Source organism: Kryptolebias marmoratus, linkage group LG5 (genome assembly GCF_001649575.2).
Source record: "Kryptolebias marmoratus isolate JLee-2015 linkage group LG5, ASM164957v2, whole genome shotgun sequence".
NCBI classification, from domain to species: domain Eukaryota; kingdom Metazoa; phylum Chordata; class Actinopteri; order Cyprinodontiformes; family Rivulidae; genus Kryptolebias; species Kryptolebias marmoratus.
In genome coordinates, this window is record NC_051434.1 from 2784941 (window position 1) to 2854337 (window position 69397).

Genomic DNA, 69397 nt, shown 5'->3' on the forward strand with positions numbered 1-69397 from the left:
CTGCAATGAACCAAAATTAAAAATATAATAAACACTCATCATTATTTTTTCCCCCGGATCCCTCAGGTACGCCGATGGCTTTGAAATTCTTCCCTCGTGAGTCCACCTCACTTTTCTCATTCATGAGGGAATATAACCTTTCTCTGTCATTCTGCACTCATCCGTCTCTGACTCGAGCTCTTGGAATCGCCTACTTCACTCCATCGCACTTCATCTTCGCTCAGCAGGCCAGCCTCTTTGGTGATCTGTACGAGGTCATCGTTCCTGAGGTATTAAGATATTTCAGCAGAAGTATATGTGCTTATAATAATAAACTAAAAAAGCCTTCTTGTATTAAAGAATTTGATGCTAAATCTATATGTGAGGGGAAAACATGTGCAAAATGTAAGTTTGTGTCTCTGAAAGTCTGTTTTCCTGGATTAATTGTCCTCCAGGTAGGGATGGAGGAGGACTGTTGTCAGCGGGTGGTGTCCCAGCTGTGCGGGGCTCTGTCCCACCTGCACTCCCTCGGTTTTGTCCACAGAGATGTCAAACCTGAGAACGTCTTCCTGTGCGACTCTGCCTGCCGGTGGGTCAAACTGGGAGACTTTGGCATGGTCAGTACAACTATAAAATGATGATATTTCTGAGCAGACAGTTCTTAAAGTAATTTAAGCTTGCAAAACTTCTGGTAACGCTGGGACAACCTTGTCTACGTACTTAAACTAATGTTTACCTCCAGGTGAAGGCCAGAGGAACCAGAGTCCCAGAGGTCTGGTACAGCTCCCCTTACTGCACTCCTGAGGCTGAGATCGCTCGGGGAAACGAAGACAGCGGGAGCAGCCAAAATGATCAGAGTGAAGGCTCTAAGGAGGATGAGGAGAAGGAGAAGAAGAGGGTTTGGGTTTCTGTGGAGCCCAGCACAGACAGCTGGGCCCTGGGCATCCTGACGTACGCCATGCTCACCGGCAGCCACCCCTGGGCTGAGACAACCAGCGACTGTCGCTCATACAAGAAATACCAAGAGTGGTCTGACCAAGAAAAAAGCCCCAGTGATGAGCTGGATGTGTGGACAGCACCACAAACAGAAAAGGAACAGAAGACCAAAGAAGGACACAAAACAGGACAGAAGGACCAAACCCCTATAGCCCCTCAGTTTGCATGTTTTACACCTCTGGCCTGCTCCTTCTTCCAGTCGCTCCTCGACCTGAGACCACAGCATCGTGGACGACCTGACGACGCACTGAGTTACCTCGGAGGGGAGTGGATGGTGGCGAAAGAGAGGATGAGGCTGGAAAAGGAGAGGAAGAAAAGCAGTGGGAAGGGTGCGATTAGATGCATGAAAGAGATGGAAGGGAGAGGAGAGCGGTGAGCAAAGGTGTCAAAACGAAGCAGTAAGAGACATTTATGGACTGTTCATGTCTCTGAGGAGTAATCTAAAGACTTTTACAATTATATATTTTTAAGTTTAGCACACTTGTATTTTGTTGAATTATAAAATGCTATCATTGTAATTCTGGACTGAATAAAGCTTCTGTATTTTTTTATTTAAACTGGGGCTGTGTGAATTACATATGTGCAGTTAGTATCTTACCTGTAGCAGATATCATTCAATGCATTCTCACAGAATGAAGGAAAAAAAATCTGTATTTTGCCATTTACTTACAGTGCAATGAGTTGTTTTTGTATTCTTATTCAGACAGTTTCAATAAAAAAAAAAACTTTAATTGGTCACATTTTTCTCTTTTAACAAAAGGGACTCAAAAAGGAAAAAAAACTTAGATTTTAACAATGAAAACAAAAGCTGATGTGGCAGCATACAAAAGGTTCTAAGAATAACAAAAAAGATAACGAGGAGCACAAGAAAACAGACAGATTTGCCATTTTGATGCCAATTAACATGAGATAACATTTAAATTTGTGTCTCTGGACATACATTTAGTTGTTAATTTCTACTGCAGTAGTATTTGATATCCTGGAAACCATGTAAATGTCTGAAAATCCAGGTAATTGAAATTACAACACAAAATGACTGTAACTATAACTAAACTTTGATCTGGTAGAAGCTGAGAGTAATTCACAAGACCTACTGACATCTCATGGCACTGCTGGAGATTGTGCTTAATGTTATTTTTAACATTTGATCATCATTTCTCAACATAAGATGATCTTAGTGTAAAACTCTAATGCGCCAATATACATCCCTTCAAGGTGCTAATTGTTTGAAAGCATTTCTTTACTGAGAAACACCCCTGCAGATGAGTGAAAGTGTGTACTTCATCTGTACTACAGGGTTACAGCTGTTTCCATGTTTGTTGTAGCAGCAAATGTACCTTAAATTTCAGACTGAAACACAATGTAACAGCTGCAGCTCTGAGGATTATTGGAGTTTAACGGGGCTGTAATGCTACGATGTCCTTACAACATCCTGTCTTTAGCACACTGGGATATATTTAGACCTGGATTCTGGAGTGTGTAACATGTCATGGTGGGCCATGATTGGTATCTAGACTGTAATAGAACCAAGCCATAAACACGTCTGTGGTCCAGTTTAGATACAACCACAGCGGGTTTTATTACTTTGATTTGCAGAACTGAAAGATTTGCTATAAAATTTATGGACTTGTTTGCATTAAAATCTGATTTTATCCAATTATTTTACTTTTCAGTGGCATTACTGTTGCCATTCATTTTAGCCGTACAGTGTTAAGAACTCTTAATGTCTCTGCAATGAGTATGCTGCAGATTTGAGTTTATTATGGTGAGATACATTATACTTTTTGTCCCATTGGGGAAACATATTTTGGACTCTCAAGCTGAATTTTGAAATCAGCCTGATTTTTCATAAAAAACCATGCATGTTGATCTTAAACTGCCTGGCTCAGGATCACTCATGCTCTGCAGGGGCCCTCAGGACACCTTCCCCAGGTGTTTGCAGAAATAGACACGGAGTTGTAAATTTGACACTGTACCCTTTCAGCACCGAGGATGAACTTAAATCTTCAGCCTCGTCGTCTGGCCAAGTCAAACAGAATGTATTTTTCCATGTAAGTGCAATCCAGGGGGTACTTTTCAGATTTCAGCTCAGGTGGTGGAACACTAAGAACATGGATCACTAAGGGAGGAAAAAATATCATTGATGTATTTTTTTTATTTGCAGAGAAATGTGCAATGCTAGCTTTTAAGCCAGACTTGTTTGTTCATTGTCAAACATCAGATCTCAGTTTCTCAGAGTGAGAAGATGGCAGAGCTACTGTATGATTTGATTGCCAGAACATATTTGATCTTTAACACATGTGCTCAAAAGGAAAAGAGAGCAGAAGTCAGCGTGAGGTCAGAGAAAGAGCAGGAGCTCCGTCTGACTGCAGGATGAACTGCTGCCCAGTCAAATAAAAACTGGAGAGGTAAAAAACCCTCAATTTCATTAGGGCTTAAAAAGCTATAAATAATTATAAATCAATTTAAACATAAAAGACCAGAAACACATAGAATTATTACATAATTATCATAATAAACTCATGTACTTTCTTAAAGCACAGATTGCCAAACTTTTTAGCATAACAGATCAATTTTATACAAGACAAGTTTACTTTTGCACTAGAAAAAAAAGTTCTCCAGCAATTGTTGTTTTTACTCATGTTTTCTAGAGTTTCCAACATGAAAAATAACTGAGAATGAGTCAAGCACAGCAAAGAGGTGTAAATGCAAGTGGTCATTTTTTTAAACTGAAATACCCTGCAGACCAATATCTATCTATGTTAAATATATATGTTAATGTTATATTAATTCAAAGGAAAAAGTTGTTAACAAATAATGCACTTGCTGAACCATTCATTTCATTATGGTCTGCTGTAAAACAAACAAAAACTGTTCAAAAACACCTCCATTAAAGCAGAAAGCAACCAGTGTTTCAATAGATTTTAGCCTTTAACACACTTTTTTACTCGAAACCTTAGAGATCATTTCTAAATGTTGTCAAATTTATAAAAAATCTGAGCCTGTCATTTTAAATACAGTCAGTGTCATATGTCAGGTTTTTGGTTCTTTTTTAGGTTTTTCTTGTATTTGCTTTATTGTCCTTGTCTTTGTGTTATTTTGTCTTCTTTATACCTTGATTCTGTTTTGTTACTATCCGCCGGTCCTCTGCGCAGTAGTTTCTGGTTTCCTGTCACACCCATCTCCACCTGTGTGTAATTGTAATCACTCACCTGTGCCCACTTCTCCTGATTTCCCTTTGCTTTATAACCTGGTCTTCTTCTCCACCTCGCTGCCGGTTCATTGTTGATGTTGGTTGTTTGTGTTAGTTTCAAGTCTCGTCTCTGGTCCCTCCTCGTTTTTGCCTTGCCTCACCTTGTCTTTGTCTCCTGCTTGGATTTTAGTTATAGTTTTTTGTTTTGCTGCCACGCCAGCCCTTTGTTTTCTGTTTGTTTTTTAAATAAATTTTGGTTTTTTGGAAGCGAGTCTGCGCCCTGGGTTCATCCTGCTCTCCACCCCATATGACAGTCAGTTCTTTTTATTTATTTGTTTTTTTTCTCACATTCCTGCCTAATATGTCAAAAAGCCATTCATTGTGCACTGTTACTCAGTGGTTACTGAAGAAGATGCACATCAAATAGCTTAGACGACCCTGAACCATTTCTAAAGACTTGGTGTCTGGGTGATTGTAGAGAAATATGGGATTTGGTGAAAATAACAACAACAACAATGAAGAAACACTACAAAAGTGTTCACAGAAGTGTTGACCCATAAGTTCCCTCCAAAAATACATCTTCATCCCATGAAGAAGCTGGTTCAAGTTACCTTTCAAATTAAAACGTAATCATAAATGGCTGTAACATTTGACCTTTAAGCTCTCAGTCCCTCCAATCAACCCAACAGAACCTAAATCATTCAAACGACCAGGGCCATGAAGTCCTAGTTTGACCCAACATCTCATTTTCAACATCTGTTTTGATATCCTCAGGGTATCTGAATCATTTCACTTTATTATTCACTTTAAATTTAATGGATGTTTATTTTATTCTCAATCCTGACAACTTCATCTGTTGCAAACTAATTAATTTATAAGTTATATGTTATATTTATGCATTATAAGAGCAGAACATCCAAGAGCTATTTCTGTGTATGGCTGAGAAGCTAATCACTGCAGTACAACAGCAACATGAAGGGAACATTTCTGGCATTGGAGCTTCAGCACAGCTTGTGAACAAAACTAAAGGCTCCTTTGGATCTGAAGGAGAGAAAAAGATCACTGAAGCACATGTTGTTTTCTGAATGCAACATAATCTCTGGGCAGCAGCTCAAAGTCTTGTCCTTACAAGTCGAAGCCAAACTTATTTATTTATCTATAAATTTATTGATGTGCTGACGTATGCAACCTTGAAGGTGAAATGCTAATATTAGACTAATTGGCATGAATCCCATGTTGGCTGTCTTGTTAGTCCTGATCAAACCGGTCAGACAGATGAGCACAATTACAAAGTCTCTTCTGCTCAGATTAAAAAAATAATTAGAGGTTTCCTGGAGCACACATTCAGATAAGTTTGTCATTTTTGCTGCCAGGTATCTCAAGAAATAGTATGAGACATGGACTTGAACTAGCTTTTGTAGTAATTTATGATTCTCACATCAATTTTCTTTTACTTGGTTGACTGACGTAAAAGAAATTTGACCTTTATGCAACCAAATATAAACAAAACAAAACAAAAAAAACAATTTCCATGAATACTATTTAATAAAGAAGAAATTTAATTGAACATATTGATACAACAAATCTCAAAGGAACTGCTGTGACCTGATACTTATTTTATTATCATCATTTATTAAATAAATTGGTACAAAAATAACCCTTCATAAGTCTCTTCTAACCTAGATTTTTATACACTAAAGGGTTTTTACACTCGCCAACAAACCTGCCAATGAAAAAGTGTTTGATTGATATTTGGTGTTGTGTTTTATCTCCATTCTGCTTTGTTGTAAGTAAAACAAATCTGTGTGCAAACTAATTTCTACAGAGGATGTTGTGCTGATGGCTGTGAGAGTTTACTGAAGCTCTCCTTTGCTGACCGTTAACTTTTCTTCCAGAGGTTCTTGAAACGTCAGCATTACTTTAGCACAAAAAAAAGAAACAAAGTTAATTAATTTGACCTGATTTAACCAACTTTCCTGTGTAGGGCTAATGGCCACAATTTAGTCAAACAAAAGAACTTTGTTAAAATATTCACCACAACCTGCAGGATACGTTGTATCGCTGTTCCTTAAGGGCCCCAGGTTCAGTGTAGTTGTAGCTGTACTATATGTAACAAGTACTTTCTGATAAGTAACTGGTAAGTACCATGTAAGTACAGGCTAACAAGTTACTTCATAATACAGCCCAATCCTTGTAGGTATCTGCTATGTACTGGGCTGTATTGCTATTTTTTTTTTTTTTTCTTGTCAGTCTTATTCACCAGAGTGAAATTTGGACTTATTAATTTGCAATCTCAGATTTGATAGAATAATAATTTGAGTGAGGATTCAAATTAAAATATAACTTTAAAAAATCATTATAAAGCTGTTAGCTTTACAGCAGTGTTGGAGTTACAAGTTGAACTTCCTAAATTCGGTCCCCAATCAATCTAAAGTGATCAATGACAGTTTCTTGGAAAGAGAAAGACATTTTTTCAGAGAGTATGCAGCGGTATCAAGTGTTTGACAGGTACTGAATTTATCTGTGACTCAAACTTGACTGACACATTGCGTGAATAATTAGTCCAAAGAAACACGTGAGGTGAAAAGAGACGAGCTGCCTGGATTCAGGAAACAGAAGATGAGGTGACCCAATTTAAAAAAGCTGTGATAAATACACTCACACTCACACTTAAATTGCCACATATTAGTCTTCTTCTACTTATTAGTCTTTATTTATGCTAAATTCCTGATATTTGCACCAAATCCTAAGAAACCCTTTTTTTTTTGAGCACTTTTCAAGCCAACATATGTTCAAACAGCACTGTTGCATGTTTAGTTATTGCAAACTAATATCCAAAGGCTGAAGTTTCCCAAGAAGCAAAGCAAGGTGATAACAGACTCAGAGGAAGATGACTCGTGTTCCTGATTAATCCCGAAGGAGCTCATGGTCCGTCCAGCTGTCTCGTTTTCTGTCTGTCAGCAGAGCTAAAAGCTGCTGCTCAGTGAAGTCATGTCCTAACCGCTCAAAATATTTCTCTACTATCACCATCTCTCCTTCCTCATTAACAAGCTTCCTACAGCACAGAGTGTAAAATGCCAGCCTGGAAAAGGACGGACAGGAGGAAGCATTTCAGTCATTTAAATCAGTTAATGCTTCAAAATTACAAGGTTCAAAATGTCAATGTTCTCTCATTTACTGCACAGGCAGAGGAAATAACGGATTTGTTAACAGACTAAAGTTCTAATTGTGTATTAAAAATTGTTTTCAGCTGCAGCATAGTTACTTAAAAATGTAGTTTGGAACAATCTATTCATAAGGTTTTCACTAACTGCAATTTATTGTGCTGGAATGTCAATTAAAATGGATAAAAATGTAATTTTTCCTCTGAACATGCACTGAAGAGCGTTAAAAGTCAAACATCTAATTTATTAAATTTTTAACCTTTTGTCTGAGATGATGTAAGCTGTGGTTAGAAGCTTCTCATTTCTTCTAAGAATCTGATAATCAGTAAAAAGAAATGGGAGTTTATTGCAAAAAGTAGATAAAAAACTAAAAAAAATAAAAGACTTCATCCTGATTATGATAGATCATAAGAAACAAACACTTATAAATAGTTATAACAAAAGGCTTCACTTTACCTGCAGTTATGCTGTTTAATGACACAGCTGAAAAAAAAAATCTGTTTTTCAGAACAAAAAACAAGATGATCTACCAGCACCTCACATTGTAGCTGTTTCTGTCAAAGAATGGATTTTATTGCCTCATAATTTTTTTATTTTAAAGTGTATTTATTCAAACTTTCTTTACAGACTTTTCTGGAGGAAAATATCCTTTCTTTAGGAGACATTTTCCTGTGAAGATAAGGAGCTGAGAAGCAGTTTGATGCAGTCTTTCACCTCCAGCTTTGTTTGAAGCATAACAATAAGCAAATTAGTAAAACAGATGCATTCTAAATAAAGTCAGTCTGAGATTTTATCAAAGCAAATCTTCAAATATCCAAAATAATAATTTAACAAAAATCTTTTCCTAATGCAGAAGTTCAGTTCATCACCTGCTTCCTGAAATGACACTTCTACGGTGGCTCCGGTTTGATTTGTGTCTTTCATTTGTGCAAAACTGTCCTGCATTCAAATCCATTTTTATGTAATCATTAGTTATATGTACTTTCTGTGAGGTGTGTTTTAAAAAAAGAAGATTCAGACTTGATGAATCCTTTGAAAGGTTTTATTGCCTCGTTCTCATTTAATTGGTCATAAATCAAGTGTTAGTCCAGTGATTTTACAGCCAGAGTGGAATGACTGAAAAACAGGAGACATGATATTTTAGCTAGCAATAAGAGAAATGTAAACACAACTCGTGACAACAAATAACAATCAGCCCTATAACTTAATGCCAGGTAAACACAGTTCATGTGATCTGATCACAGCAAATCTCAAATATTTAAGTAGACAAATTAATTCACAGCAAAGAACAAAGGAAATCATAAAGTTCTGTAAACTTTGAGTCTTTTTTAGCAACAAAAATAAACATTTCATTTGCGGCCGTTAACACATTCAGTATGAAGCAACAATCATTTTGTTTTTCCTGTCAGTCCTCAGACGGGTGAGAGGAAATCTCTAAGAGCAAACATTTCATTTAACCTTCAGAAACACGGAGATAACCACATCATCCGTGTTTGTTTTATACATCAGTGTCCCTCTGCGTTAATATTTCAGGAAACATAAACACAGTTGGTGAGCTTGAGGTCATGGTTGCCAAATTTTATTATATTTAAGAGAGCCATGCAATCTGATTTCAGTCTTTATGCCTATTTGAGACTTTTGTGGACATTTTTCTTATCCAAAAAGGTCATGAATTTCCCATACTGCCAGTCTATAAGGTCCACATGGTTCACAAGATTGCACATTTTTAAACTTGCAGCCCTCTTGATATTAAACATCTTCAAGGTCAGTAACCGCAGTAACCATTTATCTTTACAGATAATATCTGACCCACTTTCTAAAGGTGCTAAAACTACGTCTTTTACTTTCTGTCAGTTTTCTCTTTAAATTAAGACGGATTGGTCCAGAAGGAATGTTTGAGAAGAGCAGGAATATCTCTTCTTCACATTTAAACTTTATGCCTGGGAGACACAAATCACACACTTTGTGTAAAAACAGCAAACACCACAGTAGAGCTCCATTATAATGAAGTAAGAGAACCGTCTCTGATTCATTAAAAAATAAAAAATAAAAAGGTTTTCTGACTCCAACATTCCTGCTTAGTTATATCTACTAAGATATAAAATAGACAAATGTATTGATTTGTAGGATACAGATTCCAAATAGACTACAATCCTCAAGACATTTAAATACTTCAACCTCTTTAATAAATTGTCCGATCGCAGCTGTTCTGAAGGATATGTAATATTCTTTTAAACTTAAGTGCTCCTTTAAAAATATCCTATAAACATTAAAAAACAAAAATAAAAGGACAAAAGTAAAGATAGTTTGTATTTGCAACTGCTATCCATATTTCAGTAAAAGGGAACTTTGTAGTAAATAAGCATATAATTTTGCCTTACAACCATAAATTTATGGATTTAATATTCCCAGAAGAAATACTGATGCATCTCTTATACAGTATATTTGTATTATTTCACTTATAATATCCCCTCCAACTTTAAATCAGTGCAGTAAATCTGTAAATGCTGAGTTCTGTACAGTGTTCTTGTCTTCTGTGGTGATTAACAGAAGTAAAAAAGCAAAAAAAAGTAAAAATAAGAAAAAGAAAAACACATTAAAAGCTTCTTTTCTATGTCAACTGCTTTAAAAATCATTTGTGAACAAAAACAAACGACACATTTGGCCAAACTGATGTAAATAAATAAAGTTTTACACAAAAAAGGCTATGACAGTGCCGGATTTTAGGGTTACTAAGAAAAAGTAAAATGTTTACTCAAAAACAAACAAAAGCAAAAAAAAAAAACCCAAATGTAATACTTTAAAAATACAATTATGAGACATAAATGTATTTTCTGGTGTGTATGATTTGCATAACAACCGGTACAGAAATGGTAAACTTTATGTTCTGATTTAAATAAAATTAACTAAAGTTTAAGTGTCAATTCTGGAATATTATAGAAAAGCCCAAATCTTTTTTTTATATATTTGCAGCATCCTGTTGAGCGTTTATGTTCTATGCATGTGGTTTTTAGCAGGTTGCAAAAAATATGAATATGAAGTACTCTACTGAGCCAGCAGGGGGAGCTGTGGAAGAAATAAATCCTTCTGTAACTAAATATGAAGCTCAGTTCAGAGAGCCTCCTCTGGTGGAGTTAATGAAAGAGGAACACCTGCCACTCAGGACGTCACACGTAGCCCTTAAATATCTGTTAGAGGTGGCTCATATCATTAAATGGCTTTAACTTAATAACGCTTCATCTGGTGTCAGCAGAATCTGAAACGTATGAAACTCTCTGACATGATTTTACAAAGCGGTGGGGTTTGTCATCTCTGCTGTGGTGGTGGTGGAGGGAAGTGTGTGGGAGCTACTCTCGGTGTGTTTCGCAGGAAGCCACAGACACAAATACAGGCGAGATGAGAGAAAATAATAAAATAAAATCACATCTGACGAAACTAGCGGCGACTCAAAACTGGATCCAGTTTGTGGTGTTCTGAGGTTGTGATGGAGGCGGAACAGAGCTGAAAACATAAACTGATGTTAGTGGTTTTCTCAGATTTATTTGGGTTTAAATTATAAATATTGCACTGTGAAGCAGTAATAGTAAATTTGGTTGACATGTCAGCAACAATGACAACAACTTGTAATAAACAAATGTAGCTTCTTTAAAAACAAGAAACCAGAAAAAGAAGATAAAAAAGCCCTGTAACTAAAACAGCAGCTTCTATGTGTTATTCTGAACCAGCCATGCTTTGTTTGATGCAGCACATTTAGATCATATTTTTCTCTGCTTCTTTTCAGTCAGAGTTTGTAAATTTCAGTTAAATAAAACATGCTCCTGCTCTGTGACTGACATATCCGCCTTCTACTTCCCTGCACTCATCCTAAACATCTGTACAGAACCGTCACAGTACAAACACACGCACCGTTTACACCATTATCTCTGGGTGTGCATTTATTTTTGGCAAAAACTTGTAAAATATAAAGTAAATTATGGTTTACCTTGCAGGAGCAGAGAAGTCTCCCCAAAGCAGATCTGAACTAGGGTTTGATTGAACCACAGTGTTGGAGTTACTGCTGTCCAGCTCCAACAGGCAGCCTGGCAGGAAAGGAAACACAGAAATCATTACATGCAGCTCGAACTGACACACTTTTATTTATCTTCTGCAGGCGGAAGCCGGAAACTCAAGAGCCTCTAATTACTACACTGACTAAGAAAATGGGTTAGTCATGTAGGTTACAGCTCCACAAGGCGAGATTCTTACATGAAAAGCTGCCGTGGCACACAAAGTGGGTCAGATTTTGTTTTTAAAATACATCATTATGTTGTTTTGATGCCTAACGGGCCATTCATACTCATCTCACCCAGCAGCTTTTGTACAAACGCTTTAAACTACCTGTTGCTGTGCTTCCTGTCTGTTGGACAATGTTGTGATTGGACGATCCAGACGAAGGGGCAGGAGCTGTCTTGCCTCCAGGTGGTGGTGGAAGGAGCCCAACTCCACCTGAGCCTTGTGGGCGGGGCTTATCCCTCTTTTTACCTTGCTAGAAATAAAAACTTGAGATTTTAACTAAATAAATCACCAAAGAGTGAGTTCATGCAAAATACATAAACTAGAAAAATGAGAGAGGACACCTTTAAAGTGTACAGGAAAACAAGTAATATTTGTTTTTCTGTAATTACATTTTGTATCTTTAAGTTGAAATGAAAGGTGTTGTTTTGAATCTTCTGGTTGCATTTCATTTTTTATCCACAGCAAAAAAGTATTTTTCCAGAACTATTTCTTACGCCTATATTGAGCGTGATGGTCTGTCCTTCCTTAAAGCCCAGGTCCAGCTTTGGTCCTGAATCCCCGAGCTGGGCACTTTTACTGATTTCATTCTCCTGTTTCACCCATCTGCAGAGAAACAGAAAACACACCCAGTCAGCGCAGATACAAAGAGAAAAAACACCTCTGCAGCTTGAAGAATAAATATGTGCAACTTTATGTCTTTTCATTAAAAAAAATGTATCACAGAAGAAAAAGCTCAGAAGGTTTTCCTAATTGTGACACTGGATATTTAAATACATAATTTTTAGACAGAAAAAAGTCATGAATTTTTACGCTCAAACACTCATTATTTACTTGAAGTGATCCTGCAAAGCCACATTAAAGTCAAAGGCATCCCCTCGGTCCGAAAAGCCAACTCCTATGAAAGCACTGCGGCCTGCACACAAGAGGTGACGATGCTGACAAGAAAAACAAAAACAACAACAAAACGGTATCAAGGTAGGTCTTTTCTAAACACTGAGATCCTCACCGTTGTCATCCTGTATCCTCAGAACAAAGTATCGACTGGAGTCGCTGACAGTTTCCACTGCAACACTGGGATACTCCTTCACCGGTGCCTGGGCAAACAGCTCCCCTGTATAAAACCCACCCAGGACACATCTTTAACTCCAGAAATGTAACACCATAAAGTCTGGGTGAGCCTGACACAGATGTGTGTTTATTCTGAGAGGAAATATCAGCATCAGCAATACTTTCACAGTCCAGGGAGTCCGATTCAGAGTTCTACAAACATCAAGTAAATGAGCAGAAAAAGCAGAACGTTAAACCTGAGACTTTGTCCTCGAGTTTGATGAACGCCACTTTGCCCTTGGCTGTGATGCTCATCCGACCAGACCAATCAGGAGAATCCAGCTTCCAGTCTGCCGCCCTGCAGGTTTCAAGGTTACAGCAACAGTTTTACAGCTGCAAGTCACAACAAGCTGCTCTAATACTAGGACTGTTTATATTATACACCAAGTGTTTCTGCTTTCTCTCACTGGGAACTGAAGCCAACAGGAACTGTTTTACTGAAGCTGCCATGTTGTATGTTTGGGACCAGAGTCTGTGCAGGACTGATGTGGGGCTTTAAGTCTCGCCTACACCCCCGCACAGAATCATGACGTTACATGACCTTTCTATTAAACATGAAAGAACTGATTACAGCTAAACATGCTCCACAGGGGAGCTGGTCCTGTTCCAGCTTCAACTTCCAGGTTCCTGTCAGAAATCTAGATATTTACAATTTATAGTCTAAAACAGCAGATCCCAAACTTTTCAGCTTCTGACCCACAAAATAAAAGCAGCAGAGGCTTGTGACCCCAAATATTCCCACTTTAATTGTACAAATTTTGTTATTAAAGAAAAACATTCTGACAACACAACAACTTTACCTACCATTAAACTAGTTTTAATAATAATCAGTGTCGCATCCATTCTTTGCAGTATTCATGATGAAAATATGCCATTAGCAGTCTTTATATATTTAATTTTAATTCCGGAGATCATTTGGGGACCCTCACTTCACGTTTCATAACAAGAAAATGGGGGCCCAACCCCAACTTTGTGAATTACTGGTCTTAAATCTGTGCAATCCTAAAGCTCAAGGTAATATAAAGTAAAATAAATAAATGGCAATATGAAGTAAATATTCAGTTTTTTTATGTGCATACGATGTGCAGGGATTATCATAAAGCTGTGAAATGAAACCATTGATTATTCATCAGGTAATTGTAATTATATTTGTAAAACATTCACATCCTCACCATTTCCATCCAGAATGTTAATGACACAACCAGATGACCAGAAGTGTTTTTAAAAATGTTGCCTGAATAGAATAGGCTCTGTAAAAACTGTACATGATGGGTCGAAATAGACTACATTTTGAAAACACTTCACAAAATGTCAGTAAAGTTGATTTTGTGGTATACATGCTACACAATGACAATAAAGATGATTCCTTTCTTTAAAACAGGTGCTATAAAAATGTAGTTAATCTATTTAATATTTAGCTGGTCACCATCAATTAAAAATCAGCAAGATTTTCAGCTCATATTAAAAATCTGAGTGATTTAAAAATGGTATAAATTAACACCTAATGTCATTTTGTTGTTGTTTGTTTGTTTGTTTTCTGGGTGCTAATAAAGTGAAGGGGATCAGGGAGCCCAATTAGGAATTTTTCCCCAGAGGTTCCCCAGAAGTAATGTGATCAATCAGCTTTTAACCTAAATGATTATTAAAAAAAATATAAAATCATAAATCAGAGCTTAGATGTTGCCTCTCAGATCACTGATATTCATCATCACTCATCTCACGCATCACATGAATGTGCGGGACTCTCCTGGCAAAGTGCCCATATTGATCCGGTGGGTTTGATAATAAATAATCTGATCACAATTAATTCAAAGAAATAAAATAAAATGAAATATATCTGTTTTATCTAATTATTTCTCCGGCATTTTGACAAGTGATTCCAGAGAATAAAGCGGAGGTGTCACTTTGTGTGGTCGTTAAATCACACCGCAGCAGCTCCGGAAACAGCCCCGCACGGTGTGCCTCACCTGTACGCGCGGTTTGAAGCTCGAGGCGGGATGCGATAAACGTTGACATCTGGTTTCACGCACAGGACTGACTCGTACTCCCCCTCGGCCGCCATCTTCTCCCGACTGTTCTCGGTGTGGGAGGAGTTGAGGCTGTGAGTCATTTATTAGTTCATTTCTGACGTGGGGGCGGGGGGAGTGGGGTTACTGCGCGTGTGTTTATGTGAGGGGAGTATGGCAGGCCATTATAGCATATATTCAAAACTCCCACTTCATCTCGAATGTATTTAGACATCAGTAATAGTGTTCCTCTTGGTCAAAATCACATTCTTTCTAGTCACAACTGAAATTAAGAATATCTGAAATAACGTAACTGATATTAAAATTATATTTCAAAGTCTCTACCCTTGTGTTTAAAAAGGGGACATTATTTGGTAGACTGAGTATTGTAGATATTTACATGGTTTTAAGTCAATAAGAATATTTCAGATAACAATAAGCCCTTTCTTCCAGTTCAAAATCAAAACTACATGAACTACCCACATACTCTGCACTACCCTCACATTCCACCAACATCCCATTACTGCTGATTATATGATAATTCGACTTGCCATACTTATTTTTAGCACTAACGTTTAGATAGCCTTGGGAGTTTTATTTTCACTCATTGATATATAATTATTTGGATTTTTTTTCGCTCACGTACCTTTTTTAAATAAGTTAATAAGCAGAAATAGAGTACATTTTGTGCAGTTGGTTGTCCGTTGAACAAAAATAACAAATATATATGTGTGTGTGTATGTGTGTGTTGAAAGGGGGCGTGGTCAGCAGGTGCTGAAAACAACGGAAGCGGAAATAGCTGCGTCGTGTCTTCTCTCCTCGAAGATTTCTGAATATCTATTCCTGGTCAGTGCTTTATTTTTGCTTTGGTTGTTTATCAGATTAACTCTCAGCCATTTGGTGTCGTTATAAACTGTCATTTAATCGATCTAAAAGGCCTACTATGCTCAGTATCAGCTGCTCCTCGCCTGCTTGACAGCAGCCGATGACCGTTAGCCATATTGACGGTTGTTGCTCGTCTTCAGTCGCTCTCCGTGGTGCTGAAAGACGTAATTCGTGATTATATTCTTCTACGCACGACGTCGTTTAGTTATTTTGGGTCAGACTTTGCATCATGTTGCTCTGTAAAGGCTCGTTTTCGCTTATGTTTCTCACCTCAGCTAATTAGCTCGTAGCTTAGCTAAACATTTGGTAATCTAGGTGAGGAACTGTGTTTGTCGCAGTCAGATAATGTAAGCCAGACCCAAGCTGACATCTACAGCAGGGGCATTTTAGCTTCACAGTCACGCAGTCATATTGTCGTTGCTTGCCAGCCTTTGCCTCAGCATCTTTTTCCTCCCTGCAGCTGTAGGATCTGGTTTCTGATACAGTCAGGAGGGAGAGAAAACTTCAGGATGAAAGCTCACTGAACCAGAAAACTGCACACCAGCAGCTTAAAATAAACACAAGAAGATTTATTGAAAGGTATTTATGTGTTTCACTTTATACATTATATGGATTTATCTGTCGTGGCAAAAAAAAAAGAGAGGAAGGAAGACCCAGCATGTTGATTTTTTAAAATCAATTTATTACTATAGAAAGCAGAACATATCAGAGATGAGACAGATCCAAGCAACAGAATCTGTCTGCCTAAGATTGTAAATTAATGTATTTTAAACAAGCTTATCAGCAAGGAAGAACAAGGCCACAAATTCTGTCATAACTGGAAAGCTATATCACTGTAAGAGCAATGTGACTTGATATCAAACTGTGAACAGATAAGCACTATATGTGGCAATTCTGTTACAGCTAATGAGGTCATCTCAGAAGGCCTATCAGTGTCTTATCAGTGAACACTGTGTGTTATTTGTTTTGGTATTAGAGCATGTTGTGTTTTCTCTAAGTCAGATTGTGGTGGTTTCATCCCCCACCTTCCTGTCCTGGACAACATGACGTCCTCTATGCTCAGAAGACAGTTGAAGAACCTGGTCCAGAACTACTCTGAGGCTGAGGTCAAGGTAAGATAAACACGTTTTGTTTCTCTAATTAGGCATTTCAGACACACAGTTTGGAATTTTACTAGTATAAGTATTAGATCAGACATAAGTCTTTAGATTTTACAAACCACTCTTCAGCCGTGGTAACAATGTTAGTGTCAGTAACTTCAACTACACTGATGGTGAAGCTCCAGACGTGACTGTAGCTCTAATCTAAGGCAAGCACACCATTTATATTCTGTTGTCTGCTTACTTGCTGGTCTCATGAGATGTATATTCAACCATTAGAACTGATTATATGAGCACTGTAAGGCCCAATACTGCAGACAGTCTCTGTAACTGCTGCAGTCAGATGTTTTGGTTTTTATTATTTCAGGCTGCTACTGCCATAAGGCAGTAGCAGCCTGAAATTAACTTGTAGTTGAAATTAACTTGTAGTTGTGTTAGACACCAACTGTTCTCACTTTGTTTCTTTGGAAGGTGAGAGAGGCAACATCCAATGATCCATGGGGTCCATCCAGTACTCAGATGGCTGACATTTCTGATCTCACCTACAATGCTGTAGCTTGCAGTGAAATCATGACAATGCTTTGGAAACGGCTGAAGGATGACAAGAACTGGAGACACATCCACAAGGTGAGGAACATCATGAAACACACCGAGGACAAAGGTACAGCTCTGCTTGGACCTTGTTGTAGGAACTATTGCTATTCATTAATAAAACAGCAAAATTTGCTGTAGTGTTTGGGGAAACATGATTTATCAATGTAATCATAAGAACGATTTGTTTATCAAGTTTTTATTATTTTAGTCTCTGACACTGCTGGAGTACCTCCTGAAGACCGGTGATGATCGTGTGCTTCTGAAAATGAAAGAAAACATCTACATTGTCAAAGCCCTCACAGAGTACCGCTTTGTGGAAAAGGACGGCAAAGATCAGGTGATGCTTTGTTTGAGGCCTGCAGCATTTTGCCCCTCATTAAAAGGTTATAAGCTACGCATTCATGTCATCAATTATTGGTTCTAAAATATTAATTGTCTCATAACCTTGTGGTCAATTAAAACAAGAGTTGAAACAATCAATGCAAACATTTTAGAATAACAAACCGTTTCACTACACTGGTTGAACTTGAATAAAACCTCTATTAAACGCAGTATACATTTTATTTCCTACAATTGATTAAAGTATTATTTGACAGTTTCTGTACCAGTTAGATATTTTGGTTGATGTAAGTTTGTTTTTCAGAAAAAAGTTGTTTTGTTTTTTTTTTTCAATTGTCTGTGCCATATTAAATTGTAACATTGCTAAATTTGTCCTAGGGTGTGAATGTAAGGGAGAAGGCCAAAGTTGTTCTTGTTCTTATGGAGGATGATGAGAAGCTGAAGGCAGAAAGAGAGTTTGCTGTGAAGACGAGAGAAAAGACCTCCAAAGGTTCTGCTGGTGAGGCATTCTGAACTAAGCTCTTTCTGCTTATTATGTGTTGTTTCAATAGTTGTTTTTTCAGTTATCTTTGCTTTTAAGATAATTTTTTGAATTATGGTTATTTTGTTCCTCTCTTCTGACCAGCTTCATCTGCAGACAATGTCAAGGATCCCAGCTACAAGCCAGTCTATGTTCCCGGAGCCACAGGGCTTCCGTGTTTGGACAACATCCCCTCTGTGGCTGACTTGACTGCTTCTTTTGCTGCCCGCAAAGAGGAGCGACTTCGACAGGAAGCTGAGAAGAAAGAAACAGAGAGAAGGGTGAGAGTACTGCAAGTAGAATGCACAGCTATAGTGAGTGGACATGAGCACATCAAAGCCACAGTAGAATTATCCTGTTCACTTCTGCAATACGACAAGATGTTGCAGCTGAAATCTTGCAAATGTAAAAAAGAATTAAATAGTAGTTTTTTGTTTGTTTTTAAGACAACCCAAACTAATGTATATGTTATGGACTTGCGGGACTTGCGGTACAACAATATATCATGTAGGCCACATACTAAACTGGTTCATTACCCAACTGACTATATGCTATATCTAATTATATTACTTTCCGAGCCTACACCATTGTGTGTGTGTTTACCAGTTCTCAATTTTACAATTTCAGGCCAAGATGAGCGACGACGAGCTAAAATGGGAGGATGCAGGCAAAGGCAATAACTTGAAAAAGGATGCTTGGGGAGGAGAAAAAGCAGAGGAGGAGGAGAAGGAAGAGGAGGAAGTGAAACCAGACCCATGGGAAGCCACTAAAAAGCCTAGCAGTGATCCTTGGGGGGCTCCAGCCAAAACTGAAGATCCATTTGCACCAGCAAAAACTGATGAAGATCCATTTGCACCAGCAAAAACTGATGAAGATCCATTTGCAGTACCAGAAGACAAACCTGATCCTTTTACTGCTTCAAACGACCCTTTCGACACAACAAAAGATACATCAGACTCTTTCAGTGCACCCAAAGACAAGGAGGATCCATTTGCTGCCCCAAAAGTTAAACCAGATCCCTTCAGTTCTGCTAATGGTGACCCATTTATTGCTTCAAAAGATGATCCGTTTAATACACCTAAAGATGATCCGTTTGTTACTCCAAAGGAGGATCCATTTAATTCTCCCAAAGATGATCCATTTAATGCACCCAAGGACGATCCATTTAATGCTCCAAAGGTCGATCCATTTAGTACTCCAAAAGGCGATCCATTTAGTGCTCCAAATGACGATCCGTTTGAAACTCCAAAGGACGATCCATTTGGTCCTACAAAGGACGATCCATTTAATTCTCCAAAAGATGATCCATTTAACACTTCAAAGGATGATCCTTTCAGTGCTCCTAAAAATGACCCTTTTATCACGTCACCAGATGATCCTTTCACTGCTCCAGCATCAACAGTCCCTAAAGAAGAATCAGAACCAACATTATCTAAGGTCGAATCCTTCACTTCTCCCACAACACCTCCTAAAGATACTTTTCCATCTCCAACCAGGCCTGTTCAAGATGACCCTTTTGCTGCACCTACAACACCTCCTAAAGAGGATCCTTTTACTATGTCACCCACATCTACAGAGGATGACCCCTTTGCTGTGCCATCATCACCTTCAAAAAAAGATCCATTCACAGTGCCATCCAGTCCACCAGAAGATCCTGCCTCAGATCCCTTTAGTGCCCCTCCAGTGGGCTCACCCCAAGAAAATGCAGATACATGGGGAGCTCCAACTAGCCCTCCACCTACCACAGGGTCTGATGCTTGGGGGGCACCACATGCTCCAACAGAAACAAAGGATAGAGATCCCTGGGGGGATGGAACAAGTGCCTCTTCACCAGCTGATAATTCTGACCCATTTGGAGATTCATCCAAACCAGACAATGACCCATGGGGAGCTTCAGGTAAGAAACAAATGAATGAATTATTGAGTACTGATGTTCTTTCTTGAAACCTGGGGATACATTTGCATTTTAAAATATTCTAAACTTCAGTTTCACTTGAAGCTAAGCCTGTTTTGAGAGCTTTCCATCAAACCTCATGGCCTTTTTTAGGCATCAAGGAAGGCTAAGGTGTCATTCTTACTTTGATGGTGTGATAACTTGTGGTTATATATTGACAATCATAACCCCAATTGCACTAGGATTTCTATTATTTGAAAATTAAAAAAAGGATGTCCAGTCATCTTTTCTCTATAAAAGCTTTATTCTATTCGTAGTCAGAGTCTATACCAACAATAGGTGGCATACACCCTGAGAAGATGACCTTCTGCAAGCAGCCTCCTTCTTTGAGTTGTTAGTATATCATAGCTGCCTCCTTTTAGGGACATAAGTGTGTGTGTTTAAAGTTGTTTAAAGTTGCTTTGCTCCTCAGATTCACTTTGAGTGAATTTTGTTTGTATAATGAACAAAAAGCATTTTTATAGCTCTTAGAATTATTGACCACTCAGAGTGTAAGCCATGTTTACAAAGTGCTTTTTACAGTCCTTCTCTCTGTCATACTCATGACTCTTTGAAGAGCCAATATTTGATTAAATATCTTAATCAGCGATCGGTGAAGTCAGTCATTTATTACAGTCAGGATTTATAAACTCACTTCTCTCTCTCCACACACACACACACTGTATTTCCAACTCAATCTTAAAACTCGCTGTAAAACTTTGGAGTTGAACGATTTCTCCTCTCTTTTCTTTGCCTTTGTTAATCAGCTTTAGTATTACACAGCAAATGTGCACTAAGTGATATTTACCTTCATTCATAATTTACATCTTCTAATGCCCCTCTCTGAACTTATATTAGCCTAGGTGATTGCCCTCAAGATCCTAATGGAGCTGCTGTGCACAAATTTATTTTCTTCAATTAAGTGAAAAGGATCAAAGCAGACAGGCTAAATCTGAATGTCTTCCTAAAATAACTTGTTTTATTCTTGTATCAGCATGAAAGTTTTAAGATGTTTTGTTTTTTGTTATTCTCTTGAATGTAGTTTTTGCAACAGAAAAACAGAAAGCAACAGATAATTAAAAAGCTAAAGACAATAAAATTATCGTCACCCCGGTGACAGAACGTCACATGATATGCTGGAGATGCAATTTTATCATCAGATTATTCTCTCACAAAATTCCAGTAGAACATTTTAATATTTACACCTTATTTATTTATTTGTTTGTTTGTGCTTAGCTTCACCTCCAGCATCTACAGATGATGCATGGGGAACACCTGCTCCTCCCTCAGACTTCTCCCCATCTAGTGACCCATTTGGAGATGGAGCATCTAAATCCAATGATCCCTGGGGTGCTCCAAGCAATACAGGTGGCAGTGGTGCAGGTAAACTGTGACTGATTCATGAATATGTGTATATTTCTGAACCATCAGTCAATTATTATTAGCATACCCTCATTGTTTGCTTTGCTCAAAGTCATTAAATGTCTTGCTTTGATTAAATAATCCTGATTCTGAACAGTCTACTAAAATGAATGCATGTTTTTTTTAAACAGAAGTCTATGCCTGCTGGCCTAGTGCTTTGCTAATAATGGTGACACAAAGACTAAAATGTTTGGCTTTCTCATGCTTGCATGCATTTTCTTGTTGTTATATGCTTTATATCTGTATAATATTCATCTGCATGTATTTCATTTTCCACTATTACCTCCATTTCACCCCCATCTTAGCCAGCAGTCATCTAACAACCCTAATCAATTAACCTTTTCTTCCACTTTGCTCTCTCTTCTTCCCTGAACTTTTCCCAAAAGAAAACACCTTTTAGAGTAGCATTGGACCTTTATTTTATTGCAGGAAAGCAAACAGCAAAGGAAGAGGAGATGTGTAGAAAGACTGCTTCATTCTTGGGCTCAGCGGGGGCATCGCTGGTTGACTTGGACGATCTGTTTGCCGATAACCCAAAACCTAGACAACATCCTCTCATCAACCCATTCGCTGCTCAAACACAAGCCATCGGTAAGGACAAACAAAGAGGTTCCGTCTTGGTGACAAACCACCTTTTTAACACAGACTTTATGTGGAAATATTTGTGGATCACTTGATTTTATGAGGATGCATGATTAACCTCAGTAACTGAGATGCAAAGCATTCGTGTTTCTGTGGTGATGTTTCAAAAGCAAACAACTACTGAAGACTTCCGTCCAGAGAACGGCAGAGAGGGGAGCCGAGACAGTGTGATTCACAGTTATCAATGGGTTTCTGTGGAAAAGCTTTTGTGATCATGTTTTGCCGACTCATCCTTCCTTTGTGGTCTAGCTGTCATGTATAGGTGTTATATGTGTGTGTGTATGAGCATTAGTGACACACTGTAAAGTTACTCTGTAGAAATTAGTGCATATTAACCTGCAGAAATGTTCTCCTCTCTCTGCTCTGCTTTGGTGCATTTTCTCTTTGCTGGAATGCTTCGAACTGTATATCCCTCCCTCCCTCACTCCTTCCCCTCATCCCTGCATCCTCTTATCACTCTGACTCATTTCCCAGGCACTTTCAAAGCCAAAGGCATGGCATCTGGTCCTTTGTACAGATCAGGGGCATTTGCTGAAACTTTAACCCAATACCACAATCCCTTCAGTTCCAGCCTAACACCCACTCACGGTGCAGTTTCTCACACTTATGGAGCGCCCAGTCCTTCAGGTGAAACTCCACAGCTTAAGGAAGCATCACAAGTTCTGGGAGTCCCTCATTCTGCTGCTGATATGCTTCAAGCAGCTCCAGAAACTGTGGTGGCACCACCTGTGTCTTTCAGAGGGAATCCACATGGTGAACTGGGAGTGATGCAGTGGGGATACGATGTGGGGAATACTTTGGGAGCAGGAGATGCTCTGTCCAGTTTCTTTGGAGAAATAAACCCAGCAGAAGTGAATCCATTCAGAAGATCCTCTTCACCAACCAGAGTTGGTCTGGATGAGACGATCAACAAAAGCTACAATCCATTTCTGGACTGATCATTTAGAGTTTAATTAGTTTTTTTATTCAAATTGAAGTTTTATTTTGAATCACCAACTGGCAATAGAGATTAGCTCTGCATGTTGTAGCCTCCTATAAAACCGTATATAAAAAATTATCCTATATCTCCTTTCAAAACAACTATAAGATTACAGGTTTGTCTTAGACAGCCCCTGATTTCTGTTCAACATGTCCTAAGAATCAGCCTGTTGAGCCTGAGGAAAGGTCCTCATTTTCACATTAATTATCATATTTAAAAAACACATAATGTAAAAACATGGACTGTTTCCCTTTGTTGGAACCTGACAAACTAATTTGTCTTTCAATGCACAAAAGAGGCTAAATGTGATAACTCGTAATAAGAATTTATGTTTGTTTCGATATAGAAATGTTTCTTAGCATTGCGTGGATAAAATTTGGTCAGGCAGAAAAATACAGTCTTGGCTAACTTAGAAAGATTTGGCTCCTATCTATTGTGAACACATTTTGAGGATGTTTTATTCGTATTTCAAACATTAACAGGTGAATCACCAGCATGCTGATGTTTTTTTCCGTGTCCCTAAGCTAAGAGGTGTTTACTGTAGGAGGACGCAGATCATTTAGGTGATGATGACTAAAGAGCAGTGTGAACTGATCAGTGTGTGACCAAACGATCTTTGGTTGGGACCAAACTTTAGGTGTTAAAATGATTTTAAATTTGACATGATGGACAGAAATCAGGGGCTGCTGAGTGGTGTAAGATAATCCCAAAATGATCCATTATTAAACTCTTCTCATTCTTGAAATCTTCTTACAGTCATTTTAATAAAACATGTCAGGATAACAGAAATTCACATGGAATAATTAAATAAACTGGATGTTTTTAAAATGCACAAGTCTGAGAAACAGAGAACCTGAGAGTGAGTGTCTTTGTGGAAACGCTGAAGAATTATTGTGTATTTGACTGTTTTATGGTTCTTTGTTGGGAAACATTAGCAGAAATAATTTTCTGTGTTTGTGTGCATGTGTTTGTAGAAAGCAGCCTGTATGTGTGAAGTGTGTGTGTGCACACTGAGTGTGTATGTGTGTGTGTGCAGTATTTATTGTGCTGATGTAAATAGTGGAAGTAATACTGATAAACCTTGAAGTATAGTGTATATCAGAGTGTTACAATCAAGATGAACTATTTATTGATCTATTTATTGATTTAATTATTGCTTGATAAATTATTGATGCAGCAGTGGCCTCCAACAAGATCATTTCAGGTGAATTTAAACAACGGTGGGAATACCAGGCGGGTTAGCTTCAGGATATTGATCATGTGATGTGGATTGGCTTCACTTTTAATGTTTTCTCATCAGATTTGTGGTTTTATTCATTGTGCAGTTGACCATGACTTCTCTGTATGTCCCAGCATTACAAAAGAAACATTTAGCTGCTCTGTCGGCTAAATTAAAAATCAAATTTGAAACCTTTTTGTTCTGTGCATGCAGTCTGAGGCACCTCCTGTAATCATACATGTATAAATGTGTGTTTTACCTTCAGGATTTTTGTGTGTGAGTAAAAACGTTACATATTTCAGCAGACAGCTGCAGGAAAGGCAAATAAAATTGACTTTACTTTATATAAACAATCTCATAAAGCTGGCTTTTCATTTCAGATGAGAACTTGAACCTTAACAGAGTGATGAATAAAAGCCACATTTAAAGCAGACTGACATTTTGAACTGTTCAGTGAGGCTGTCTCTGTTCTGTTTAATGTAAATGTTGGTAGAAAAATGGACTGAAAGTAATAATGTTTGTATGGATTTTGTCATCAAGGTCATAATGATCCTAAATGTTTAATAGAAGGCATCTGTACTTCCCATCATGGTTTCAAAAAAAGGTTCTGCTTCTCATTTAAAAGTTTTGTCTGTTCTGATAAAACTTTTCACAAGAAGTGAGAAACCTTCAAAAAGTCAATTTCTCTTCTGTTCAAGCATTCAGGATCAGAGAGTTGAGCTCCGATATGATGCAGTGAGTACATGAATGACAGGTAGCCCCTCTATTTATTATTATTTTTCTGATTTAGTTTTTGTATTAAATTAATTTATTTTGCTGTGTATTTAAATTTAAAGCTGTGTTGTAAATTGTGACAGTATAAACTACATCTGAGAAATAAAATGATTCATAAAGGGACTTCTCACCTTGTGTGATGTTTTTGTTTCATATTGACAAAATTTATATTTCACAAAAATTCAAATGTTGTCTGAAACTTAATGTTCTTGCAAATAAATGCTGTTTTTTTTTCCTTTTTCAAGCTGAGCTTTATTTTGTCAGTGCAAAGTAACCTGCTTCCTGCTGCCACAAGAGGGCCATAAATACACATAAAGTCAACATTTGCAGCCAGCTAAGTTCTGTTGTTTTTATATTTAAAGTTTTGTAAATCAGCAAATACTGTATGAATTTTAAATGGTCAATTTCACAGAGAATATACGACTTTTAGTATTAATTTTCTTTTTTTTTTTGCTTTAATATTATTTATATTTTTGTATATGGAGGTCCATCCTCAAAAATATATTTTTCTTATTGTTGCTAATGTTATTTTGCTTTCCTATGTAACATCTGTTGTGCTCCGTGATACAGTTTGAGAGCAGTAATATCTAATTTATCTGGAAACCCTAAAAAACATCCATAGATAAATATGAGCAGAAATGTAAGCATCAGCGCTAGTTCGCAGGTGTGTCCAATCCTGGTCCTGGAGGGCCACTATCCTGCATGTTTTAGGTGTTTCCCTAATTTGACACACCTGGTTTGAGTGACTGAGTGGATTAACAGGCTTCTGCAGAGCTTGAAGACCTGCTGAAGAGCAGGGAAACATCTAAAACATGCAGGATAGTGGCCCTCCAGGACCAGGATTGGACACCATTGCCTTAAAGTATTCTTAAGGTACTCATCCAAGTTAAAGTGATGATGATCCTGATGTTGATCCTGCAATGAAACTTCAAAAACTACTAATATTTGTCTTCAATTGAAGTGTTTTGTGTGTGTGAAATGGTAAATATGCCACATTTATAGCTACTTAATTTAGATGTTTGTGAAAAATGACACAAACAAAATTTTTTATTCATGCTGATGAGTTTTCCATTCTTTATTTCCTGATTAATTTGAAGTGAAAGGTACTGTAAGCAGAGGCCATTAGAGAATTGGTTGTGTGGAGGAGTAATTGTTGGATTCACAGCTGAGCCGGATCTGAGTTGTTCCATTCATGGAGAGAGGAGCTTAGTGTCTAAAAACAGGAAGAGCGGATTGGGAGTTTGACAGTTTGTCAGCTTGTGTCACATTAGGATACGATGGTCAGTTCAGTCCTTGTGGTACCTTTTTGCTCAAGTCAGATCATAATAATCCAAACCCAAAGCTTCTTTTGAAAGCATTTTTAAATGAATATTTTCCTGTTGATTACAAACCATTTAACTGATTAAACCAAGCTTACACTAAATCAAAATGAGTTACAAATTGATAGCTATGGATGTTGTCATCTTCTGCAGTGACAAAAAATGCAATTTTTAAACATTCTTTATAGTTTTGACTTTGAAATCTTTAAAATGATCAAATTCTTGCCTTCTGTTCAAGTATTGTTTCCACAGACACCAACATTCACACAAACTGCTAAGAGATGAAAGAGTAAGCATCTGCAGAAATCTATACTATAGACAGAAAAAAATAATGATATGATGGGAGCTGTAAAAAGCAAAAAAGTAGAATGCAAAGATGAGTGTATAAAAAATGTAGAGCTACAGTAATTTTGCTTGAAAATCGTGACTGTAACAAAGCATGTCACTCACCTACAGAGTGGGTCAAAACAACCTTTAATGGTAACATCAAGAGATTACAATGTCATCAAGATGTTGAACATGTCTTACCAAAAAATAAATAAAAAAGGATAGCATCATAAACTCTTAAGTTCCACTGAAAACACACGTGGCGTTGAAGGTATGCAGATCCAAACATCTAAAAAAGTTTTCAGGTTCAAAACAAACTGGAAAAGTTTGATTCTTCAATTTTTAGTCCAGTTTTGTTTGGTTTTCTGGCTTCAGTTTGAGTCCAACATTGATGCAAAAAATCCCCAATGTTCTCAGAGTGCACTGTGGTTTACAACCAAGTGTGAAGTGACTACGATGAGGGGTGGTTCCTCTAAGTCTGAGGCCATGGTTCTCAACCGGATAAAGGTGCATTGCTCCCTCCAGGTAGAGAGTGAGTCTCAAGTGAAGGAGTTCAGCTTTATCTGAGTCTTGTTTACGAGTTATAGTAGGATGAAGTGGGCGATGGATCGATTAATCTGCAGTAATGAGTGCACTGCTTCAGTCTGTTGTGGAGACAAAGGAGCTGAGCTAAAAGGCAAAGCTCTAGATTTAACCCTCACCTATGATCATGATGAAAAAGAGCTTCCTTCGTAGGGTGGCTGGGCTCAGCCTTAGAGATAAGGTGCTCTGCTATCCGATGGGAGCAAGGAATTAAGCTGCTGCTCCTTCACATTGAAAATAGTCAGCTGAGGTGGTTCAGCGACCCAGAACTCAATGGAAGAGATTATGTATCCTTTCTGGAACTGGGAACACATTGGGCTCCCCCAGGAGAAGCTGGAAAGTGTCGCTGGAGAGAGGGATGTCTGGGTTTCCCTCCTGGACCTGACCTTGGATAAGCAGCAGAAAATGGATAAAAAAAAACTGATTCTGCATAGATGCAAATATTTTAACTGCATCCTGTCATTATAAAAATACTGAGATACATTGATAAGGTGTGCTGACTGTAATATTAGAAAACAAAGAATAAATTGTAGCTTATTTTATCATTTTGTTGTATAGTGACTCTCCTTCAGTAAAAGAACAGTGACATGACAATTATATCCCTGACAAGTGTGTGCAAACGTCTGACTACAGCTGTGCAGCTGAGTTGGACTGTGTTTGTTATGGTCAGAGTTCAAGAAAGCCACACGTACCATCAGATTACAACACCATCCCACCCATCTAGCTCCAAGCTGTTCTATACCATAGAGTCCAATTAATGATTATAGGTCAGGAAGGTTGCATGAGAGAGGAGGAGAGATGAAGTCAACAAGAGAGAAAAACACACACACACAAAAAAAACACTGTAAGGAGAGATGGAGAGATGGACGATGTATGAAGGGGTGGGAAAGTAACAGATGGACTTGGGAGGATTAGAGAGAAATCTGGGTGAGTTTCTGATGGAAACTCACCCAACTCAGAGGAAGGAGTGATGAGAGAATTGAGAGGAAAAGTAAGGAAAACCAGATGCATGATTGAGGAAAGTTGAAGGAAAAATATAGTGAACCACTCCCAGAGTCCCTGCCTTGGTGAGTATTTTTATCTATTCATGTTATTTTTTGGTTTTAGGTCTCATTTTGCTGTCCAAGTGTCATTTGATGAAAAGTTGAGCGCTTCCAGCTGCAGCTGGATTTTCTAATCCCACCCATGAGGGAAAAGATTTCAGCTCATCCTGATGAGGTGGATATCTCACACAGACAGAGCAACCATGCAGAGTGTTATGTTTTATTTTCTGTAAATGTTAGGGCATATTTAAGTGCTGAGTATATTTTTTCTTTTGGTACAAAACAAAATTACCCTCTCAAATCACAAAACATGAATGTTTAGACCCTGAGAACGTAAGTAAAGTGGACTGAGTTCGGGTTTAAATGTGCTTGGGTCATTTAATCTCTTAAATAAATAATAATTTAATAAGATTGTGGGAAAGCAATAATGCTAAAGGGTTGTGTAAGTCAAAGACATTTACCCTCTGCTCTCTGGAAACAGGCATAACATTTCAGCCTCTCCTCAGTTGGAGTGTTGGTGTAGCAGCTGCATCTCTTTCTCTGCAACATTTAAGAGCTGTCTTAATAATAAACCACATTTTGAGATAAATTCAGCATCATCATAAAATTCAACAGGGTCTAAATTGGTCTAAACTAAGTCTGATTCTAAATTTCTAAATAAATGCTATTATCTTTGTCAGTCTGCCTATAAAAAAGTTTCATTTTATTTTATTTGTTGTTTGATCCCCCCAAAATAACCCAAAATGCTGTAGTAACTAGTCCTGTATGCGGTGCTCTAAATACCACAAAAACAAGACACAACGTGTCGAGCATCTGCATAAAGCTTACACACTTTGTGTGAAATGTAAGCAAGAGGAAGAAGAGCAATGATGTCATCAAACAGTTGTGTTTTGGTTGTCTACATGGGAACTAAAGGGTGGCATTTCTAGATTTTTTTCCCTCTGGAACATGTTTTCAGAAAACATTGCTTTGGGGTTTCTAAAATTCTTTGTGTGGACGCAATGCTAAAACGAAAACTTAAAAACTGTTCCCATGTGGATGACCCTCTTACATACATGGTTTGACCCATGAAGTTCTCTCTCCTGTGTTGAATCATCACTTTGTTTTGACCAGCAAAAGAAGCAACTTTTGTCCTCCGGCTCCACCTGTGAGCCACATGTATCACTGTCCAAACGTCCCTTCTTGGACAGATGGGTGGGAGGGACAACGGCTCAATGGGTCAACAACAGACTCACAACAGGATGATGTCTGGCTAGTGTCAGGTGTCTAAATTATAACAGAGGACAGGGAAAAGTGTTTCTTAAGTTTTGTAAACATTGGTCCATAAGCTGGCATTTCCAGGTTTTCTACATGCAGCAGTTGTTGTGTTGAGCTGTTTTTATAGGAGTAGATTTAAACAAGGAAACAAAAGTCAACACAACACCAGAGGTAAAATAAGTGTTCAGAGTACATCCACAAGATGCAACTTCCAGCTACAATATTCAGAAATATCCTTAAGTATCCTATCGTTTGTAGCATCATTAAAACACGTTTCTTTAACCCCTATTTTTTCTTCACCTGGTGGCTCAAACAGCTCTAAGGTGCCAGTGAGCTAAAAAGTGTTTACATTTCTGAAGGTTTTGCTCTTCTTTGTTTATTATTTGTTGATACGAGGAAAAATGCCTTCAAGAACTAAAAAATAAACCCACTTGTCCTTAGTTTTAGGTCTTAAGATTACTAGAACGTAGAAGCGAATTTCTTGAGGATTCTACTCATTTGTTTGTCTTATTCTTTTGTTGTTGTTTTAATTTCTCTTAACAGGTGGTCGTCTGAAGACTGCATGAGCGTCATTGGGCATTAATCTCTTCCACCTTACCCGAGATTAAAACAGATTTACCAGGCCCAGAGGCAGGCCTGAGATCCTGGACTAATCACTCCTTTGCGAGCTCAATCCCTCCCAGTGAAGCGAGGGGACAGGTTGAGGAGTGGGATCTGCTGTGAGGGGGGAACTGATTAGTTGCAAAATCCACAAGATAAGAGTGGGAAGAAGCAAATGTCAAGAAAATCAGAGATGGATATGAATTGGCCATGTGAAACATGGGTTAAACGAGTTGTTGCTGATTTCCAATCCCAAAGAAACAAAGCTCCTAAATGTAAATCTGATAACCTGCTTTGTTTGTGTTGTAAATCCTAATTTTCTGTGACTGATATCACAGCTGGAAGCCAACAGCCGACACTGTCGTGTCCTTAGATGAGACTACAACAGCTGCAACATTCAGCCAGCACATCTGCCTGCTCTTGATTAAATCCCAGCACTTCATCGGTCTTTACCCCACTGTCCCCTGACCTCCGCTCATCAAATATTCTCCTTCTTCAAACCCTCTCCTCCTTCCATCTCTCCACCACTTCTCATCCTCCCCTCTGATCTTTGTTCCACTTCTCAAACATCTCTAATCTCCTCCTGGTGCTTTTTCTTTTCTGTCCTATCGTAGTCTATGACTCAATCTCAGCTTCCCAGGAGATGGCTCAACATCTTGCCTGACTGATTTAAGATTTCTCTTGTTCTTATCATGAACAACCCCTGATTCCTCTGACTCTCATTATGACCAAGATCACCCTCAGTGTAAAGCCAAAGTAACATTCAACAATCCCACCAAGTGTCAGATTTCTTCTCTGGCTTCTGCCGACCCGAAGAGCAATGATGCTGGAGAAAATGTCCAGACGAAACCGCACCCTGCTGTCTCTGGGTCTCACCTCTTTGGCCCTCACTTTGTCAGTCTCGGCTTTCTGCACCTCCTACTGGTGCGAAGGGACGCATAAAGTGGTGAAGCCAGTCTGCTTGTCACCGGTTAAGATGAAAAACTGTGGGAAAAACAACAGCCAGCCATATACAACAGGTGAGAATGAGAAATACTGCCAACACAGTGTTTTTAAATCAACATATCAGCTTTAAATGTCTTGATTTACTGCCCAATTTGCTCCAAATATTGTATATATTTGAGTCTCAGTTGGAATGTGACTTAATTCAAATGTTATAACAAGTCACTAGCCTATTATTTTGCACAGCAGTTATGTACACACAGCAGCATAATATTGGTTTTCTAATGCAAAACAATGAATAAACACCTCTACATGTCACAAACACCTTCAACGGCTTTCATGAAGGTGTGTGATCTCAACCATGGCTGCTTAAAGCTTTCATTTTTAAACATTTTTTATAAAAGATTTACATAATCCCAGCTTTGTTCTAATCTCAGCTGCCTCCAGCTGCAGTTTTTCTGGGTTCTTTAACCTTCTGTCTGTTCAGTGTTAAGCCTATTTGTTTTCATGTAATAAAAACATCACAGCTGACTTAAAGAACTGTGTTTTAGAGGCAGACTGTGTCACACACTATGGAGGAGACACAGTTCAGGCTTTGTGTTTATAGTTTCATCTTTCCTATTTTCCTGCACTTTTTCTTTCTTTAAAGTTATGTTGCAAAACGTGAAATGTCTGAAAAACTTGCACCAGTTTTGTCCCATTAAAGCTCTTTTTATTCTTTTCTTTACCACTTTTATATTTGTCTGTTTGGTCCTCTCTCCGTCCCATCCAGAGGCTCCCACCCCGGACCCCAGGAACCCGGTCCCCAACGTGACGCTCTCTCTGCAGCAGAAAGAGGAACTGGATCTGATCAGGAAGAGGCAGCTGGCCAACGCCGTCCATTATCTTTGGGAAACGGGCGAAGACAAATACATGCTGAGATACTTCCACACCGGATTCTGGCTGTCCTGTGAAAAACACAATGAAGGTTGGTGACAAAAGGAGCAGAACGTCTAAAGAAAAAAAAAAATAAAAACCTCCCTGAAATGCTCTGAATGCTAAATTTAATTACTTTATCTAAAAACACTTAAAAGTGATCAAATTTTCAGGCATACCTTATCATGATTTAAAAACAATACACAAAATTCACAAATTAAATATAAATTAATTATAAATAAATTGTTGATAAAATGAGATGTGATTTCATAAAATGAATAAACTACTGAGGAGAACAAGTTACTAGTTTTCACTTTTAAGAGTTAAACTTATTTCATGTCACTGATTTCTTTTAAGCACTGATTCAGAAAATCATTTCCATAATGCAGTTTTTTTGCTTAATTTGTAGAAGTTACGTACAAAACACATATGACAACAATGTTAAAAGGTAAAAAAAAAAAATTTTGAACTTTATTCTCAACAAATTGATCTAGTTCACAAAATGAATAATTAAGTTTTCATGTTATTTGATTTATTTTAGCTTTATTTTTTTGCAATAATGTTGGTATTTAACATTTTTATTACCTTTTAAAACCAATTCTAACACGTTACATTCAATTCTCATTTCTCTTTCCTTGAAACAGAGATCTGTGATCTCAAACGGATTTGCCTATTCAAATAAATGTTAATAAAAATAAATGATGTTTTTGTTCTCAGGTGATGATCAGGAGGAAAAATGTCGCAGCTTTATTGAACTGACACCAGGAGAGACACAAGGTTGGTGCAAAACCCACGATTCACTTCAGGAGAACAAAATAAGTCAATTAAACCACACATGAACTCAATGTCACAACCAAGCTTTTTAAAAATGATGATTTTTTCCTGATTCACGCCTCCAGGTGTGTTGTGGTTTTCTGTCATCAGTGAGTTCATGTACATCGGTCTGCTGGCGATGGGTTTCCTGCTCATGTGTGTGGAAGGGATGTGCCTCTGTGCAAATAAGGAGATGAGTTCCTTAAAAATCAATGCCTACGCTGCCATGTGTACAATTCTTTCAGGTGAGGATAAGCCATGCTTTCTGCAAAGTATCACCTTTAAACTTTTTGTTTTACAGTAGTCCTTTTTTTTAGTCTAATGCTTCCTCTTTGAGCATGTAAAAGGTTTGTCAAAACTATTTATGCCAAAATCAAAACCAAAGAGTTTCTGTCCAAAAAAAGTCACTGCAACTGCCTTCATCTTATTCCATTTTTAGGGTGCCATATATTTTAGTCCTATGTTCTCATCCTTCACAAATACACATGAGGAAATATGCAATAAATGAAGAGAGACACCTCACAACATATGATTCTTCATCCATCCAAGCAGTAAGATCAGACCAACTAGGACAGTGGAAGTGAAGAGATTTAAGCTGAAAGGAACACTGAAGGAAGATGGTTCTGCAGAAAAAAAAAATATTGTGTTTTATTTATTTATTTATTTATTTATTTATTTATTTATTTATTTATGACTCCCTGAAAGCAAAGCAAGTCTGTTAGGAACAACTAATGTAGGTGTGTAAAGATTCACTGACTCCTAGATTAACTTAAACTTGCCAGAAATTGGTAGACTGGCTGACTATAATATATTTAAGTCACCTAAATGTATATTTAGGTATTTAAAGTTTTGCCCTAATCACCCAGACATAAAGCAGGGATAACCTTTATCCATCCAGTAAATTGTAAATCACATTTAGGAATGAATATGTCATGTAGAGAACATTTAACAGACAAAATGCTTCAGGATACATAATGCTCTGTTTCTCAATTTTACATTTTTTTTCTCACCCCAGACCCAATATTGAACATGAATTTTTATATTTTTATTTTATTGTCAAATTCATCTACACTGAATGCTTTATGTTTAGAAGTGGATGTTTTCATATGGTCCTTTGGCATCAAATCAGCAAAGGATCTTATTTTGTCCTCTATTTTCTTACAAGAACTGTCTCCAAAATTACAGAACAATTTTTATTCTTACATTTTTTTAATTTAAACTGTCTGTTTTTGCCTCTGTCAGGTATGATGGGGATGGTAGCTCATATGATGTACTCCACAGTGTTTCAGATGACTGTTAGCATTGGGCCAAAAGACTGGAGGCCACAGTCTTGGGACTACGGATGGTCGTTTGCGTAAGTTAGTTTTTGTTGCTCAAAAATAAATATGAAGACTCAAATGTTAAACGTTGGTTATACCTGTCATGTACAAGCGTCCACTCACCATTTTATTTGCATAATTACTATTGCGCCTTGCTACAGAAATTATTTTGCAAAGTTGCCTGAAAACAAAGCTCAGGTTTGTCCTCTTGTCTCTCTCGGCCGCCTAGCTTAGCCTGGCTTTCCTTCAGTTGCTGCATGGCAGCTGCTGTGGCGACACTCAACTCCTACACCAAGACCATCATTGAGATGAAGCACAGGGCCAGGCTGAGGCTGGAGGAGGCACGAGCGGCCACCATCGCCCCCTCCTATGAGGAGGTTGTTCAAGGCGGAGGAGGTGGGGTCTACTCTGTTAGTCAACTGATGCAACTCGGCCAGCAAGGGGTGCTTGTAGATCCGATGTGGCCCAGAGGTGCGGGGCCAGCGGTTGGACCTCTGGCATGCGGCGCTGGGGGAGCGTTGGTGGTTGGAGGAGGAGGAGGCGGAATTGGTGTTGGCAGCTCTGGGACTGGAATGGGAGGGATGTCAGCCGGGGCAGGAGCTGGAGGAAATGGGATGGGAATGGGAGGAGCTGGTGGAACAATGGGAGCAACAGGAGGAGCTGGAATGGGAGCGGGAAGGATGGCGGACTCTCACGGTGTGGTGGTTGTGGAAGGATGTGGCACAGAAGGATGTGAAGACTGTGAACGGGAGATGGATGAGATGGATTACACTCTGCAGGAGGAGCGAGAAGACTCAATCTGCTAAGACTTAATGATAAACAACACAAGTGACATTCAAACACCACAAGACTTGAAAATTACGCTTATAAAACTATGTATTAGCTGCATTTTTTTAAATGAAATTTTTCTTTTGTTTAAGTTTGTAGACGTTAACTGCAGTTCTTTGGTTGCAAAGACGAGCTCCACACAGAGCTACCTCTGGTCATTAACCTATGAATCAATCAAACCAAGTACTGCAACGATAAATCCAACATTGTAGAACCATCAGAGACAGCAGCACCGCTGGACAGAATGGTGTATTGCAGGCTCCACCCCTCACTTTAACTTCATCTGTGACTTTTCTGTTGCCAGCTTGGAGGCATGTCAGTGGATCAGCTTCATTTCACCTCAGTCATGTCACATCAGTCACTGATGCAGGAAGAAGGCGCCTCAAGACCAGCTTTAAAGACTTCTGTGGAAGGGGCTTTAGTTTTATGACCACTAATGGCACAAAAAATCTTAAATATTAAAAAACGATAAAGTTTGGTTCTCATATCTTGTTTTGTTACAACATTCTGATGTGGTGTTTTTCACATCTGAGCTCACTTGATGAGCGTAAATCCATCAATCAACTCTTATTCTTTCAGACTCAACATGTGCAACAAAAACAACAAAAGTAAGGTTTAAAAAGCTGCACAGAAAAACACACTGACTTCTTCAGGGATTTTTTGCATTTCAGGACTGAATGTAGAAGAATATACTCCAGAAGTATACAATTAAATTAAAAAATAGTTCACTTTATAGACACAACTGATCAAGGGAATTTGTTGGTGTTTTAAAAAAATATTACAAAGAAAAATAAATATATATAAATAATTGTTACAGATATTAAAATATATTTTTTGTGTTGTTTGTGTGAATGGATCTAACCCTCCCTTTCAATAAGGTAATAAATAAACAGAAAACATTTTTGCTGCTTGCGATTATTCTAACATTTTCTGTAACTGTGATGATGATGTAATTTTTTTGTCTCATGCAAACATCAAATGAAACTTTGCTTTGGTCAGATATTTAGTTTTTTGAACAAATACTCAAAGCATAAACAGCATCCAACCAGCCTGATCTGTTGTTAGCATCACTGGAACAATATGTCTAGAAAAAAATTAAAACAAGACAAAAAAACCCCCAGAGGTTTGTATTTTTAGACAGATGTTTTTAGATGCTGGACAGGAGATTACTGTATGTCAGTAATCTGCCCCAGTCATGGGAATAAGACAGACAGAGAAGGATTGACTTAATATAAGCAGTGAGGCGGAGATGAACCGGGTCATTGAACAGAACTATGTGAGGTTAGTAATTGCAAATCTATTTAACCCTCCTGTGGCCTTTGGGTCAAATTGACCCAAAGTTACAAGGACTTCTCTACCTTTTTTTATCAGGAGGATTAAGGGGTCTGATAATATAACAATTACACAACAAGCACATTATTAAGACTGACAGGCTAAGTTATTTTTAATCATAAACAGATCAGTTACTTATATACTACCAAACTTTTTATCTGTTTTCCTTTTGTTTTGATATTAAAATAATATATAATATTGTACACAGAATATAATTTTAATTAATTCCCCTTAATTCAATCAGCTTATGAACGGTTTATTTTGTGAGAATATTGGTTGGTCTGTATATATTTTAACATGAATATCCTGTTAATATAAACAGCAGCATCACAGTCAGAAGTGTCAGTAAATAAACCCACGTTGCAATGTATAAGTCAAATTCAACCAGAAAATTTGATTTGTTATTTATTTTAAAATAAATATTAATGAGACATACACATCATGCATTTCCATTTATCTTAAAAATAAATTAAATTAAAAAAAAAACAGCTGACATTTCTGGTTTTTGTTAGAACTTTATTGTTCTTATTTATAGACTTTATAACAAAGGAAAATCCAGGACTAACCTTACTTTTTCACCCTCATCACTTAACATCAAACATGAAAAATTGAGCCCATTAATGTAGGACTGCATAAAACTAGAAAATTGCTTATAGGTCAGGAATTTAAAAGGATGACAATAATTAAACTAATGCACAGGACACTATATCATGAAAAACATCTTCATGACCACTTTTTAAAGCACCTAAACTAAATACTGGCTGTTTCAGAAATGAATGAATATGCTTCATTTAATGCAGTCTGTACAAAAAAAGTGATTGCTTTAGCAGAAAAGGAAAACATCCACATTTTGTTTGAATGTGTTTAAGTTTCAACAATTATAAGGAGATCATTTCATCTGTTTTAAAGCAGGCAGACAGCAGTCTGTGGATATCTGTTGCAAATCTTAATATTGTTTAATTGGTTGCTATGGTGATTGCAATCACAGGTGACCTGGGTGCATCTTTTTTTTATTTTACACACTACAAACAACTCAGACAGCACACATGTACAGGTAACACATGTTATGAAAAAGCAGGAGATTATGTTTCATAATTTATTCTGGGGTTTAATCAATACACTTTGTGTTCAGGAAAGTGTCAGGTGTCACCATTTTAACATAATGACAGAAACTCAGGGAAGGGGGGATGAATCAGTCTGAGAGAAATGTTATTTTGAAGGCTCGTACTGAATCAAACGAAGAGCTTCTTCATTTTCCAACAGCACCTGGATGAACTCTCCCTCAGCGACGCGTTCTGAATGGAAAAAATAAATAAAATTATGTTTAGTGAAACAAAATGATATGTCATAACTGATACAAAGGACACGTCTACAAGGGGACTTTTTATCATTTTTGGTTTGTACGCTGTTGTAAAGATGACATATTGCCAAACAACTTAAACTTAAAAGCCTCCAGGTGAATGTAAACTCTTTATTCAACAGAGTTTTTATTAACTCTTTTTCATCTCACCATTGTCGCCCTTCTGGAAGACTTTCCAAAGTTTATTTGCTCTCTTCTCAGGTGTGTTTTCATCCTCAGGTAGGTCTCCTACTTCATCTTTTGGAATCAGCTTGAAGATTGCCTGTTAGAAAATAAAAAAACAAATATTTTGGCAATAAGTAACTCTGTTTTAGGTTTTACTTTTTATTTAAGCAATTTTATTTAAATGTAAACTACTTTCTCTGGTTAATTGCAGAAATTTTCTGCCTCTTTTGTTTATTGCCAAACAAATCTTGCAAATCTTGCAAATTTTGCAAAAACACCTATACCCATGAGTGAGTGGAGTCTCTGCTTGTTTAAATTTGATAAATTTAGACTTTTCTTTCACGTATATAAATTGATGCTCTAGCTCATGACAAAAACAGCAATATGTTGCTGTAGTCCCAAAGATCAGCTTTTTTTGGCACTTCTGATTATATCACTGTAATCTTTTAAATTAAAATCTGGTTGCTATAAATGTGGCTGCATGGAAAAGAAGGATTTTTCAACAAGGTTAAAATAAAAGCTTTCTCAGTTTGTTGCCAATTAGAACAAAAGACATGCATGTGTCAGTGGTATCAGTTCTGGGTGATTGCCTTTAGGGAACTCAGTTCACATTTTTTTGCCATTTACCTGTTAATAATATTATCAGAAAAACTGAAAAATATAATAGTTGTCTATATTGTTGCACTTTGCAGCAACTGGACTGAATATCCTTTTAATATACAGAATAGTTATGTAGGGAAGGCAATACTCCATGTTTAAATTAGGGTAACTGGAAAACTACCCAAGTCAACAGATCTTTGACAAAATGTTATTTTTAGACACATGGGAGAAAAGTTTAACCAGTGAATCATGTGTATTATGTAAGATTGTTTTGAAAATACATTTACTTCATCTGTAATGTTTGTGTGAATGGCCCAAAACAGATTTTCCCAAGGAGACAATAAAGTATTTTGTATAGTATCATATTGTGATATATTGTAATGTATCTAAATGTTTTGTAAAAGTGAATACAATTTTTTAAGACATAACAACTTAAACATCAAATCAAAAAGAATAATTATTTAGCTTGATTCTAAAGGTAGTGGCCTGCAATTGTCCAGTTGAAGATACAAAATTACATGAATTTCTGTAAATGTTTACCTGGAATCAGACTAAACCATAAATTTGCACAAACTCCTGGCAAAGTTCTTGTCCAAATTGTTCAGAGAGTTTGTGCAAATGTGTTGTTCACTGTGATTCCAAGTGAAAGTTTAGGTTTTTCTTGCAGTTTTGTGTCCCAAATGTGCAAATTTTGGCACAAACTTTGCTGGGAGTTTGCATAAATATCAACAGGAAATTAAAGCTCTAGCATTCTAGAATTACAGAAACTAACTTAAGAAGGATTTGAGATGGGTTCTGATGGACTCTGTAACTATTTTAAGAGAATATTTGTCTCATTAACATTTAAAACATGTTCTGAAATCTAGCAACACGAGAGCAATGCCTTGTGACTCTGGCAACAAAACTGAGAACCTTTCAAGACTTTTTGGAAACTCTCATAAATGCTGTTCCAATTTGTTGTCAGCCATCACAGCCCTGTGTAATACTATTTTAAGACAAAGAAACAAACAATTTCCATTATAAGTTAAAAAAAAATGGCATCTAATATAATTTTATTCCAAACAGATTATATTTTCAGACAATCCAGATAAATTGCAAGACTTCGCCTAAATCCCTTAAAAGGTTCTTTTGGAATATCTGTATGAGGTTTTGACTTAATGTCCCAAATCATCCAGTATTTACAGTAGATGTATTTATCTCCCAAGCAGAAAAACTAAATATTTAAACTATTTGTAATACTAACAAACATTTAAATGTCCAAAATTGTATTGTTTCGGTCCTATAAGCTCTTCCTTAGCCGTCTGCCTTGTTTCACTCTAAAGCTCTCTGCAGCCTCAGACCTAAGCTTAAACTGTTTATCAGCGTAAATGAAAGCCTAATCCTGAAAATATGTTACCTAACAAGGATAAAGCTTGACTTGTCAACCTCAAACAAATTTAGCAACAGGCTTGTGATCAGAACTAAATGAAACAGAAAGTTAGAAAATAAGTTAGAAAGGAGTTGTGATTTCAGAAATGATGACATTTTAAACTAATTTCCGTATTTAAATTTGGACTGAGAAGCCGATGCATGATCCTTGTTAGGTAACATTTAACCTAAATGTCTACACAGTGGTGCAGTGGTTGGAGTTATCACCTCACAGCAAGAAGGTCTCAGGGTCACCTCCTGGCCTTTTTGTGTGGAGTTTGCATGTTCTCTTTGTGCATGCATGTTTTCTTTTTTTTTTATTGGGTCAGTGAGAGGAAACCAGAATGTCTGGTTTCTGGTTTTCTTGTTTCCTGACCAAAAACATACACGTTCGGTTCATTGGCACCTCTAAATTGTCTCTGTGAGTTTGTTTAATTTATTTCTATGTGTGATTCTGATGGACTTGCAACCTGTCCAAGATGTCCCTCCCCTCTCACACAATCACTGCTGGAGATAGGAACCAGCTCCCCCACTACCCAGAAAGAAAAAAGTGACTAAAGAAAATGAATGTGGACAAAGTATGTTAAACCTATTTCCAAGTCACATATGAGATATGATATGAAGCCTATGCAGGTAGGGTGAGGTGAATACTATTAGCAGTCTATAACTACATGGCTTGGCATCTTTTTAAAAAGAAAGCAAGAAAGGATGCTGATCTTTTGCAGGAGTTCAGCACTGCCATAAAGGCCTCGCTGCTACACCATTATGGAACAATTAGAGTGATTAGCTCTGAAAATTAGCTTCTGGCTTACAGTACGTGTACAAAACAATGCTTGTACAGTTTTTTATTGTAAAATAATTTCCTTTTTTAATAAATCTGTATTAACAAATAACAATAATTCTTACAGAACAATTTGTGGTCTGCACTGATTTGACTGAAAAACTACTTGTCAACATTTGTTGAGGTCATGCTAAAATGTGCCATGTACTACATACCAATGAAAAGCCCAAAATATAAATTAGAACCCCAAATGTAAGAGGCACAATGCCCTGGAAACCAATTTTGCAAGACCCAATTATACATGTAGGTTAAGTGCTCTTAGACATGCGTGTGCATAATTATTTATCTTGTGTGTCCTTGTTATGGCCCTGAAATGACCTGGAGACCTGTACAGAGTGAACCTGCAACATGCTTATTGATGAAATAGGCATGAAGTGAAGTACTATACATATAGGAGATGGGTGAAAAGTTATATAGCACAGATTGTTGTAAAACCATACCATAACTCAAAACACTCAACTGTGCTCAAACTCACACCATTATTACTTTTTCCAAACTCACCGAGCAGATTTCTGCGACCTCTGACTTGGTAATGTATCCATTCTTGTCAACATCATACAGTGAGAATGCCCATTCCAACTTGCTCGTGGTCTTCCCTGTTGACGTCATGTGGAGAGCAATAATGTACTCCTTGAAGTCCAGTGTGCCATCATCATTAGCGTCAAAAGAGCGGAAGACATGTTGGGCGTAAGTATTGGCATCACTTTCAGGGAAGAACTTGCTGTAGATGTTTTGAAACTCTTGCTTTGTGATGCGGCCTGTTGGACACTGCTTCTTGAAGTTTTCATACCACTGAACTATCTCAGTCTCTGAGAACTTGGTGTTGAGTTTCAGGTCCTCAAGGATCTCCTTGGACACAGCTCCACTCTTGCTGTTACCCATTACTGGTGGTGTTGCTAATCTTTGAGAGCTATTTCAAGGTGTGTCTTTGTGTCCCTTGGCTATTCCAGGCCAGTTGTTACACAACTTCAACTTAAGGATTTTCCTACTCTATTTTGTAAAAAAGCAGTAAGCAGAAGACTGTTTCTGAGATAAGTTTCCTCTCGATGTTGTTCCTTGCCTGCAGTTCAAACTGTAGACGTAAATGCTGTGAAAAGAGCAGAAGGTGCTTGGTAAGCTCATTAAGGCAGTCAACTTTAGGTAAGACAGCAACAGGTGTCAAGGACATGTTAGGTTAAATGCTTGTTTATTGTTGAGCAAAATGTTGTGTGTCTGACAGTTTTAAGATGACTTTTTCCCTTTGTTATTTTAGAAATGATCCAGGTATATCTGTAATTAGGTAGTGTGGTGTCAATTCATTCTTTAAGGTGTGCATAATTATTTGACAGCTTGCTGTTGTTTTTGATGATCTTTGAACAAAATGGGCAAAGAAAGAAATTTGCCTTAAAAATTAGTCAACTTCAGCAGAATCTATTAAACCTAAAGCTAAAAGAGACTGATTATCCTCCATTAGGGCCATAATCCAGAGGGACAAACTACTTGGATTAACCTGATGTGCAAAGTGTAAAGTGCTCAGACACATGGCAAAATCAAGGAAGGCTTAAAGTAGCCATCACTGTATCCCACAGTCCCACAGGTTGAAGCTACAAGAAATATCTGGAGGTGGATGTTTATGGTGGTATAGACATATTAAGTTAAATTAATTATTGACGGGCACCACTTTGAGTTCAGTGCCTTTTAGAATGGAGAACAAAGCAGTTCATAGGATGCTATCATTAAATATAATTTGGTTGATGATTGTCAGACTCGATAGAAAAAGTCACCTCCTAATATATTTGAATTTTGTTAAAACCCTAATTCTTCATTCAAACTGTTGCACTAAAAGAAAATACAGGCTAATGCTCCATCAGATGCACCCAGGAACTTCACTTGACATATTTATCTACAACTTGTGAGTCTTTTTGTAATGACTAAAAACAATGATTCAATTGGATATAGGGAAATAAGAATACATTTTTTTTGTTACACTGTGGAGATAAAATGGCAACCATTTTCTCAAAAAGACTGGCTCAAATTATTGAAGTAAATGTCACTGGTAAACTCCTTTTTTTAAGATAACTGAACGCTTTTCTTTCAAAACATAAATCAACCTGATTTTGATTGAATTTTACTGTAAACACAACTTTTTCATTGAAATATACCTAACAATTACATATAACCACATAACATCTCCATCAATCTGCATGAATAAAGAGCAGACAAACTCACTTATTCAACAATTAAAAAGAAACAGGAACATCAATGTAAACACACAACCTGCACGGCTCTGTTTATGCCCTACCTGTGTGATCCGCAGAGAAATGTGAGGTACACTGATGGAGGTACACTGATGCTCTGCCTGTGAGCAGCAGAGAAAATCAGTCTCCACCTACTGAGATAAGTCAATTAGTCTCAATCTCCCAAAGGAGGAGCCATGTCAGCAAATATATGTAACCCTGTGCTTTTAGAGCTGCTGCAGCTGTTTTTATGTGACATATTAGTCACATTTGTCTTTTATTAGGTCATTCCATGTCAAGTGAAAAAGAGTAATTTGTTGATTTCAAGTCAATAAATAATTCTTGGTTGACTTTAGAAGTCACACCATCTCTTAGCCTGGTTGTTTTCCACCACCTCACACTTTGACTGTGGGACTTCCAACCTATATTCACAGAAGTTCCTGTAAACTATTCCAAACACATGATTATGGTATTCTATATACGCTTTACCTGCCTGTGTCTTACATCCTGCTATCATGTCCTGAACTGTCACAGAGGCATCTTGGCCCACCTTGCGTCTTGGATCCTGTCTAGAGTGATAGACGTCAACCTCTATTGATTTTGTGCTGCCATGATTAGTGCTTTTGTAATGTCCTTCAGTCCATCCCTCTCTAGCCTGTCTGAGACATTCATTTAGTATTCCCTCACTGGGGCCTTTTTGTCCTTGTACCTGCCTGAATGTTTGCAATGTTGCCTTCTGGTGGTTCAGCCTCTTCAGTTATGATCACCTTACTTTTTTGAAAACAATGCTACCACATTGATCCAGTCTGAATGATATGCCAATGGTCTTGCTGTATATCTTGGTGACGTGGATTGGTGAGGGGACGTCTTGCTTATTTTTGGCATGCAATGAATGTGGTTGATGATTGTTTCATTTTGGAGCTGGTATCCATGGACACGCCTTGTTATGATTTGGCTGAGGTGGTTCAGGTCTATGCAGAACAGTAGTAGTACATTTGGCTTTGAATTGGCCTTTACAGCCATGTTTCACATTCCTGTTGAGTTTATGATGAAGGCTCTTAGTGTCATGTTGAAGTGGTGCAGTTCAGGAGCCATGTGGGTGGCACTGAGTCATAAGCTTTATTATAGTCAATCCAGGCAGTACACAGATTTGTGTCTGATCTTAAAGTCTTTAGCAACTGTTGTCTGTCAAACATTACCTGGGCTCCTCTTGTGTTTCTGCCAATTTCCTTCTGTGCCACTCCCATGTATTGACCTATGTGTCAATTTATCTTAGCCGCCATGATACCTGACAGGAGCTTCCATGTTTCACAGTGTCAGGTGACTGGCTGATAGTTGGATGGATCTGCTCCTTTATGAGGGTCTTTCATGATCAGGACTGTCAATCACTTTGGGTGGGTTCCTTCCACTAGAAGCTGCTAAGCCTTCATGGAGAGCAGTCAGGTTTTTTTTTTATCTGTGTATGATGTTAGGGCCTGTCCAACTCCTCATACCTGAGACTCTGTCTTAGATGTCTGTCACTGTGATGGATACTTGTTCTCTTCTGGGAGACTGCTGTGGTCTGTTGTAGCCATGGGGTACTGGTGTTGTGTGATGCCTCCTACTTCCAAATGTTTTTCCAGTATTGTTTGGTCTCAGCCCAAGGTGGGTTTATTCTCATGTTATTCCCCTGCTACTGAGAGTACCCTTTGAATGAGGCACTGAAGAACTTCTTTGCCTTATTGTACCTCATCAGATGGGTAACCAGAGCTGTGAGGCATTGTTTCTCAGAGTCTGGAAAGCTGCTAATTTATGTCTGCGCTGCCTTTATCTTCACCTCTGCCCTCTTCTTTAATGAAACAAATGCTCCCTATGGTTTGTGTTCTTCATCTTGCACTCAAAGATCACTGTTGTGTATACCAACATATTGGTTGAAATGATAATGCCAGTACATAATGCTGTAATCACAATTTTTAGTTCATTTCCTATGTTTGTGAATATAGATGGTTTATTTTTCTTTTCATTTTTGCCTGTTTTCCTTGAAATATTTATTGCTGCAAATGATACAGAGTCAAACCTCCAGAAAAAAAAAGTGTCCTGCTTTAACCTGCAGCTTAAAATAAGCCATATGACTGAATCACAATTACTCTGTAGGATTTATCTACAGTAAAAATAAAGCAGTGCTGTTACCAAAACTACCTTGGACCTTTGGTCAGGTCAGGACTTAGCAGTTTAAATCCGGTGAGTTGCAGTTTGTGGCTTCTCTACACTTGGTAAGGGATTTAAATGTGCTTAATTAACTAAGTGTTGACTGCTGAATCCGCCATCTGCTTTGCTGTAACTCTGTGGCTTTATATAAGGTAAGACACACCCAATTTTAAGGCTGGTGAAAAAGCAGTTTGCAGGTTAAATCATTTTGGAACGCTCAGTAAAAATGTTTAACCCAATTTCACTTCTTCATCAGCTTGATTTCATTATAAAAAAACACTCACCTGTTTAAAAAAAGGCCTCACAGAAGCATGACAGGATGAAAATCAAGGCTTGAGGTGATGAGAATTGTCCCTGCACCTGTGAGACCAGATTGTATTAAGACACAGGTGGCAGAAAGAAGCAAGCAACTTATAAAATGGGAACCATGAAATCTGAACAATTAATTGATATGGATATCTAAATTTTAATCTGCAACAGCCCACCGATAACAACAAGTTGATGGCTAACTGTGTGTCAACATCCTCTTCATGAAGAACACTTTATTATCAGGAGAACTGAACTTAAGTGCCCCAACAAACACAATATATCTTTTCTGTCAAGTTTTATATATATATATGCACAACTTGCATCATTATGTTTCGTAGTAACTAAACAGTGTGCATAGGAATCCAAGTAATGATTTCCATTTTTTTTTTCTCCTGACAGCTCTTTCTTAAATCCTATAATAATACAATAAAAAAAGTTCAATTTAAATTCCAAACTGAGCCACACAACTAATTTTGTCAACACAAGCTCATTTGCTGCCTGTCTCAGTTTGGAAGCTGCAAGCAGCCAAATTTAACCTCAGTAAAATCTGAGCCAAAGATAGAGATTAATAAAAAAATATTATAATTTTTTTATAATAAAAGGTGGAAAATAGGAAACATGATTGTTCTCATTTGTGTCCCCTCCTGTTCAACTCTTGTACCACTGAACTTGAATAAATGTGTTTTTGGAGCTTTTTTTCACTCTAAATGTTTGAGATTAAACAGTGTAACACATCTGAAAAGCTCGGTTTGATCCTCACTCCGGCGCCTGAAACTGTTTTTATCATCTTTCATTGTTTAGAGTGGAATTTTCCTTTAGGCTTCAGACAGTAAGGAGTTTGGATTTACTGGATTAGCTGTTTTCGTTCCTCGTCCCTGTAGACAAGCCTTTCACTCTCGCAATCCACAATCTCACCTTTAACCCCCAACCTGGCTTAGATTAAGTTCCAAGAAAGGAAAGTCTCTCACTAAAAGGAGCAGAGGATTAAGATGAGGGAACAGCGAGCAGAAGAGACAGAAAGATGCAGCGAAGGTGGTGACGCAAGGCGGCGTAATGAGGATTTGGCTGCGATGCAAAGCAGACAGCAAGGTATGGAAACCTGACGACAACCAGATTGGAGTTAAACGTTTTATTTAAGCTCCTTGGCTGGACCTGGACATGTCTATTTACAGAAAAAGAATGTTTAATCTAGACACCCTAATACTCACGTGACTTCAGGTGTAAGCAGCTGGAGGATAAGGTGAACATGTGAGGATAAACAACTTCTGCCAGCTTTCATTTAAAGAAATGTATGGTTTATGTGAGCATGCAAATCATTTTGGAGTTTCCTTTGCCTAACCCCATTAACCCTGAGGAGACCCTAACCCTAGTTTTTTTGTTGGTTTTTTTGCATTTCATGTCCAACATCAGAACTTTGCTTCATAACAAATATGTTTTTGTCTGTCAAAACTAATTCTGATAAATAGCTTACATTTGATTTTTAGATTAAACATTTTCCAAAACCTTCAGTTTACTGTTAAACACATTTTTTGTTGCATCATATTTTTTTTCTACAGGGGTGCAGAAGTGTTATTTATCATAGGTAATGTCAGTATGAAATACTATGGAAATGTTTTAATTCACCCCTTTTTTTACTGTTTTCTTTCAAGGAGCCAGACTTTCATACTTGATTTAAGGTTCAGAGTAATTTCAAAGTTTTTATTTGGGCATTTTTTTCTTATTTTCACTTTTAAATTAAAGTAGAAAAACTGTAATATAAATTTAAACCCTCAACTCTCCCAATAAATGTTTATTTTTCTGTTTTGATGAGACTGATTGACAACAATAAGACTGATTCATCCTTTTCTTACTAAATCAAATTTTCAAATTTATTTATTTATTTATAAAGCACATTTAAAAACAACTGTTGTTGACCAAAGTGCTGCACACATAAACATTCAATGCAAACATACAAAAATACAATAACATTACAATACATAATATAAGATTACATCTGTGCATCGAACCTTCTCGTACACCACAGATGGATCGCTGCTGTTTCTTCCAGCTCAAGAGTAAAAATCAGTTACAGATTATTAACCAAAGTATAGTTTGTGTCTTTGATTCATCTGTTCAGCTCAGACTTCTTTCAGTGGAGTTTGTTTCCCTCTGCAGGAAAAAAAAGGAAAAACTAACAGACTGACTCAGAGAGAGATGGTAAAAAAAGTTATAAAATAAAACTTTTTATTTTCCCATGTTTCAGTTTGTGCCTTTGAGTATTTTTTGTTTGCATGTTGTTATTGTTTTTTTTATTTTACAAATCTAACACTTTAAGTATCAACTAGATTAAAAAAAACACATTTCTGCTAGAATCACTGTCAGAAGTATTAATGTTTGTGTTTTTAATTGAATAATGTGTGCAGTTAGTAAAAAAAAAAAACAGCATTTGGAGATATGATGAGCAGGTTTTTACACTTTTTCCAGACAAAATGTCAAAATAAATCAGAATAACCAAAAATAGACATAAAAAGAAAAATCTCACATAAAGCCTAACTTATCAGCTTCCAAATAAAGGACAAAAAATTTTGTGTGTTGAATTTTTAGTGTTGATTTGCATCTTTTTATTTAAAAGAAAAGCTATTTTTAACAAAATAAAAGCGTCCTGTAAAATGCTTTTATTTTGAAAGGTGCTACAGGAACGGCTGAGTTGCTCTGTGGTGGTAACTGGAAAACATTTGTTTACAGAAAGACAGAGAGGAAGAAACGTCTCTCACTCTTTCCTCACAGTAGATTTGAGTTTGTTTTTGAAGGTGACATGTCGAACACTGGGACCCCCCCTGACCGGATGTACTCCAAACTGATAGATGATGGCTGCCAGGAGGACTTCACAACAGATGTGCAGCACAGAGGTGAGAACCAGATCCAAGCTTGAGATTTTCAAAACAGCTGTTTGTAATTCTAACCTTTGTTTGTTTTTCTGTAAAGCTCATTATACAGGCATTTCACTGCTGCTCCTGCTTTAACTTTGTTGTTTGAATGATCTTATACTTATTTATTTAATTTTTAGTAATAATAAGTTGGTCAAGTTTCTTGATTTTGAAATCAAAAGTCCAAATTTGATCTTTTCATCAGAAAAAAGATGTCAAATCAAACAATGACTGAGCAGTTTGAGCAAGAAAAAGTTAATTTTGGAAGCAAAAGCGTGCACTAAAAGACAGGATACAATAATTTTATGTTAGTTGATGAATATTTTCTTGATGAATAATTGTTTTAAAGTGGTTACAGATACTAAAACAGATAAAAACAGTAATCAAATATTTTAAATTCACATATAGTAGAGGCCAAACTTAAATTTAAAGCTGGGTTTTACAGACTGGAAACACAGGTTGTAATGGATGTTTTCTTCCATTTACATGTCTCTACATGCTGCATTCTGCAGCTTCAGTCTTTCTATTGTAGTTGTTTTGTGAAATTTCTGATTAGAAAACGAATCTTAAAGGTAACTTAAAACATAAAACTGCAGCATATAACCACCAACCTGGTTCTGTTTGTTCCGTGCTTCTGTGCACCACATACTGGCTGCCAGTGAGACCTAATTATAAATTTCTGGGCAGCTGATTGTTGTGTCTGAGTGAATGTGACATCCATGCTTGCACACACTCGCACGGTTATGGGAAAATAAAATTAACAACAGGTTTTTGTGTAAGATAATTGTCATCTATGGTACATGTCTGGTCATGATTTAATGTGAAGTCTTGCTGCTCTTTAAGTGACACAACCTCCCAGTTATGATGAAGCTGGTGGTTTTATCTGTCCTGCTGATACACTTTGTTCAGATCTGAGGTCAGACAGATTCTGTCGCATGGATCGGTCTCATTTCTGGAAGGTTTTGCTTGACATTCTTTTTGTCATAAATTTATCAAATCAACAAGCTAGGTCTTCCTGTCTCCCTTACCCTTTTGTCATGACAAACACATGGTTAAATTTAGGATTTCCAGTGGCAGAGATGCCTGTTTTGGGAGTGTGGGTGGAAACCAGAGTACTTGTGCAAACCTCCAGGCAGATGTTAAATGTGCGACCTTCGTGCTGTGAGGTAACAGTGTGAACAAACTGTTCCAGCGAGCAGCCTCAGTTCTCACATTCTGATTTATGTACACAAACAATATCCTTTAAAGTTATTCATTTTATTCACCAATGTTCCTTTTTTTTAAGTAAAACTCATACAACTAAAATGTATTCATGTATTCACTAAAGTGTGAGTAAAATAAACATTCCTGGCCTCTGCCTCACATCCAAACAAAGTTAAAGTTAAAGTTAGGGACATTTGCATTTCTCATACTGGGGAAACTCATCTTGGCCTGTTTAGCATCCTGACAGAGGTTGATTTATCAATAAAAGCCTCAATTAGAACAGAAATGTAATCTATTAGTGGGTGGGAACACATTGGACAGCTTTCTAAAACATAAAAAACAGCTAATGGAAACCAAAGACCCTCTAACAGAACCCCAGTGATTAAAGCCACATGTTTAAGTTGACTTGAGAACTCTAGGCAGAGAACTAAACACTGTTTATATTAATAAGATTTCAGAAAATGTTTTGTTTCTGCATACAATTGATTTTTATCTCCAGGACTATTTTCTAGCGGAGCACCGTCACATGCAGCAGCACGTGAAACACATTTCAGATACAAACATTCAGAAATTGTTTGTTCCTCCTCTAAAATGTGACTCATTAAACCTTTTCCTGTGTGTGTTATATGAAACAAAGCAGAGTCAGAGTTGAGCAACTTCAGTTTTCCACAAGAACGAGTTTAATGTTTAAATTGTGTAAATTAAAACTGAATCAAGTCATGTTCTGTGTTCAACACCTTAAACTTCTGAGCTTAATTGATGTCCCTAGTTTTAAAAAATTATGTTCATTTGTTGACATTTTATGGAAAAGTCTTTGAAAAATGGTTCTTAAATGTTTTCAAATGATGTTATACATAAATTAGAGTAATGCATCACTGTGTAATATTTACAGACTGATCTCTGTCAGTTTATTTATGTATGCTTCCCTCATATTTTCCTGTGCTCACATAGGTGTATTACATTTTACCAAATTTCTTATAAAGTTCTCTCATTCACATATTTTTTGCTTTTGTCATCAGAAAGTCAAAAAAATGGGGAAATGTGACTGAAAGTAGAACCACTAAGGCTATGTTTTTGCTTAAGTTTTAAAGCACCACAAGTCTGATGTTAACCTTTAATAAAATCTTTGTTTTATTTAATTATAACATTATCTGCAAAATCTCAAGTTATATAAATCACAGATAACTTCTGTGATTCAGTGATTCAGTAACACTCAGATGGTTAAGACATGAGCTTTCAGGTTTTACAGTCAGGTTTAAAGAGAAACACGTGCATTTTATGAAGAATGACCTTAAAGCAAAACATCAACTCTTTACTGCATGAAGTAACTATGATTTGTCCCAAACCGTCTCAGTTTGCAGCAGCTGTTCATTTTATTGTCATTCTTATGTCGTTTAATGCCATCAGAATACGCTGAGCTCAGATCAGATTTATCAGGTAAAATCAGAGATCAGAGAGAGGTGCTATAAGGGAAGAATGTGGAAATTGTGCCAACATTTGCAAGAGGAATCTGTGATCATATCTAGAGACTGATGAGGTGCAACAACGATGCCTGGATGACAGATCAGGGGATATATCATCAGCCCCACCATCCAAGTATGGGTACCAAGCCTCACTGAAAAGCCCTGAGGAACTGAACACAAGGAGATCTGACCTGAGAATGAAGATCATGACCAAGTTTGACACCTATGACCTGCACCCCTCTGCTTGGAGATGTAAATGCAGCCATATGTTGTTGGCCACACTTTTTGAACGAACATTTTTCTACCTTTAATGTGTCTAATTACATGAGGTCGCTACTTTCAGAGTTTAATAATGAGCTTAAATGGTACATGATAGGTTTATGGCTTCTCAATGAAACACATCAAACTAAAACTGGTTTCTATCACCTCCAGATTACTCAGTGTCCCCAGTCAGAATCCCACCCAGAATGAGCGGCCCAGGTCCATACCGCTTCGCCACCATCTGCCTGGCTGCACTCTGTGCTGTCCTGCTGATCTCCATCATCGCTGTCACTGCACACTGTGAGTACACAACTATGAGACATTACCACCGCTCGGATCAAGATGGTCGCCACAGTTGATCAACCTTAGCCAACATAAAAATGGTTATAACTCAGTCATTGAAGTGATAGTAGATAAGAGTCATTGCCTTTGTATACTGTGAGCGATAACAGTTGTTTAAAGCTTTGCCACACAAAGTGGGAATATTTCTATAACAATCATATCTGTTGTCTTCAATGTTATCTGCAGATAAGAACAAACCTCAGGGTGATGGGGAGGCAACCTCAGAGATGCAGAAGGAGAATACAGACATCTCAGACATCATCAAGAGTCTACAGGAGGAGAATAAAAGGCTACACAAAGAGGTGGATATGTTGAATGCAAACCTGACTGCCCTGATGAACAACAAAGGTACAGTTCTCTGTATATTTTAAACATAATAATGATCTACAATAATCAATATGTTGACTCTGTTTTACTCTGATTCAGGCCCAGAATAATTGTGCCTAAATATGTCAAAACGTCTAAAATGTCTAAAATTGTGATGATCAAACGCAAGAGAAACCTGCATTTTTCTTTGTCTTTAGTGGAACAAACTAGTAAAAAGCCATAGGCAGGCAGGAGCTTGTAATTTAGAGGCACTCACATCTTATTTATTGTAGCTACAATGCAGAGAAGAGCTGAAAACTGGTCACCTGTTCAGATATATAAGATTATTTTTTTAGCTAAGATCAAAAAGACTGTTTAAGGGGCTGTTCACCATCAGACAGCATCATTAGGGCTCCACTTGCAGCCAAATAATAAAATATTATTCAACATTTGTTAGCAAATGCATTAGCACAGTGTTCTACATGAGTGAATGGGTCTCCCTGGCCTCTATTTTTTACTTGTCATTTTCTGGCTCCAGCGAATATATAATAAAACTTGAATCAGCTTTTCTTTCCTGTGATAGTTTTGTATACCTTTTGTCTCTTCTATCATTGGCTTTTAGGGATCAAACCCACGCCAAAAGCAACCAAGGTCCCTATTGTGTGCTCCCCGGACTGGCTTCTCTTCAACGACAGCTGTTACTTCATCTCCAGAAATACAAAAAACTGGCAGGAAAGCCAGGATTACTGCAAGAAACAAGGAGCTCACCTGGCCATTATCCTCACACCTGAGGAGCAGGTAAAATATGGCAGATTTTCTGGGGGAACCTTCCTAAATTCTCAATGAGGCTCTGAACAAATGAAAAAGTCAGAGATCTGTGTGTGTGTCACAATCAGAGCTTCTCCTTTCTTTGTGTACCATCTGGTCCGTTGGCACGTTCATGTTATAGCATTATCTGACCCTGGATCTTTCCAAACATTAGGTCTGATTCAGCATATTTTCTGACTTCCCTAAAATAAAGAACATGTTGACAGTCGCATGTTCCTTACAGTTCAGTTGTTCTGTTATGACTAAATTGTTCTTAAGGTTACAAACTGTCATAATGACTTATTTGAGTTTAATAGGAGGCAACTAATTTTATTTTAACAAGACTGTAAATTAACTTAAATCTGAAATGTTTGGACAAAAGCACAAACACAAAAATACAAAAAAGGACACTGTCTAAACAGATCTTTTAATGTTGACATACTGTGCATGTTTGTGTCTTTCAACTGAACATTTTGTTGTTTTTCACCTTGAACTACTGAATACATCAAGTAACAACTCTTATTTTGATTTTCAGACCTTTTTGTGGGATCTTCTTCCCAGAGGACACTGGAACTCATTCTGGTTTGGAATCACTGACGGAGAAACAGAGGATGAATGGAAGTGGGTTGATGGCAGTCCTGTAGTTGGAGGGTAAGTTCCTGCTTTTTTTCACTGGTCAGAATCAGAACTTTATAGGTTGCTGATTTCATTGTGAATGGAGATCCAGATGTTGCATTAAGCATGTTATCGACTTGGAGCTTTTTATTCTCAGCTAGTTTTTATCTTCTGCAATTTTACTTTTATGTGTTTTAAATTATTCAAATGCTAAGACATGTAGCGCTAATCTATAAAACAAATATTCTGCATTTAGTATTAACACAAAAAAAGTTGGTTAAGTGTGAATTGACATATGAAACAAGACAACATGTGGGATTAAAAACATGATGTTCTGAGGAGAATGGATTTATTCAGCTCTGACACAATGTCTCATTCAGTTCATGCTTCATTGGTCAACAAACACCCACTCATAGGCAAAGCGCTCATTGGACAGTTGCTGCTGTTTATCTGCCCTCTTCCACAGATTTTCCAAGGTTTTTTCCAGTTGTTGACCTCATTAAGTTTGATTTAAGTGAAAAAATAAGCTCAATGCTTTCTGATTTTTTCTACTTTTGTTGTTTTACTCAATTGAGTTTTGCTTGCTTGTCTAAACTGGTAAATGGGAAATGTACCTAATTCATATATGTTTGACTTTATTAATGTACAGTACAGTGCAAATGTTTTAAATGGTGTAAAAATGCTGTGAGTATGCTTTCTCAGATATATATTTTGATCTATTAACAGTGGAAAGTGAATTAAATGCAAAGAAAATTAAAATAAAAGGATAAGGAACTCAGCAGGAATGTTGTTCCAAAAATGTTGGCAAACTGACCACAGATCTTCTGTGGATGCATGACTCAAACCTCTCTGCCTTTTCATGACTCATCACAGACTGACATCATGATGTTGGCTCTGTGCAGGTTAGTCCATCACTTCCAGGACTTCTTGTTCTTCTTTATGCTGAAGATCATTCTTAAAGGCACTGGTTGTGTGTTTGGGTGTGTCACCCTGCTGCAGAATGAATATGGAACCAATCAGATGCCTCCCTCATGGTGCTCTGTGATGGACATGCACTTGGTGTATTTCTCAGCATTGAAAGCATCAATAATTCTGATTAAAACAGCAGAAGTGCAGCTCAGACTTGCAGGATCCTCCACCATGCCTCTTTGTTGTACCGCTCCTCTTCTGTGAACACACTGCCTTCTGCTGCAGACAAAAACTGCCACTTTCCAACACACCACTTCCACTGTGTTCATACACAGCTGAGGTGCTCGATCTTGTTTCACACCAGATGTTTGATGTTTTGGTCTAAATTTTTCTCATGAAGACCATTTCTGGACATACCTGTCTGGACAATAGGCTTTCCTGGGTCTCACAGATTTCTGGCAGTTCTGAGCTGATGGCTCTAAAGAACAACTTCTGAATTTGAAGTGAAGTAAGCATGATGTTTCTTTCGTCCTCAGCTTTACTTTTTTTGTTATTTTTCTTATTGCTGAAATACTTTTGTTCTTTTAAAAGCCAAGTTGGTTCTTCTTCCTTAATTTGTGTTCATATTTTGTCAGAAAGAGTCAGGTTGCTCCATCTTTTCCACTTCAGCTTCATGCTACTAATTTAATGCACTTCCTTATTTTATATTTTAATGAAAAATAAAAAATTGTGAACTTTTTGTCTCTTCCTCTTCTCCTTCTGAGATGCCCTGATTTTGTCGTCATGTGGTTCTGACTCATCTGCTCAAATGTTTCTGCACAATTTTACCTTTTATATCCTTTTATTATGTTTATGCAGAATACAGCTTCCTGTCCTTAGACTGATCATTTGTATGTTCACATTAATAGACCTCCATGCCACCGTATCAGTTTGAAACACTAATTCATGAATTTGTCACATCTTATCTGAATATTGGTCTCAATCAGCCAAAACCGAACTGAAAACCCATTTGTTTTATTATCTTTCAGTATTAGCTGAGCTTTTTGATTTTATTTTGCAAGTTTATCTTATTTATCCAGATTTTTTCCCATTTATATGGCATTTTATTGTTCACCTGCATAGCTTATATACTAGAAACTTTGTGCATCACTTTGGTCGGTAAGGCTTGTTTTTAAAATGTGCTGCAGAAGGAAACTTTGTCTGATTGATTGTCTTTGGCTTTGTTCTTTGACTGCAGTTTCTGGGAGGACAACGAGCCCAACAACCACATCAACGAGGACTGTGGGTACATTGTGAAAACACAGGTGTTGGAGCGGGTGGCGATAAAGAGCTGGTACGACGCCCCCTGCAATATGTACTTACCTTTCATATGTGAGAAGGAGATGGGCACCGAAACAACATCCCACTGAGACGCCATCCATAACAAACACAAACAAAACAAAAAACAGGAAGTTGCATGTTTCTTCTTAAAGCCTAAAAGGTTTAGAAACTTGATTTTCAAATATAATTTTGTTGACTTTGCATCGCATTTCATTGTTGTTTTGATCAGACACAGCTGTTTTAGTAATTAAGGTTTACTGCTGAAACTTATTTCTGACATAAGAATGAAAACCAGAAGGATAAACATAAACAAAGTTAAACTTGTTATTGTATCTGTGGTTTGCATCATATTTTGCATTTCTGATTTTTATTTTAATGAATCAAAACATGTTTTGATGTCAATGGCTGCAGTTGATTTGTTTTAAGTTGACATTTTTTACCATAATTGATCATCTAAGATATTTCATTTTTCTAAAAGAAAACCAAACACTTTAAGCTGATCCTTGTTTAATTCAATTTACCATGGCTATGATCTGTTTTGCTTCCTTCATTGGTACTGGGCTTTTTCTTTTTTTGTACCTCGCAATGCAAAAATCTGCCTTTAAATAAACAAAAATACAAAAATGCACCAAGGTTTAGAATACTATGCTCTTAACCTACTAAAGTACAGCTGCAGCACTTTTTAAAGTAAATTACTGCACCTTAACTTTTTACTGTGTACTTAAAAACTTAAACCTTTTTTATGCTAAATACATAAAAAAAACATTGTTTCTAATTTTGTTTGATTATATTTCATGGAATTACCTCAGTAATAAAATTAACTTTAATAAACCACGAGTTATCAATATTTCAGTCACTTTTTTTGATCAAAGCGTTTGTGACATAAATCAGAAACATGACATGTAACTTTTGTTCTTAATGATCATAAAAATATCAAATTAAAGTTTTATTAAAGATAGTCTAACTTTTTTTTGACTATTTAAGATTTCTTGCCAACTGACTGTAAAATCAAAAATACCATTTAAAGAAACTTCTTGGTTTGCTCAACTTCAGTTAAAATTTAAATAAAAAGAGTTGATTTTTCTATTTCCTATTTTTTTTTTTCCATTATTCACATTATTTTTCATTTCAATAACTGCACCCAGAGTGTGTTGAATAGTAGGATTTATTTTTCTGTGTTTTCCTTTTGCTTTGGTTAGATTTAAATGTTTTTATTGTTCGGCTCAATCTGTAAAACTTTGTTTGAAAATGCTGAAAAAAAGCAGTCCATACATTGGACACAAATTAGATTACATTTTAAGTTTTAAATCCTGTCTGCATTGTTGTGGTTTCTCCAGCAGATGGCGCTCTGCAAACAGGTAAACAGCAAACAACATGTTGACATGGAGTGAGATGATTCCTTTTTTCTTTTTGCACTTAAAAACAAGAGTTTCAGATTTTTCTTCAGAATGTTTTATTTAAAATTAAGCAATACCTAAAAATAGAAAATAAAATCAACTTTTACAATGAATAACATTTATATTCTCAGTGTGTGACTTAATGCATCTACAAATCAAAAATTACTTCTTTTTTGCATTTTCTGGTGACATTAATCAAACATTCCTTTGTTGCAGAAGTTTAAAAATGTTTTAAAAATCACATCCTAAAATACTAAAAAATATGCAGCAGACAGGATTAGGATCAGGTTTATTTGCATTTCACAGTTTTTTAATAAGATTCAACAACTCTGAAACACTTGTACGGTTCTCTGATCCTAGAATAAATTAACTATCCTTCTTTTTTAGACACAGAAAACACATCGAGTGTGTGTTTTCTGTGTGTGACCTGCAGCCAGTCCTCGGTGTCATTTCGACCTCTGCCTATCTTCTCAAAGTGCACTAAGAGCATCACTGAATGAAGGGGCCAAAAGGGGAGTGAGTGTGAGTGCAGGGTTTTACTCCTGAGCTCGTTACAGCAGAGAGATACCAGGAAGTCAGCCAGCCCTCTTCTGTCACAGTCTATTAGCCCGGATTACAGAGTGAGCCTTGATGAGGCAGGATGGAGGAACACAGTGGGTCAAACTGAGCAGCAAATCAACAAGGAAGGAAAACTTTGGACCAGATTTAAATAAAGAGTTTGTCATTGCATCGTGACAAAGATGTGATGTTTTATATGATGTGTTTAAATCCAGCTGGTGACAAACCTTTTGTTTCTGTGAGATAATTCATGTTTGTCTTCTGTAGTGAGGCCACTTAGGGGAATACAAATCATGAAATTTAATGAGAACATCCTGGGCTTTGTAGTGATGTCATGCATGGGGGCGAGGACAATAAACCACCTGAACACAACGTTTTAGCGCTGTAAGCTGAGTAAACTTTCTAATTTCCATGGTTTCATTTTGTACAGAGCTTTACAGCAGCAAACAGAGAAACCAGCCAGCTTTTCTATCTAGGAGAATTTATATACAACCTCAAGCTTTTTGTGTCAAAGCATTTTTCTGGTACTTAAAAGACCGATTGGGAAGAAATACTACCTTATCATTTTTCAGAACATAAATATATGGACCTAAGCACATGTGTTGATTCAGGACTCGCAGGCAAACAGTCAGTCAGCTTTTCTATTAGCAAATTTAAGTCCTAAACAGTGCAGAAATTCAAACAGATTTAATAGTTATCAGTCCAACAGCTGAAGTTTGGATGACACTGGGTCATGATGCAACAGGACGATGATCCAAAACACAGCAGCTAATCTACAGTAAAATGGTTGAAAAAGAAAATAATCAAGGTGCTGCAATGAGCCTAAAGTTAAGACTTCAGTCTGACTGAAATGCTGCAGTGAGATCATTAAAAAACAATTCCCTGTAAATAAGAATGGGACAAGATTCCTTCACTGAACTGCAGAGGACGGATGAAATCATTTTAAAGACGATTCTTACAAAATATTTCTCCTGAAAGTTCAACAAGCTCTTTACTGGATGGAATTAGTTTTTCCACATGCTACTTCTGTCTACAGTTCAGTAACTAAAAACATGAAACTAAAATGTTTTTTTTTTAATAGAATGCTAGGCTTTTAATTGGTAAAAAGTTTAGGTAAACATTAGCGATGCTGCAGTTATATTTCATGTAGAGATGCATCCATTCAAGCCTTCATCTTTTACTTGCTGAAGTTTGAGTGAGACTCTGGGCTCAGGATCATGACCTTTAAAGAAGAGGAGTGATCTAATGATGATCAGTTTGACCTCTTCAGACTTTCCCCCACCTTACATTTCTTGGAAGAAAAAATGGAAATTCTCCGATCTATAAGTCAGATAACAGAATGTCAGAGGAGCAGATAAAACAAAATCATCTTTGATGCAGAACTAGAAGCTGCTCTGTTTCCTATCAGAGCACAACCTAAACCCTCCTCCTGTTCTGTCTGCCTGCAAACAAATCCATCTGAGCTCCTGCCCGGCAGCGATTTCCCAATTCTGTTTTAGTGCAGGGAAATGTATAAAACCAAAGGAGCAGAGGGAGTCCACACCTCAGCCAAATCCTGAAACACAAAGATTGTTTGAGCATCAGGTTATTTTGGACCATTTGCCAGGCTTCAGCTGTATTTGCAGCTGTTGAATTGTAAAAAGCACTTGTCATTATTTCTGAAAAAAAGTCAAATTTCAGGCCATTTTACTCCATTTGACTCTTGATCCACTTGTGCTGTGTGTCAGGCGTGACGCACGCTTAACCTGACCTGCTCTAATTCCCTAACGAGATTGCCCTTCCCCGGATATCTCATAAAACCCTGATTACCCAGGCTCAGCTCATTAGCTCTGCAAACCAATTGCAACCTTATTGTCAACCTCCGCTTCACACCAACCATCCCATTGCCCTCATCATCACAAAACTCATGTAAGAACACGAGTGTCAGCAACAACTTGATGGTTAAAATAATTCTGTTATTTGAAAGATACCCATTTTGTCAAATTTAAAATGTTTCTTGCACATTAAATTGATTAAATGTGCTATAAACCCTCTCCTTTTCTCCTAAAATCCCTAATTTCTTCAAATTTCTGCAGACTTTTCCATCTCTCTCAGATTCTCTTTAACTTCCTGCCACCTTCCTCTGCTTCTTCACCCTCTCTTGTCATTTGACCTCATAACCTGTTTTTCCTTCCAATCAGTTTACCTGAGTCTTCCTGCCATGTTCCCTCCCCCTGTTTCTCTCAGTCTCTCTCCTTCTCTCTCTGTTTCCATCTTTGTGGTTTATCCTTTCATCCCTTATCTCCTTCATCCTCTCCAATCCTCAGCTGTCCTTCTCTGTGGAGGAAGGGAGGGAGAAAGAGAGAGTTTTTCACAGGCAAAGCTCCATCAGCAGTCTGCTGGGGGAGAGCATCAGAGGAGCCGGCTGTCAAAACCTGGATTGTAGAATCTGAAGGAGCTTGAAAGGTTGGAAGCAACAGAGACAAGAAGCTGCTCACCTGCAGGAGAGAAGGCCCTCATTGTGAGTGGAAAAGGTGAATTGTTTTCACTAAATGCTTCTCTGCAGGTGCTGATGAAGAAGGTTTGATGCTGCTGCGACTTCTTCTGGGTTTCATTCTTTTTAAATCTGGAAAACAAGTTGCAGCATGCATATATAGTGTGCAGAATTTACTAATGATTTCATTTTGCTTAAAAATGCTGCTGCATTTTGACTTCAGAAAAGCATTAGTATTCAGAGATCAAGGCCTAAACTGTTTCAGCTCCTAATACTTTGGGAAAACAGTTTCAGGTATACATTTCTGGCAAGTAACAAAATAATTTATCAGTACCTTTTACTCCTTTAAAGTTGCTTTTTGGATGCAAGCTGTCAAAAAGGATTTTAGCATCAGGTGTGACACACATAATCTGTTGCACAAACCTAAGTTTTTGTGCCTCTGAGTTTCTACTGCAGGGAATTTCTTCTGTTTTAACCTCTAAGAAATAGCTTCACATGACACATTTGGTCAATAAGATCATGTCTTGGATTTTAAATGCTCCTCAGCTGAGAGGACAGGACAGAACAGGTGAAGCTGTTCATGGTTTGGGCTTCAAAAGAATCTCTTGCTCCTCCACTTCTTCTTCATCACCCCTCCTGTTTGTTGATCTGGAGGCAAAGAGCAGCCAGTAATCGGATGACAGGAGATTGGAGCAATAAAGCTTACCTTAAGATCTTCTACCGGGAAATAAAACCTTGAAGCAATCCACCTCAAAACCCCTCAGCACCACCGCCGCTGCACCACCAGGTTTCTCCTGCATCCTGTCACAGGTTCATTCTGTGCTGCAAACTGACCACATCCTGACAATTTAACCTTTATTTGTGATAGATGTTGAGACTTTATTTTGCAAAACTGTGAATGAATGCAGGGATACAAATCTGCAGTTTTGAATTGATTATTTAGTTATATTATCTTGCAACTTTTTCTGTTGCATCACATCTGAAAACTAAAAAGGTTCTCAAGTGAATATGATGCTGTTCCACTTATTATTAATAAATAACAATATGCAGCTTTTTAATGTTTAAATCCCATGTTTATCATTTCTTAAAGCACTCTGGAGTGATTTAAATAAGATTTTCTACTTACAACTAGCAATTATATTCCCTTGATGAGTAAAAGTCCAAAGTTTTAGCCCTGAAAGTTGCTCTTGTTGAAAGGCAGAAGTTGGCATTACGTCTGTCACACGTCAGCATCTCATTACAGAGAATTAGACCTGGACATTATACTACTGCACGCAAAGCTTTAAGCAGGGGCAAAATAAAGGTTTGGTTTTTGTTTTAAGACTTAACAGATATATTCCTTAACAGAAACGTAATGCAAATCATGAATACAGATTTCTTTGGTTAAACAGCTGCTTTAAAAAGTTAACTACAGAGCTGAGAAGCCCAGGACAGGATTGAAGTTTAGTTTTGTTCAAAACAAATAAGAAAAGATGAAGAAGAAGGTAAAACTGATCTCAAAACAGTAAATAAGTAGAAGTCAAGATGATTGACATTTTAGACAAAAGGGGTAGTGTTTTTTTTATATATAAAATAGCTTCTTTCTCTCTCCTCTGTTTCTTCCTCTGCTGCCATGTTTTTCCACCATAAGCTCACTTTACTGCCACTTTGTTGTAGGATTACATCTGTAAGTCAGACTTTAATCTTTGCTGGAAAAACAATGGTGCAAATGCAATCCAAGTGCTTTGCTTTGAGATTTCAGGGTAACTGAATCACCTTCAGACAAGCTCTTTGTGTACCCGTGTGTGATTTACAAGCTGTCAGGGTAAACCGGGGGGAAGGTAGCAGCCATAACTCACCCTGAGGTGTTCTCAAGAGTTATCTAATCTGTTGTCAGTGCAAAGAAATTAAACCCAAAGTATCTGAAGTCTGAAAAGTAACCTTCATGTCTTACTTTTACTTTTTTTGATTTGTTTTGTTTCCTGTTATAGAGTGACTGTTTCATTTTCCGTCAGTAACATCCTCCAGCATCTGTCGCCATGGCAGCTGATAAAGCTGAAATAGATAAACTGAAAAAGGAGTGTGATACCCTCCGTACACAGATTGAGGTGAGCATTTCCTCTGTGGGATACTCTACTTCCTACTGAGTGTTAATTGTCTCTCCCTTCTTTCAGATTTTTAAACCTGACTTTATCCATTAAAATAGAAAGAGATTTTTCTTGAATCATATACACCTAGTTTACTTTAAAAAGCTGCAAAATCACAAAAAAATAATGGACGAATATGTGGTCACAGAACATTTAATACAGTAAACATTACAATAGCTGCAGAGTGTGTTAATGAAACCAGTTTAGAGTCCATGTTATATTAAATTTATATCCCTTAAAGGCATCAGAAAATGAACTAATGACAGAGTTTGATGTCCTCTGATGAGCTTGTTCCTTTCCTCCTGACATGTTCTCCTCAGGCGGCTCGTAAGGCGGTGAATGACACCACCATGACAGCAGCAGCCAGCGGTGTCGCCTCGGTGGGTCGGGTCCAACTGAAGCTCAGGAAGACACTCAAAGGCCACCTGGCTAAAATCTATGCCATGCACTGGTCTGCAGACTCCAGGTAAATTACTGGGGGGGAAAGGGTTAAAAGCTTTGATTTTAACTGATATTCTGACTAAAGAGCAACATTTACACCAAAATGAGCAACATTTTACATGACTGATGTTTAGACAAAATATAAGTGAAGGAATTTTATTTAATTAGCTTCAGATTTATGCTTCATTTGTCCTGTTAAAGTTTGCTTTAACACTTGGATTAAATCATTTTGCATGACCACACTCTAAATGAAAAGCAGGAATATGTTTGCCAAGTTTACCTCATGTTACTGTGTCAATTTTAGTAATTTGACCAATAAATTCTGTGTATGGTAACTTTATGTTAAAAAAACATGTTAGTTTAACTAAAGAAATCATAATTTCTGAGCACAAATACATGTTTTTTCTAGCTTGATATAATTTTGGAACCTAAAAAGTTAATTATTTACCTTTTTATTTCCCTGCAGCTCACAGTTTTTTATTTAAATTGGTTTAACATTTTAATTTAAGGGTTTTAAATTAGTTACCAGGTATTTTTAAACATGTTTCAATGATATAGACTTTTGTTAAGTGAGTGTGTTGTTTAATTTTGATTCATAACTGAATAATTGTACACACAGAAATGTCAATAATGAGTAAAACAAGTTAGGTTTTTGCTTCATCCGTGTTAAACTTTGTCATTTTTTATTCTTTACTGACATCTTGTGGACAAAAAAATTAATTGTTCTTGATGTAAAAATGATCTCTTTAATAGGCAAATGGTCAGCGCATCACAGGATGGAAAGCTGCTTATCTGGGACTGTTTCACTGGGAACAAGGTAGGATCCCATCCAAAACGTTCATTATACCTGAAATTACACATATTTTAACCACAAAGCTGTAAATCTTAAGCAGCACAGTTAATAACAAACAATCAAAAGCATCTAATAGGTTCTTATTATGATGTTTTTACAAATATCAAAGAATATCATTTATGCATTTATACTTCATACAGTTGTTTTATTTAAAGTCAATTTAAAAACTGGAACAAATGCAGGTATATAAAAAGAGTGAAGTGAAGTTGTGATTAGCTGGAGGTTTTTGCCCAGTTGAATAAAAGTTGAATTAAGCGATGAGTTGTTAACAAATGAACAGAGCTGACCTTCCTCCTCCCAGCTGGTTGCCGTCCCTCTAAAGTCTGCCTGGGTGATGAGCGTTGCCTTCGCCCCCTCTGGTAACCTGGTGGCCAGCGGTGGTCTGGATAACATCTGCACAGTCTACAACATCAAGGCTGCCAGCCCCAAGACCCTCAGGGAGCTGGACGCACACACAGGTCAGGAGGGTTTCCTTCAAAGGATTAAAGTTAAAATCACAGTAAAGAAAACAAGATGTTAAGAACTTTGTTTCCCATCCAGGTTACTTGTCTTGCTGCCGTTTCCTCAGTGATGCTGAGATCCTGACGGCCTCTGGTGACACCACCTGGTAGGTTTATCTGGAAATAACCTGAGATTAGTGGCAACGACTGTGTTTAAAATATAGATTAGACTTACAGGAAACATCTGTGCTTTAAAAGAAAGACACACAAATGACAGAAAAACTGAGATCTGACAAACCAGGTGCAGAAATGTTTGTTAGGAAATAAGAAAAACTTTGCTTCTTTTTCCCAAGTAAATGTTGCAACAAAGAAAAAAAGACTAATTCTATCAGCATCACAATGAAACATCACGCCTAAAAGCTTTTGCTGCCATTAAATCAAACACAGGCCACTAGTTCATCTTCATGCAAGTTTTGAATATTTTTCAAAATTCTAAGATAAAAAACAAAAATCCTTTTACATTTTACACTGAATGCTGTGAAAAGGCTGTGAGGATCATGAACTCAGCCCCTGAAGCTGCTCTCTGGATTTTAGGTTACTTATTTATCTTTATTTTGTTCATTTTAGACTTGCCTGGCAACACAGTTTGTCCTCAGATGTCTCAGATGTCATGAATGACAACAAACAGGGTTCTGAAACTATTCTTTTTTCAGCATTAGACAGTTTGAATTATCTTATTCTTATTATTTCTCAGTATTTTAAGGATGAACCAGCTGGTAATGATGTAACTATTAGCTTTAGAGAAAATTGTGCATTTTAGTATGACATTTTAAATTATTAGTTATTTATTTAGTCACTCACATATGTATTTATTTATTTAAACTTATTGTTCTGATGCTTTTTTTATTTTTATTTTTCTAATAAACGTGGTTCTGTGGCTGTTGCACTTGCTGTAGTTTTATTGTCAGTATTTGTTATGAAACTGTGAGGCTGGAAACATAAGATAAATCACTAATTCTCCCATTTCAAACATCTTCAAACACTTGTTTATCACACACCAAACCTTTGACTTCATGACATCATTTGGTTCTTTTTTTTCCATCATTTAACTTGTCCTAAATATTAGATGTCACAGAGAATGGACATAAACAAGACGTTAAACCTGAGACATTAAATCCGTCAGACTCATTACTGATGAGATCCAAAATGAAGCAAATTTCTTATTTCTTTCCTCTGTCCTCCTTCCTCTTTTTGTCCCCCGTCCCGCCCAGCTGTCTCTGGGACATAGAGACTGGCAAGCAGAAGACTGTCTTCACCAACCACATTGGGGACTGCATGTCTCTGGCTCTGTCTCCGGACATGAAGTTCTTCATCTCTGGAGCCTGCGACTCTCTGGCCAAGCTGTGGGACCTGAGGGAAGGGTCCTGCAAGCAGACCTTCTCCGGACACACCAGCGACATCAACGCCATCTCTGTGAGGATGCTGCAGAGCCTCACACACTCACACACACACCAGAAATAACACAACCTGTTTGTCAGGATGTCACACTCAGATCTGGATGGGTAACAAACTGAGTGGAAGAACTGCAGGATCTGTTTTTATAATGACCAGTATTTGATGTCTGACTGGTAAAATCTCGCTTATGAATACACAATTCTCACCCTAAAACAGAATTCATTTACATCATTTTTTAAAACATTTTGAGGTAGCATTGTGTTGGAAGTGGTGGATCAGGTCAGAAAAATATACAACTACTAACCTCTTGTCTAACATTTAAGCACAAACTGTTTCTTCAGTTCTTCCCCAGTGGAAACGCCATCATCACAGGCTCCGACGACTGTTCCTGCAAAATGTACGACCTGCGCTCTGACCAGGAGGTGATCAACTACACCGACGCCAGCCTGAACGCCGGCGTCACATCCTTGGCTCTCTCCAGCTCGGGCCGCCTTATCTTTGCAGGTTACGACGACTTCAACTGCCACATCTGGGACTCACTGAAGGGAGAGAAAGTTGGTGAGGCATTCTTAGAAATCAAGAAATCTGTACATTTTAGATGCTTTGTGAGTGATTTAGGTCGATTGTGCAATGAAACAAAAATGAAATGCGACAAAAAGACATTTGATGACCTTTTTATTTTGGAGATTTTTAACTGAATCATACAATTTATTATAAAAATAGAATAAACATCATGCAGCATCATTAAAACCTGCAGTGAAGAGTTTGACTAAAGGACTCAAAAGAATAATTTTCACATTTTAACATGTAGGCACTGCAAACAAACTGTATGTTCACTAATTACACACAAAATGCAAGCTTGACATATAAAATAAATGTCTTTTGTCACAGCAGTTTATATATATATTTTCTTTTTTGCTTCCTTTAACTTCCTCTTCCTGTTTTATTTCTATTTGTGATGTTTTTTTAGTCATATCTAAATCTCTTTCTTATGTCTTCTAATACTTTTGCTATCTTTCAATCCTTTTCACTTCACCCTTCACCTTCCCTCTGACCTTTTTCTTTTCATACTTTTCTATTTTTTTATTTTGCAATGTCTTTCATTCTATTTTTCCCCATGTACAGTTTTTTTTCACATATTTCCTTCTTTTTTAATGTGTTTATTTATGATGCATCTCTCATCTTTTATACTTTGCCATCATCGTCTCTCTGCCTCCTCCAGGTGTTCTCTCCGGCCACGACAACAGGGTGAGCTGCACCGGCGTCCCCGCTGACGGGATGGGCGTCTGCACAGGATCCTGGGACAGCTTCCTCAAACTGTGGAACTGAGACATTTCAAGAAAGGAGAAGAAAAATAAATAAATTCATTAAAATAAAAACAAACCTCAGAAGAAAAGAGAAGGAGAGAGAGAAGGAGAGGAAGAAGGGATGAAAATATGAAAGAGGAGAGAAGAGAAGACCTTCTCCTTTCTCTGTCTTCATCTCTTCATCTCTTCCTCTTCCTCGTTGTGAAAGAGCCACACTGTTAAACGATGCCGACGCGTCCTGCTGAATGTACAGAAGAGCTTCATCGCCGTCAAGATGATTCAGATACTGAAACACATTTTTAAAAATAGCACATTAAATTAAAAAAACAGCAACAGAACAAAGAATAAAATCCATCTAAGAACATCAAGAACATGTAGATTTTTAAAAATTAAAGAAGAAAATTCATTATTATTGAAAATTTGTTATAGAATAAGATATTTATTTTTGTCTTTGAGATCTTTAACTTGTAACTGAACCCAACCTAGATGAGAGACTGGCATGTAAATTTATTTCTATTTAACAGTTTAATAATTAGAATAAAAAACTGATGTATATCTTGTTCTCTTTTTCTTTTTGTGGGGCTGCAAACATCCAAAGTGTTGTAAAGTTATCATGGCTCACCTGCAAACAACTGCTTAAAACACACAAGGTTTATTCCAACATGGCTGATGTGATCATGTGACCATCTCAGATAAATGATGATTTAAAGGCGGAAGTTCCAAACTAAACAAAGCAGTCTTTAAAAACCTTTAAAGCTAATTTCACCTCCCTGGGCTCTGCAGCATTTTGTAGTTTTTGTGCAACTCTAATGTAAAAAAGACAAAGTTTCTGGAAAATCTTTCTAATAAATAGAGTTCTGCATTAAAATCATATCAGTGTTTGTGTCTCTCTGCATTTATTTCCAGAATTTACCTAAAAATGTGGCCGCATTTCTACATTTAAAACAACAGTGTTGTGCATAACTTCTAATTTCTTTACATTTTATATCCAAGCAGCTGGATTTTCTTGTAATTTTTTAAAGTGGTTTTGATCAATAGTTCTCCAAACATTTTTAGGATCTTTTTGACTCATTTTCAGTGCATTATATGAGCGTTTTCAGAGGAATACTGAACAAAAAACTGTCCAGTGAGTGCTTAAAATTTGAGAAAAGTGGACAAAAGACAATGTGTCAGATCTAAAACATCAATCTCAATGAGACGAGCAGCACCTGAGAGTTGCTTTTAAAAAACTAAAATCTAAAAAACATTTAAGAGAGAAATTTAAGAAAAAAAATTTCATGAAATACCTGAAACTTTCCGTTGATCATAAATTATATGACAAGTTTTCAGTTATGAACTCAAATCACCTCGTTGGTGCTAAAATATTCCTTTTTATCTGTTATCTTTGTTTATTTTTATGATTTGGGAGCAAACTGTCTGTGAGAGACATTTTTAAAACTGGTTCTTTGCTAAGTTGTTTGTGTGAACAAATCACTGGTTCATCCCTTGAGTCCAGGAGCTCTTTTGTGCCTGGATGGTTCATATATCAGAGCTAAATGGTTTAACAAACAGAAAAACAAACAAAAACTTCCTTCTGGAAATGGCCAGGGACTGAAAATGTGGAAAAAAAAACAGCCAGTAAATTTTCCAAAGCCATAGGAAAAAGACCAATTTAAAACATTACAAGAAAGTCTGGCTGCTTGGACAGAAAACATACAAAAATCAAGAGTGGACTCAGACTTTTGCACAGTATTGTGTCTTTAAACCTAATGTTACAAAGATTTTTACCTAAATCTGTTAATTACACAAAATCAGCAAAGATAAATAAATGATGGAGTTAGTAAAGGTAAAAATCTTATTTTTTAGGCTTCAAGAAATCCAAATTTACTAATATTTACTATTTAGTTGATGAACACATCCAGTTAGCAAATATTGTACTCATTAAAAACTGAAATGTTACATTTTGTTATTTTGTTTGGTATTTGAGCTGCTGTGTATATGTTCATGTGATAAAATCCAAGTTTGAAACTTTCCAGGAGTTTTCAGTCAGCTCAGCAGGGGGCAGTAAAGAGCCAAGAGCTTCTCCATTCTTCCTAATCCCAGGGCTGAAGAGCCCAGATCACCTCCGGTGTTCGGTGCTGATAGTTCCCTCTGCACCTGAGCACCTGAGCTCCACTCCAGCCGGACCTCCACCTCCTCTCCTCACCGGAAACCAGCCCCCAGCAGGCGGACATGGCGCTCCGGAGCTTCTTCGTCGGAGGAAACTGGAAGATGAACGGGAACAAGGGGATTCTGGGAGAGCTGATCCTGAGCCTGAACACCTCCAGCCTGCAGGATGACACCGGTAACAGACTGATCAATAACCCTCTGATCGATCTCTGATTTATGATGGGGAAAAAAGATCAGGATGCTGATAGACTGATAGAGTCACGTGATCAGGCGGTGGACTAATTAGGCTACATCTATAGTTTTATTGTTTGTTTGCTCATTTATTTGTTGTGGCAGTAAATACATGTACATAAAATTGAAATAAACAAAAAAGCAGGACTTAGAATATCATTTGAATCCAGTTTTTACCTTGTACAAAATCTGAAAGAATGCAGAACAGAACATTAATGTTTCAGTGTTTTTAACTCAGCATGACTAAGTTTTTGATGCTTTGCAATAATTTTTAAGTCTTGTCACTTAATGTTCAGCCTTTGCTCTAACTTCATAGGTGAAATAATTTAGATTAGGTTCAGTTTATT

The 69397-nt window shown here is 37.3% G+C and overlaps 8 protein-coding genes across 12 annotated transcripts in view; 6 read left to right on the plus strand and 2 right to left on the minus strand.

The window, feature by feature from the left end:
• The window catches only part of si:ch211-171h4.3 (serine/threonine-protein kinase SBK1), a 4394-nt gene extending 2688 nt beyond the window's left edge, over nt 1-1706 (plus strand). The window contains exons 3-5 of the mRNA XM_017427609.3: nt 67-269; nt 435-596; nt 722-1706. Coding sequence (XP_017283098.1) covers nt 67-269; nt 435-596; nt 722-1351 — 995 coding nt within the window. The 3' untranslated portion in view covers nt 1352-1706. The remainder of the gene's footprint in view (nt 1-66; nt 270-434; nt 597-721) is intronic.
• A 6654-nt stretch (nt 1707-8360) lies between these two features.
• Nucleotides 8361-14781, minus strand: necap1 (NECAP endocytosis associated 1). The gene is made up of 8 exons (XM_017427574.2): nt 14682-14781; nt 12912-13012; nt 12614-12718; nt 12439-12520; nt 12102-12210; nt 11710-11857; nt 11315-11411; nt 8361-10833 (listed from the first exon to the last, which is right to left on the minus strand). The coding sequence occupies exons 1-8, from the start codon at nt 14774-14776 to the stop codon at nt 10779-10781; spliced, it is 792 nt and encodes a 263-aa protein (XP_017283063.1). The 5' UTR covers nt 14777-14781; the 3' UTR covers nt 8361-10778.
• Nucleotides 14782-15462: 681 nt separating this feature from the next.
• On the plus strand, nt 15463-25247 carry LOC108242685 (epsin-1). Of its 3 annotated transcripts, none has more exons than XM_025008430.2 (11): nt 15463-15566; nt 16066-16184; nt 16604-16717; nt 17177-17332; nt 17508-17636; nt 18017-18137; nt 18264-18439; nt 18786-20055; nt 21328-21474; nt 21943-22104; nt 22630-25247. In XM_025008430.2, exons 3-11 carry the CDS (start codon nt 16649-16651, stop codon nt 23091-23093), a joined length of 2694 nt encoding a protein of 897 aa, XP_024864198.1. In that variant the 5' UTR covers nt 15463-15566; nt 16066-16184; nt 16604-16648; the 3' UTR covers nt 23094-25247. The 3 variants fall into 3 exon arrangements, with proteins under 3 accessions (XP_024864198.1, XP_024864199.1, XP_017283169.1); XM_025008431.2 differs by having other exon boundaries at nt 16608-16717; XM_017427680.3 differs by lacking the exon at nt 22630-25247 and having other exon boundaries at nt 21900-22077.
• A 638-nt stretch (nt 25248-25885) lies between these two features.
• si:ch211-232m10.6 (uncharacterized protein LOC572203 homolog) lies at nt 25886-36076 on the plus strand. Of its 2 annotated transcripts, XM_025008437.2 has the most exons (8): nt 25886-26000; nt 28463-28573; nt 30199-31274; nt 31970-32164; nt 32830-32889; nt 33012-33170; nt 34168-34279; nt 34474-36076. In XM_025008437.2, exons 3-8 carry the CDS (start codon nt 31076-31078, stop codon nt 35048-35050), a joined length of 1302 nt encoding a protein of 433 aa, XP_024864205.1. In that variant the 5' UTR covers nt 25886-26000; nt 28463-28573; nt 30199-31075; the 3' UTR covers nt 35051-36076. The 2 variants fall into 2 exon arrangements, with proteins under 2 accessions (XP_024864205.1, XP_017283155.1); XM_017427666.3 differs by lacking the exons at nt 25886-26000; nt 28463-28573 and adding an exon at nt 28205-28422.
• Nucleotides 36077-36899: 823 nt separating this feature from the next.
• LOC108242674 (recoverin) lies at nt 36900-43143 on the minus strand. Its single transcript, XM_017427668.3, has 4 exons — nt 43059-43143; nt 41279-41864; nt 37915-38026; nt 36900-37699 (listed from the first exon to the last, which is right to left on the minus strand). Exons 2-4 carry the CDS (start codon nt 41657-41659, stop codon nt 37614-37616), a joined length of 579 nt encoding a protein of 192 aa, XP_017283157.1. The 5' UTR covers nt 41660-41864; nt 43059-43143; the 3' UTR covers nt 36900-37613.
• Nucleotides 43144-48202: 5059 nt separating this feature from the next.
• LOC108242623 (CD209 antigen-like protein C) lies at nt 48203-56707 on the plus strand. Its single transcript, XM_017427586.3, has 6 exons — nt 48203-48377; nt 51494-51622; nt 51851-52012; nt 52593-52768; nt 53313-53428; nt 55539-56707. The coding sequence occupies exons 1-6, from the start codon at nt 48284-48286 to the stop codon at nt 55708-55710; spliced, it is 849 nt and encodes a 282-aa protein (XP_017283075.1). The 5' UTR covers nt 48203-48283; the 3' UTR covers nt 55711-56707.
• Nucleotides 56708-59834: 3127 nt separating this feature from the next.
• Nucleotides 59835-67542, plus strand: gnb3b (guanine nucleotide binding protein (G protein), beta polypeptide 3b). 2 transcript variants are annotated; one of them, XM_017427688.3, is made up of 9 exons: nt 59835-60089; nt 62020-62136; nt 62496-62641; nt 63370-63433; nt 63771-63927; nt 64010-64076; nt 65181-65382; nt 65706-65922; nt 66587-67542. In XM_017427688.3, the coding sequence occupies exons 2-9, from the start codon at nt 62068-62070 to the stop codon at nt 66691-66693; spliced, it is 1029 nt and encodes a 342-aa protein (XP_017283177.1). In that variant the 5' UTR covers nt 59835-60089; nt 62020-62067; the 3' UTR covers nt 66694-67542. The 2 variants fall into 2 exon arrangements, with proteins under 2 accessions (XP_017283177.1, XP_017283178.1); XM_017427689.3 differs by having other exon boundaries at nt 59835-60076.
• Nucleotides 67543-68740: 1198 nt separating this feature from the next.
• The window catches only part of LOC108242621 (triosephosphate isomerase), a 6059-nt gene continuing 5402 nt past the window's right edge, over nt 68741-69397 (plus strand). Inside the window, exon 1 of the mRNA XM_017427584.3 lies at nt 68741-68994. Within this exon, the coding sequence (XP_017283073.1) occupies nt 68883-68994 (112 nt within the window). The 5' untranslated portion in view covers nt 68741-68882. The remainder of the gene's footprint in view (nt 68995-69397) is intronic.

Bases quoted from the DNA above. Each gene is read 5' to 3' on its own strand.
- necap1 (XM_017427574.2), bottom strand. From the start codon at position 14,776: ATGGCGGCCGAGGGGGAGTACGAGTCAGTCCTGTGCGTGAAACCAGAT. The intron at 12,521-12,613 runs GTGAGGATCTCA...TCTTGTGTGCAG, and splicing joins GAGGATACAGGATGACAACG to GCCGCAGTGCTTTCATAGGA. The intron at 11,858-12,101 runs GTAAGAAATAGT...TTTTATTTCTAG, and splicing joins CCATCACGCTCAATATAGGC to CAAGGTAAAAAGAGGGATAA.
- LOC108242685 (XM_025008430.2), top strand. From the start codon at position 16,649: ATGACGTCCTCTATGCTCAGAAGACAGTTGAAGAACCTGGTCCAGAAC. The intron at 18,440-18,785 runs GTGAGAGTACTG...TTACAATTTCAG, and splicing joins AGAAAGAAACAGAGAGAAGG to GCCAAGATGAGCGACGACGA. The intron at 22,105-22,629 runs GTAAGGACAAAC...CTCATTTCCCAG, and splicing joins TGCTCAAACACAAGCCATCG to GCACTTTCAAAGCCAAAGGC.
- si:ch211-232m10.6 (XM_025008437.2), top strand. From the start codon at position 31,076: ATGATGCTGGAGAAAATGTCCAGACGAAACCGCACCCTGCTGTCTCTG. The intron at 31,275-31,969 runs GTGAGAATGAGA...CGTCCCATCCAG, and splicing joins CAGCCAGCCATATACAACAG to AGGCTCCCACCCCGGACCCC. The intron at 34,280-34,473 runs GTAAGTTAGTTT...TCGGCCGCCTAG, and splicing joins GACTACGGATGGTCGTTTGC to CTTAGCCTGGCTTTCCTTCA.
- LOC108242674 (XM_017427668.3), bottom strand. From the start codon at position 41,659: ATGGGTAACAGCAAGAGTGGAGCTGTGTCCAAGGAGATCCTTGAGGAC. The intron at 38,027-41,278 runs GTGAGTTTGGAA...ATTTTCTAACAG, and splicing joins AGGTCGCAGAAATCTGCTCG to GCAATCTTCAAGCTGATTCC. The intron at 37,700-37,914 runs GTGAGATGAAAA...TTTTCCATTCAG, and splicing joins CTTCCAGAAGGGCGACAATG to AACGCGTCGCTGAGGGAGAG.
- LOC108242623 (XM_017427586.3), top strand. From the start codon at position 48,284: ATGTCGAACACTGGGACCCCCCCTGACCGGATGTACTCCAAACTGATA. The intron at 48,378-51,493 runs GTGAGAACCAGA...TATCACCTCCAG, and splicing joins AACAGATGTGCAGCACAGAG to ATTACTCAGTGTCCCCAGTC. The intron at 52,769-53,312 runs GTAAAATATGGC...TTTGATTTTCAG, and splicing joins TCCTCACACCTGAGGAGCAG to ACCTTTTTGTGGGATCTTCT.
- gnb3b (XM_017427688.3), top strand. From the start codon at position 62,068: ATGGCAGCTGATAAAGCTGAAATAGATAAACTGAAAAAGGAGTGTGAT. The intron at 64,077-65,180 runs GTAGGTTTATCT...CGTCCCGCCCAG, and splicing joins GCCTCTGGTGACACCACCTG to CTGTCTCTGGGACATAGAGA. The intron at 65,923-66,586 runs GTGAGGCATTCT...TGCCTCCTCCAG, and splicing joins ACTGAAGGGAGAGAAAGTTG to GTGTTCTCTCCGGCCACGAC.